The sequence below is a fragment of the Mustela nivalis genome (assembly GCF_964662115.1).
Source record: "Mustela nivalis genome assembly, chromosome: 4".
In the NCBI taxonomy this organism is placed as follows: domain Eukaryota; kingdom Metazoa; phylum Chordata; class Mammalia; order Carnivora; family Mustelidae; genus Mustela; species Mustela nivalis.
Genome location: NC_139023.1, coordinates 131,313,893 through 131,376,562, shown reverse-complemented (window position 1 = coordinate 131,376,562; position 62,670 = coordinate 131,313,893). Strand labels below are relative to the sequence as shown.

Genomic DNA, 62,670 nt, shown 5'->3' with positions numbered 1-62,670 from the left:
ACCTCCTGCTATGGACTCCCTTTTCCCACAAGGCAAACATAAAATAGGAGGGATGTTTTTCATTGCTATTTCCAAAGCACCTACAAGAGTTCCTGGCCCACAGCAGGTATTCAACACTATCTGAATGAAGTAATCCATGTATAAATTTCATCATTTAATCATTTTAGTTGCTCTTTGTGTATCTCCCAGTCACTGTTTTTGTTGTTGTTGTTGTTGCTGTTGTTTTAGTGTTTTATTACCCATAGTAACTGACAGCATAGTCAGCAGGAATAATTTAAATAAGCACCAAAACTCGATTTAACATCTCTTCTGAAATAAATATTTTTAAATAATTGTTAAAAGTAATGAGGTTGACCGCTTAGAATTTCATGTCTATTTATTTCCTCTAGCCTTGCTTTGCGAAGATGCTATGGAACAAGTAATCAGGTCAGATACCAGAAGAGAATAGGAGAGTTAAAATAATCAGCTCTCGAGCAATGGAGAGTTGACTAAACATAAATTGTTTAACTCCCTAACCAAGTCTCCATAGAAAAAATGATCATTCATAAAAAATTTTCAAAACTATTATCCCTCCTTTCCCCCTTAATGACTTCCAGCCACCAATCTGTTCAGACTTCTCAACTTTCAATTAAGAACTTCTGGTTAGGGTAGAGAAATTTCCTCCTTTGAGTTCAGTAGTCTAAAAGTTCCAAATAAGTTTATCGAGTTTGACTAAGCTCATCTCTCAGCAAGCATAAAATCTGTGAAGTTTTACAGGTATTCTACATTTACTAATGTAAGTTACTCTACCAGGATAAAATATCTCTGTCTTTGTTTATATTTGTACTTATGGGGAGATTCCCCACACACACACTAAAATTAAACCTTGAAATTGACTGTCCCAGTGAAAGTGAAAATAACTATTGCTTTAAAAAACAAGAGATCATTCTTCGACTTCCTAGTTTTTGGTCTAGTGTAAGACAAGAGTCTTGAAGCTAAGCACTCTGAGGGGCAAAGGTTTTAAATCAAAAACGTTTTCTCTTCCAAAAGCAACCCTTGGGGGCATCTGGGTGGCTCAGTGAGTTAAGCCTCTGCCTTCAGCTCAGGTTGTGATCTCGGGACCCTGGAATTGAGCCCCGCATTGGGAATCCCTGCTCAGAGGGGTGCCTGCTTCCCCCTCTCTCTCTGCCTGCCTCTCCTCCTACTTGTGATCTTTGTCTGTCAAATAAATAAATAAAATCTTAAAAAAAAAAAAAAAAGCAAACCTTGATGTTCTAAGCAGTTTTACTATAAGCCACAGTGAAAAGAAAAATAAAGATCTGGGGGACATTCTTGATAGGCAGAAAGAAGTACAGGCCCTTAGAATAAAAAGGAGAGAAAAGAAAGAGAAAAGCAAGAGTGGACCCAAGTTTTTTCACTTTTTTTTTTTACCTGTTGTCATATAAAAATTTGGGGTGGGCACTCATATAGCACCGACAGATCAGAGAAGCTAAAAGTAGAGGCAAATGTACGCGGTTTCATATTTGAAAATCTAGAAAGAGACAGAAAAGCGGAGTGCTTTTATAGCAATGTAGAGTGAGCACAACAGCACAGATACGGCAGCTGAGAGTGTCTGGGCTGAGAAGGCCTCAGTAACCCAAGCTGCCTGCTTCAGTTCTTAGTGATCTATAGAAGTAGTAGAATTTCATAAGCTGCTGCAGAGTCCTTGGTCATGAATTTAAAGTTTCCCAGTAGTTGCCAAACTTGACAGGTACAAGAACAATAGAGCAGAGAGTGTGGGCTCAGAACAAAACCGAAAGTATGGCTGAGTCTCCATGTGACCACACAGTCAATGAAATGTCAGCAGGGGTGGACTGGGGTTGGACTCTCAGCTCCTCACCTCGCTGAGAACAGGCCATACATTATACAGGTGGACATGACATGGAGACGAGGCAGGAGAACTACTCCTCCGCTGGAGTTCAGTGAGAGTCAGCGTAAGGCACCATGTGGACCAGCACCATTTTCAACTTCCCCATGTGTAGACAACATCTAGGGAAGGAGCAGGAGGGTGTGTGAAAGAAAAACTCCACGGTGTCTGGATTTTCAATAGATTAGATACCTACCAGATTTACCTATTTGCAAACCTAAAATGTTTCCTGTTTTGTTTTATTTTTTGTTTGTTTTTGTTTTGTTTTGTTTTTGTTTTGTGGATAGGAGTCAATATAGTGGAGGGTTAAATCAGTTATAGGAACTGAAGACAGCAATGTTATTTTGTACATATGAGCTGTTTGTTAAAATATTCAATGATTTTCGGGGACTCAGCTTTTCAAAAAACTTTCTGAAATAAAAAGTTTTAATTGTAAAGCTTACTAAGATAGTATATGAGACCTCAGTACTGAAATAACACAGAGTCTATCAATCATTCTGTATCTTGACCAAAAAATTTAACCTTTTTCTCCCCGCTGTGGATACTCAAAGTATTTTTAAATTATTTAATATTTGGAAATACAGATACTATTTATATTTCACATTTTAGATTGTAAAAGATGTATATAAAAACAATCTTTCTTTGATAGCATTAATGTGGTATAAGACTAGAAAAGATTTAAAATCTACTTTTATTTGTTAAATTAATTGTGTGTTACTTGAGAGTGGGGGCAAATGAACAATCTGACCAATTAGCAATAATAGGAAATCAGTGTTTTCCTGCCAAATTTGTACCCATTGCTTAGTTATAATCATGACTTGGGTGTACAGCTATCATTTGTTATGATTCGCTGAGCATACTAAATGTTTTCTGTATTTTCACAGACTAAATATTAAGAAGTCTATGAAGCAGAAATGAAGACAAATAGATAATATATATTCCTCATATCAAAAATTAAATGAGTCTCAGGAAAAATATTTTTATTATAATTTTGAACCAAAAATACAGAGTTGGTTAGATACAACTTTTATTTTAAACAAAAGTTACAATTTATTTGTTTACAAGACAAGATGAAATGAACGTTAATACAATTACTTCTTACAGTGAAATTATAGATTGCATTGACACCAACTTTATACAACTAAATGAATTCATCATATTATATATAACACATTAAAGTTATTTTCCACATATTATGAACTGACATTCAACTCCAGAACTCTGTTACATAAATTCAACTTCATGTTACTAAAATTTATTTAATTTACATACAGAGTTATTGTGAATATGTTTTAGACGGTCTCAACATTTATTCTTTCCTTGGTAAACATTCAGAATTATGACAAATGAAGACACTGTATCAGGGAAATCAAATCAGCTTTGATCCCATTATTAAGAAAGCCATACAGAATAGGATTAAGGCAACAGGACATCATGCCTAACAAATGACAAATGCAATACACCAACTTGAAATGCCTGTTTGAAATAAGGTTATCATTAAAATCAGTTACCACATGGAAAAGGTGTAGGGGCATCCAGCTAACGGCAAACACTAGTATCAGTATGGTCAGTCTATAGAAAACACTTCGAGATCTCTTTTTGATTCTCATGATAGAACGGTTTACTCTCATTTCATGAACATCTGAGTTTTCTTCAGGTTTCATCTCAAAGCAGGTGGGGACCCTTGGTATGAATTTACTGGATGAAGAGGGCTGACTTTTTACAGAACCAAAGTTTTCTGGAAGCATTCTTGAGTGGTTCTCTTGAGGAGGTCTTGCTGGAGCAGGTAACACACAGGCTGTCTTCTTGCTGTATCTTCTTCTGTGTTTTCTGATTAATGAATAGCTCCATTTATGGCTGCTGGCAATTTTCACCTGAGGCCCACTCTTTTTGAATGGATGAAGAGCTAGGTTGATCATCTCATTTTCTTCTAGTTTGTTTTCTTTGTTGGACAACCCACAGCTTATACTCCTGCAGACACTGGTGTGACTTACAGTGAGACAGACCAAGGGAAGAATATACTGCACTAGCAATAAAGAGATAGTAAAAGCAATTCTGTATGAATCAGATGGCCACGACTCAACACATAAATATCTGCTGCTCAGCAATGCTGAACCAAACGTTTCCTGAAGTTCCACCAGACTGTGAAACACTGGAAGGGGAGAACAAATTGCAAAACCTAGTGTCCAGACGGTAGCAATCAGGAAGTAGCCATGATTTGCTGTTAAATTATTAGATATAGGGTGTTTTATCATGTGATACCTGACAATGGCAATTGATATCAGAATTAAAGTTGAGACCAGAACGGACACGCATTGTAGAAAAGGCATAATATGACACATGACTTTGCCAAACATCCACTGATCCAGCAGGACAGAGGTCAGTGTGAAAGGGGAGCAAAACAGCACAACCAAAATATCAGAGAAGGCCAAGTTTCCTATGAGGAAGTTGACCGTCGTCTTCTGATTACGCTTTCTCATGAGAGCCATTAAAATAAGAAGATTGCCCATAAAACCAAGAAGACTTACAAACGTATAAAGTCCAATCAGAAAATACTGCAAGTCATCCACACTGCTTTTATAGTCATCCCAGACGGGGAAATCAGAATTCCGAGTGGCAGCAGTATTGTTCTCGGTGGCAGGGGTCTTGTTATAAAACTCCTGGAGTTCTAAATCCATATTATAGCTCTGCTTGGAATAAAAAGACATTAGTTATCAACTTTTAAAAAATTACTTGACTACTATACATTAATCCACTGAGAGGGAAATGAAATTTTAAAATCTGTTCCCATACTTTATTAATCTCCTAAACAAAGTTTCCTGAGGTCTTTAATTGGTTCCAAGTGCAGGGCAAATATCAGCCAATAACAATTACAGTAAATCTAAGTCTATCGTCATTTCTATGGTGTGTTACCTTATATTTAAATAGCAGATCATGTTTTTTAGATTTACGTAGATATAATGAAAGGGAAGGAAAAGGCAAATGTATATAAAAACTTCAAGATATCCAATTTACAATAGCTCATTACTATGGTGTGGTCGTATACTCTTACCTTAAACATTCATTTGTTTCCAACTTCAAGCAAGGTCAAACTTAAAAGTCACCTGTCCTGAAGTATTCCTTGATCTACTCAATTGGCTGTGGGTCTCCTCTTTGGAACGCCCACATTGATCTGTTTACAGCTCTCTGGTGCTATATGTGACAATTTGCTTTGCAATGCAATTAAAAAACATAGCAGCCTACATTATCTATTAATAAGCAATGGAAAAGCAGAAAACTGCCTTTTACTCATTGTGGTATCTACCACAATACATGACCCAGTAACTCCACCATTGTAGGTGCTAAATAAATATTTATGAAAAAATAAAAAATTCAAACAAATGTCTAGTACCCTAAATATTATCTAATTTATGTTTATTCCAATGAAGCTTCTCAAGTGTAGCTTCTCAAATGTAGAAACACTATCCCAGGAGTTAGTCTATAGTACAGGCACTTACTAAGTGTTTATCAAGCTGTACTATTGACTATGTGTGCACAATACTCAATGGCAAAGTCATTCCCTGATCAATTCTTAGTCCTTTGAGATGTGCCAGATTATCACAGTTAGGATAGCCACTGACCAGCTAGTGTTTTTAAAAAGAAAATTTACCTGTTTATTTTTTAATTTAAAAATTGAAAATAACTTTCAGCTTTAGAAAGATTGAATAAATTCATATCATCTAAGGAAAATTTAGATCTTGAAGTTAAATGTAGAAATAATACTAATATCATACCCCATAATGAGTTTTTTCTTATGTTTTTCCCTCTCCTCATGCTCATTCACTCATCTAGCATTCTTTTATTCATTTTATTTTGGTGTGATTGCAGTCAACCTTGTGCTGCTTTCCCTGTAGCCCCAGGCCAATCCATCCCACCTCCACACAACCACACACACACACCTAATAACATGCTCTACCCTAAATGAGCATTTTGTGAATCTTTGCTCCAGTGACTTCTTACAACTGGAGATACTGCAAATGGGGCCAGGGGGAAGGAAGGGAATGCTAAGCTGTTTCTTTAACTTGCCATCTTGTAGTATGGAGGCCAAAGGCAGGATACCCAACATGGGCCACACAATGGCAGGTAGATTATTTTGAGCTGAAAATAATCAAGACCCAAAAGACTCAGGTAGAAACTCTGACCTCCCCACCAACTGCCTAAAAAAATTTAGATAGAGGACCTGCACCCAGAAAAGAGCTATTTATAGAGATTCCTTTTTGCCTAAGAAACATATGTGCACAACAGGGCAACCTTCATTTTCCAAACATCTCCTCTCACCTTCCTGCCAATGGCTTTTCTCCCTTTCCCCTCTCCTTAGTTCAGGATGACATATATACCTCATTTTGCCTGTCTTTGGAATTTCCATGCCTGTGCAGGTTCCTTGTAGGCAGGAAACTAAATTTGATTTTCTTCTGTTAATCTGTCTCATGGAAATTTAGTTCTTAGTCCAACTAGAAGAACTTTGGACAAAGAAAAATTTCTTCCTCCCTGACAATAGCCAGGGGATAATTCAAACAGTAGAAATTATTTGTCTAATAAGATTTGTCTTTTTTTTTTAAATTGAAAATCAATGGTAGAGAAAATGAAAGAAAAAAAAAACCACACACACACAAAGGATTTCTTTTCTTAAATTTACTCCTTCACTTCTCTGAAAAGAACCATAAGCAAACCTATAGTGGAAATGTAGATCTGTTTAATAATTATCTACTTTTCAGCAAGTGTTATAATGAACACTGTACAATTTTATAAAAACATAGATACTTTATACATAATAAGAGTAATGCAATATGTGCGCTTTTAAAATCTCAGAGTGCTAGAAAAATTATGAAATGTAACCAGAAAGTTTTAGAAATAAAATATTATTTTCGAAGTAATTCAATATTGACTGTGTGAAACCTTTGTTGTGTTTGCTTAGACATTTTCTTTTGTATCTAGTTTTAGCTCCCATCAGAATTCCCAGGCTGCAACATCAAACTTAATTCTCAGAGTAAAAAGTGAAAAGTTCTTTGTCAAAATGTGGTGACTTTTAGAAAGCAATGTCTTTGTAGACTTGTGCACTTTTCTGATATCATAATTTTCATATAAAAATTGATCTATAGCTGACACCAAGATGAATGAAATCTTCCGAATAGACTTTAGGTATGTTAAGTAGATAGTTCTTAAAGAGAATAGGAGGAACTGCGGGGAACTCAAAGGATACTGAAAGACAGCTACTAGATTTAAATAAGGTTCCTTTGTTAGGATAATTCCCTGTCTTCTGATAAGGCACATCTTTTCACAAAGGATGACATTCACACACAAAAGAATAAAATATATGTTTTTTCCCCCCTTCTAGCAATGATAAAATATCAGCTATTGCCTATTTTGCTATGATCCTGGAACAATGGCGAGATTCCATATTCTCAGATATTCCCATGATTTTATTTTTAAAGCTAGAATCTGGCAAAATTTGAGTTGGAAAGATAAATACAGCTTTGCTCAGCTGACAAACACGCAGGCTCGCACCACGCTTTCCTAATTCTAACAGCAGAGTTTCTTTTCCCTTGAGAAATCTGAAATGTAAAATTGCATTCCGGCTCAAAATTCTGCTGAGAGCCTCAGGCTATTCCAAGGTCTCTGGCAAAGTCTTTCGACTTTGATTCAACACGATGGTTAAGTTCCTTTAAAAGATAAACTGAAGGTCTGTGAACTTGGGGATAAAAAATTCCTTGTTTCTGGAATTCAAGGTGTGTACATGTATGGTATTGCTCGCATTTGTCCTATGAGGCCACCTTGCAAACAGGAACGCAAATCCAGGCGCGCAGCTGCCTCCAGGTCTGCGGCCAGCTGCGGGACTGCGCGGCAGGTGGACTGACCGAGGGGCGCCCGGTGGACTGCGCCCCAGGACCGCGCCAGAGCTCGGCTACGGCTGTGCACCAGCTGAACACCCTGTGGGCTGCGGTCCCCCTGCCTCGGATTCCGCCGGGCTGCACTCGCGGCTCGCCCCCAAGGGAAGCGCTAGGTCCCTGCAGAACCCCCTCCCGCTAGCTCCCGATCCAGCCCCAGAGCGGATTCCAGACACTCCTCCTGGATTCGGCCAGCGCCTGCCCCACCCCGGGTGAGTAGTTGCCCCGAACCAAAGAATTCCGCTTGGTCCCTTCCCCCTTTCCCTTGACGCCTAACAATTGCCTGTTCCTCCACCCCAAACCCCCACTTTTCCATTCGCTTTGCCTTTGGCTTCCCCACTAGCCCTCTGGGGAGCCCAGACTACACCCGGGACCCGGGACGGGTGCGACTCCCCGGCCCCGCACCGACTCCTGCCCGAGCCAGGAACGGCCTCGGCCCCTCCCTGCAGGCCCACCCCCGCGCCGAAGGGAGCGGTGGGGAGAGGCTGAACCCGGTACCTCGGGGCGCCCGGGCCGGTGCTGGTGCCTCCGCTCCCGGGAACGCGGTCGCTTCTGCGCCCGGGCGGCGGCGACTGCAGGGGGAGCACCTGGAGGTGGCGGTGGGGATGTGGTGGGGGTAGGGAGGAAGGAGCGGGGAGCAGCGGGGGTTTTAGAGGCGCCTCGGGAACACGTGACTGTTCCCGGGACCCCGGAGACCCTGCTCTAGGGCGCCTGCTCCGCGACAGCCTCTCCCCAAGCCCGGGTTCGGGGCATCCCAGCCCCTATCTTGCTGTCTGGGGCCCCAGGGAGAAGCTGCAGGCCCTCGAGATGACACCCCGTCACTCTGGCCTCTGGTTCTCGGCCGAGGCCAAGTTAACTTGCCGAGCAGGAAGATTTTTGCCGGTTCTGTCCCCAGCCTGGTGAAGTGAACTCGGAGGAGTCTTGAGCTGATGTGGAAATCAGCGCTGGGGTACCTCTAAGAGCTTCCGCTCCATGAGAAAAAGCTTCAAGGCCCAGGTTTTCTCTTTGTTCGAAAAAAATAAAAACCAAAACCAAAACAGAATGCTGCTCTTTTTGCACCTTTTTGGAATGAAGAGGGGAGAAGTCTAGGCAGGGAGGCTGATCTGAAGGGGCAGGAGACACAACGGGGTCAGAATAGGAAAAAGGGTTTATTCCCATTCCTAAGGAGAGGTAGTTGTGGGCGTGGGCAAGCGGCGTGGAACTGGGGAGTAAGGCTGAAACGGAATCCACGTTTCTCAGGACTGTTGGGTAACATAAAGAAGATGGACAGAGCTGGATTGGGGTGGGGGAGAGGTAAAAAGAGTGGTCATAGGTTTTTGTTGTTGTTGTTTGTTGTTGTTTTTAAAACAGCAACCAAAACACACTACAAAATTTGGTCCTCTGTTTCTCCTCAACAAGATTTCCATCCCCATTGTTTCCAAATCTTTATTGCAGGTTTGCCTTATTTTTGTTAGTCATTCGTTGGCAGGTATTTTAGGCTTCTTTGTATTCTCAGTGTATCTGTGTGTGTGTGTGTGTGTGTGTGTGTGTGTGTGTGTGTGTGTGTGTGTAGGAAGCAGGGAATGCGGAGAGACACTGGAGAGATTGGAAAGAGGTCCATATGTTCTTGAACATGGCCTTGCAGATGAAAGATTGTATTTCTTGTATATAACAAAACTGAAAAATGACCATGTGACAATCATAGGATCAAGGGTTTGGTGATGAGTGTAATCCCATGGGACTGGTACTCTAAACTGGGGAGGACTGTATCCCTTGGTAGCAATGCAACTTGTAAATCTAGTTTCTGGGGGCAGCAAACCCTACCTGTTTCCCCAGAAGTGGACAAAAATTCTTGTGCCTCTTCTCTCCTGTATTTTAATATTCAGTACTTGAGGAATCTATATAGACGTCATTGTATTGGCAAGAGAGTCATCCAAGAGCTCTTAAATACCTCAAGTAAATCCAGTACCTATTTCATTATTTTCTGTCTTGTTTCTGGAATACTAGTACATTATCCCCCAAAAGCTGGACAACATAGGCAGTCTGAACAGGCCCACTGGATCCTGTAGTTGGTGAGCTAAGGGATTATATGTGAAGAAGGGATGACTGGTAAGAAAACAAAGTTTGGCTCTTAGACTTTCTTAACTCCAACATCAATACGGTCAATCAAATACACATTGTCACAAAAATTTCTATTCTTCCATCCCTTGCACGGTCATAATACATACTTACTTCAAATATGCTTTGTTGTTAAAACAACTTCCAAATAAATCCCTTTGTGACTATCTTCCAAAATACTAACCTATGCTACAAGCTTTTGTGTATGTTAAAAATACAAGATGGATTTTTTTTCTTTTCCACAAATTTGTTATTTCTTTTAATGATCTCAACCCTTAAATTTAAGTAGCTGTTGTTATTATTAATGAGTATTAAAAATAAAAGGCCAACATGTCATTGAGATAAAGATTGCAGTTAACCCACCTTTTTCTTCCACTGCACATACAAACATGCAAGCCTCAAAAAGCTTTCTTTAAATACACATTCAATATATGTAGAGTAAACAAATTATTTTAAAAAATCCTTCTTTTGAAGATTTGGTCAACTTGAAAATTCCAACAATATGCTACATCAGAAGATATGAAGATCTGTGTGCTTTTATCTTCAAATTTCCCAGGAGGGATTCAAGACTAATCATCATCACTCTTTGTAGAAGATAATAAGTAATTTTCGTATTTTATGGAGTAAATTCAAGCAGGTAGAGTACTACCTCTGGGAACACAAATAGTAATGTCCACTTCTGCTCTATGTATTTTTTCCTACTCACTACTTATAAAATGCACATTTGGGAAATTAAGCTGGATTTTATGTGTGCTACAAAATTAAACTGGCTATTTTCCAGTTTTCATTGTTCTTCATCAGTTATGAAAGAAAGCATTTCTATAAAGGTGAAAGTTAAAACCTCTTGGGGCTCTTACAACAAATTATTGAATAATAAAACACTCTCCAAACGATGCCTGGGGTAACATTTCTCTGAGGAACCTGTCTATGGTTTTTGTCAAAATTATTGCTGCATTTTAATAACAGCTACCATTTGCAAAAAACAGTTACTAAAGTGCACTGACATAATCTCAGACAACATGTGATCTTTGTATATTAGTTATCAGAATAGTGGTGATTAAAAAAAGTTGAAAAATAGTATTATTTTATTTGATGCATTTTTTTTCTGTGAAAACTTTAGTTATTAAGAGTAAACATTTCTTATCCACTGTTTCTATCATGGTAAGTTTAATCCTTAATTCTTAAAAGACATGCAAAGGGCCATTTCCACATGTTATAAAAATATTTTTATGATGTGCATCACTGCTTTGATTTCTTTGGAATTGTAACAGTTTGTCATATGATCAATATTTAGGACTCAAAACAAGGAACTAACATAATTGTGAAATACGTGCAGTTTTTTAAGGAACAAAGGCAATTGAAAAAAAAGTTAACCTAATGTTTTGGGTGCATAGAGACATTTTCCCAGAAAATTCAATGATAATTTTGAGGTCCTAAGAGGGCAGGATAAACATAATGATAAGCATTTTGATAAGCATTTTGCTACTTAAGCAATACTATATCTTTCCTTTTGATTCCCTAACAATTAAATCATTAAATATAAAGCAGTGACTGATCTTCAGACAGAATGTACAGTTCTTTTTTAAAAAATAAATTTTCCATGTTAAAAAATACATACACACTTATATATATGCATGTGTGTGTATATGTATGTATATACACACAATCACATACCACAGATGTATTTGTGTAATGGACACCTGTCAGAACACCTGGATTTCATCCAGGTTTTACTCCAATTTAATGGACAAATTAATTTAGACAAAACACTTTGACCTTTGTAATTTTCACTTCCTTTGTAAAATAAAATGTTCTAACTTGTAGATATATAAAGTCCTTTAAGCTCCGACTACATATGACTTTATGCCATTAACAAGCATGCATTATAGATATATGTGTAGAAACAGAAACTTTTTGGATCTTTAGAAAAATTTCATGATCATAGAAATGGTTGCTGTCCATATTCAAAAAAACAAAAGGAATACTGTTGATAGCTTTCCATTATTACTGGCACATTCTCTTCCCTGCAGCTATATTAATAACATAATGATATTTGACTCTTCTTTTTAAAAATTGTGGATGTCTTACATATCAACAAATGATTCTTTATCTTATTATATTATTTTAAAAATTCAGCACAAAACATATAAAAGAAGAGAACATAGATTCCTTCAGAGGCATAATATTTCTATCAAATAAATCCATATATAGACCATATATTCTTCCCTGTTGTAAATCCAAACAAAAAATGATGATGTTGAAAAGTATCCCCCAATATGCTTTTTAAAAAATAAATTTTCATTTCTTAGCTAAGTTTTCATGGTTAGTATTTTAAATCTACTTATAAGTCTAAATATAGCCTCACTATATTTAAGTGGAAATGAAAGAGAACTAGTTTATTTGTTTTGGGTATGTTGGTTTGTTTTGAATAGTCTTTAAAAAGAATGTTTAGAGAACAGTTCAAATTATAAGCCCAGAATAAAAAGTTGATGTTGTTAAATGATATGCTCTTCCACAAGGTATCTGTTACCATATTCTTACTCTTATCCTGTTAATGGGTAATTCCGCTTTTAAAAGTATATTATTCAGCAGGTAGAAAAACTCATAAGACACTTTTCTGCTGGACAATATGTGCATTTTTTAAAGATTTTTATTTATTTATTTGAGAGAGAATGAAAGCGAGAGAGATCACAGAGGGAGAGGGAGAGGGAGAAGCAGATTTCCCCCTGAGCAGAGAGCCAGATGCAGGGCTTGATCCCAGAACCCATGACCTGAGGTGAAGGCAATCACTTAACCAACTGAGCCACCCAGGTACTCCCGCATTTTTAAAGGCAGTAGAATTCATTTTTCAAGTTTATACTTAATAAGAAAAGCAGAATTAACACATAAAGGAAATTTTTAAAATGAGAAGAATCGTCAAGAGAAGTATATAATAAGCATATATATGTATAAAATATATGTAGAATTTACATTTACATTATATATATACACTATATAATATATAATGTGTGTGTATAAAAGAGCAGTAATTCATCATAAATAAAACGCCCAAGGTAGTTTTAGATGTTTCAGATGAACAAATGGGCTTGATTTGTGATGTTCATAATTTATGTTATCCTACATTATTCTTTGTTCTTCCATCCTTCAACAGAACTTTTTTACTATCTTGTGATTTACCAGACAGAATTTTAGGCTGTAAGTTTAGAGAGGTGAAAAGAGTAGTCACTGCCTTCCAGAGATCACAGCGTGGGTCTGTGCAAATAAACAATTCATTACATCTGATGTACTAAATTCTATGTTAGAAATAAACTTAGAGTACTGCAGGCATATGAATAAGGCACATTCAGCCTACGGGGTATTTGGGGATATGGAGAGAAATAAAATAGGACTTTGTAGTCGAGAAGCTTTTGAATTGAAGTTTGAGGAACTGGTGAGAGTTAAATCCCCAGATGGCAGGGATGGACAAGTAAAAGGTGGAGAAATAGCGTGAAGGTGAGAGGAAGTTAACAGTCAGAGAAGTGCAAATAGTGTGATGTGACTGAGTGTGTGGGAAGTGGTGGAGGGTGATACTGAAAATATTGGTTAAAAGGACATTGCACTTGAAAGGTCTGGAGAGCAATTAGACTGTTTAAACTGAGGAGGGATGTAACTGGACCATTGTGAAAACCACTGAGGCAGAAAGACCCTTTCGCAAAGAAATAAGTAGAGCTTGATGGTGTGAAGGAACACATTGGAGAGATGTTTAAGAGAAAAATCAATATGGGAATGTGTGAGCAGTTGAATTCGAGAGTGTGAGAGAGAAATGTGGCACAGTTCTTAGATTCTGGTTTGAAGGATGGAGATGATGATAAGACTGAGATTCCTGTCCACTGGAAAGCACATTTGCCAAGGAAACCTGAAAGGTATCTGTCCTTTAGATGGAGATGTGTAGAATTGTGAGCCTACAGACAGGTAATTGGTGACAGAGGGTATGATTATGCATTAAGGTTAAAAAAAAAGAGAGAGAGAAGATTAAGAATGAGGTCTGTCATAAATTTGGGGATTTCAGGTCAATCAGGGAAAAGATAGGCAGTAACACACAAGCTTTTAGGGGGTGGTCTTGGACAGGGTTGCATGACAGGGGAAGTTTCTCCAGACAAGAGATCTTCCAAAGACAACAGCCTGGGGCTACCATCCAGAAGGGAGATAGAACAGGGGGTTCTGGGGGAGAAGGGGAAAATAGAGAGTGAGTTCACTTGCCTAAGTGATATCACTCAGTAGCAAAGTGGGGAGACTTGGTTCAGAGAGCACCAAAGCTCGGCAACAATTTGCTGTCTTTTATGGCAACAGGATTTGTCTTATCTCTGGTTAACAGATGATGGGTGCAGTTTCTCAGGGTATGAAAAGTAGACGTGTTCTAACTGGTTAAAGCGTATTTGTTTAGCTTACATTTAAAGCAATTAGATGTGTGGGAATTTAAGTTTGGTGCTGTCTGGCTTTGGGCTATTAATCCAAGCCTGCTATGCGAAGAAGAAAACAATATGGGGGCCATTTTAGGCAAATACACCGGTGCTATTTCAGGCCTGTTTATATAGCAGGATCCTAAGGAGGGAAACACCTAAGAAATAGAGGGAGACAGCAGAACCTAGGAGAGAAAACTAAGGAACATCTAATAAGGAACAAGGAAAGCCTGAAGTGTGGAGTTTATGAAGTCAAAGGAAAAGAAAATTCCAAGAGCAGAGGATGGTCAAGAGAGTCAAACACAACATAAAGAATAAATATAATAATGTCTGAATCGTTTCCACTGACTTTGATCATTGGTGTCATAGTAGGGGGGTTTTCAGGTGGGCCATATTTGAGGAGCAAAGACGGGGATAGTAAATGTTTGTTTTTGGAGAAGTTACCAGGAAAGAGAAGGCAGCTACAGAAACTATGACATGGGTGAGGAAGATACAATGCAAGAAAGAGGAATTTTATTTTTATTTTCATTTTAGTGTTTCACCAAGAAAACGGAATTGTTAAATAAACTGGTGTTATATTATTTTGTAACAAACCTCCCAAATTTAGTGGAATAAAACAACAACTCACTCATGAATTTTATGTTCATGGATTGAGTGGGAGAGCACAGTGGTGGTGGCTTGTCTCTGTCACATGGTGTTTGGGGTGTCAGCTGAGAAAACTCTGGGCTAGGCTGACTCAAAGCCTGGGGGTTGAAACAGCTGGGACGGAGCAGTCACTGCTGAAACGAGGGATGGAGAAGTGAGGGAGTAAGTGCTCTATGGCTTTTACTTAACTCAGAAGGAAGGAGGAGTCTGTTGAAACTGAGGGTATGAGATAGGAGGCTGGGAGAGAAGGGGGACAATTCGAAGAATCTTCTAAAAGGAGAGAAATCGGAAGTCACTCAAGCCCAAGAATTTCTGGGTAATATTTAAGGCTCCCCTAAGGTTGTTTTGTTTTGTTTTGTTTTGTTTTAAGACTTTGTTTATTTATTTGTCAGAGGGAGAGAACGCAAGTAGGGGGAGTAGCAGAAGGAGAGGGAGAAGCAGACTCCCCACCAAACAGGGAACCTGACGCAGAAGTCCTTCCCAGGACCCTGGGATCCTGGCCTGAGCCAAAGGTAGACAATGGGTTGAACCACTCAGGTGTCTCTCAGCTACAGTTTTGAATAATCTGTGCAGTTCAGTGATTTCTATCTTTATGCTATGCTACTAGAGGGTAGTAGTCAAGCAATTTCCTGGGTGCTGAAGAGTCCGATTATACCCCAGCCATCTTTGGATATTTATCCTCTTTCTAGATTTCTGTTTATCTGGGGAAAGAAAAGCAATGTCTAGACTTTAAACAAAGGAATGAAGAAGGGAAACTTACCTAAGCAAAGTGACACCTAGGAACATTTCATACCACCTTTGTCCAGTTTGTAATGTTTATGTGGACATAGGAGTCTTTTTTTATTTTTTCCTTTGGGAAAAATTGCACTATCTCAGGGATGTGACATAGATTTACATTACAGAGCCAAGTCTGGTCTACTGATATTGGCTGCTTGTATGGTTGTGTTGTGTTGTGTTGTGTTGTGTTGTGTTGTGTTGTGTTGTGAAAGGGTCTAATACTAAGGATGAGATTTTGGGGTGGGGGTGGTGTGAGGTGGAAGTGGAGCCAGATGAGCTGTCAGAGGTATTTGTCATAGATGATGGCAGGTCTGGAGGGGGCATTCACACCGGCCCTTCTCACCAGCTGTTCCACTCCACACCTTTGAGTATGGAGATGTGAAGGGAATAGTAATAATTATCACCAAAAGCAATAGTAGTATCATTCACAAAACTCTGTTCATTATACCATGTAATAAATACACAATGTGACACTTTTGTAAAATAGCATTACACTTTTGTTGACTGTCTAAAGGGTGTCAGACAAGGTGGGATCTGCAGGAGAATGTTTGGATATTTACTAAATAATTTGAAGACCCTAGTCCTCTAGAGTCTTATTCTGACAGTTTTAAAACAAATGCTCTGAATTTGTAGTCTATGTAATGAAATGAGAACTTTCTTGCAGTGCATTCTCATTTCAAATCAAGAACAAATCCATAAATACTACTTAGTTTCTCTACACAAAGAAGGTAATTGAATTGCTTGCCTACCTACGTGTATACTAACATTTTAACTAAATTGTTACTTCTTTCTGCAAGTTAATTCTTAAAAGACAATTGAATTAAGTGATTGTATTGAGCATTTGATTATATTAAGCAATTTAGTCAAAACTCTTTACCTCCTGTATTTCATTGGTTCTAAGATGAGGAATTTAAAAAAATATTTTAGTACTCTAACTTTGAGATTCATTTACAATTGGTTATGTGTCATTGCTTTACTGGAAGCATTTTCTTTCTTCTTCAGTGGTCCATAAAATAATGTTGCATCTATATTCTGTGACATCACTGATTCAAATAAATGCAATAGGTAATTACAGAAAGAAGGAAAAACTGGAACCTAATTAATGCATAGAATATGAACTGATTCATGGTTCATATTAAGTTTTACCCCAATGGAATTTTTTCCTTCAGTGGCATCCACTTTATAGTTTTCATATGTAGTGTAAATGTCTATCAAGATTTTTCTGAGTCATAATTTATGATAACTTTCCTGTATTGAGCCTAATAGCATTTTAGAATCTTTAACCATTGCAGCAGAAATTTATCAGGAGACCAAAAAAAGAAGGTACAATGGATAAATTCTATCAGCAGATATAGTGATATACTTTTATCTATGCAGTCATTGAATCATTCTATTTAAAGGGCCAGACCATGTTTTAGATGATAAAACTAAGGTCTATAGAGATTTAATGAGCAGAGCCTTCTGTTTAAATGATAGAAAAAAAAAAAAACTTGCCCAAGAGCACATGAGAACAGGTCATTAGTTTAATTCTCCTAGTCATGGCTTATAGGCCAGATGGCAATGAAATTTCAGAAAGAAATATATGAAATGGAAAAAGTTCTCTCTCCCTAACAAAGATGAGGTTTTATCTAGCTTGAATACCAGATAAGAAAGTATGCAACTGGCTGTTCATTAAACAGTAGAAAAAGAACTTATCTTTATTTCACACATATATTCTCTTTAGTATATCTTTTGAGGAATTCAGATTACTCTTTAACACATGTCTTCTGAGGAACTCAGATTACTTTATGTCAAACCTTCCATAAGATTACATTATAAGAGGATCTTATGGTGTATTTGGTTATTATATATGCTGAATTTTTTTTATTTTACAATTTAAAAAATTTTATTTATGTTTTACACCGTGGGACAGTTCTTAATAAATGGTATTTCTTGAGAATTATACAATGTGTTGCTGTTGTTGAACATTTTGAAACTTTTTTTTTTGTACCACAAAATTTGACATAGAAAAGTCTTTGAGACCAATGATCTTTCAAAGATTGGTATTTGATATTTAATATTTCAAGGGTGCAGCTTTATAAATTTGCCTTATGGGTGACAATTTGTAACAATTCAGTTAATAAAATGGTAAACTACATGAGCCACAGTAGTTTAAACATTATTATAGACATGCCTTTATTAACATTCTTGGAAAATACAGAAAAGAAAGTGTCTAATGAGTCCAGATTACATATTCAACTCCAAAATATTTGCTGACATAGTAAAAATGCTACATAAAAATGTATTCCTCAAAGAAGATTAGATAACTTAATTTGTAATTCTTGCAGTAGACTGAGAACAGTCAATTTGATAATCAGAACCTTGGAGCAAACTTGCTTCTCAGAATGTGACTTGAGGGAATGGAGTAGACAGAAGGCAACAAGAAATCTAAAGAGTATTGCTCTTTAAAAAAACTGAGGTTCCTAAGTTAGGCTTTATATTTTTGTCCTTGGTTAAAAAAAAAAAAGAAGAAGAAAGAAAAGAACTTAAAAAGAAAATATATATGCCATTTTACTGTTTAGCCAGTAGTAGGATTTTGTAAAATGTATGCTCACATCTATTATTGTAGTTTATTACATGAGCATGATATTTTAATTCTTTCCCTTTTCAAGTATATAAAAATATTTCTAATGACAAATAATTTAGAAAGATTTCCTGAGGAAAAAAAACCAGAAATGTTTACATCACTATATAAATAAACCAGCTATGACTTATACTGAACTTTAAATAGTGTTTATTTTGCCTAATAGCCAGAGAAAGAAAACATTTTTTAACAGTGTAAAGTTCAGGTCATTCCATTTTTCTTGAAATTTTGTTTTGTCTTAGTTTGAAGACAGAATGCAATCATAGTTGTTGTGCGTATCCTAGGCAGTGTTGTTTATCTTTATTAGGAACACTTTTTATTTTCTGGCAGCTTGATTTGGAAGAAGTTGTATTCATCCTCACCAGTAAACAATTATTGTGTGCATGTGTTTGCGAAATACACAACTTTGGTTTTTCAAAGTGGAACACAACTATGCAAAACATCTAAGATCAGTGTATCAGTAATTATCCAGAATCCCCCGGCACCATGATGGGTTTGCTACTGTCAAGGTCCTCCTGTGTACATGCCATTCTTTCCTTCATAACGTTCAGTACAGCAGTAGACTAAGCTCCGAGGCAATGGCATTGACTCTTTTTGACCAGTAGGGAAATGTTCCGTTCATCGTGCTCCCCTAAAGAATGCAGCTAGGCACTGGGAACAAACCTGACGGCATTTTCTCAGAGGAAAGAAAGGACTGCAGGGTCAGGCTGTCTCCTCCGAGATTTGCTACTTTATTATTATTATTATTATTATTATTATTATTATTATTATTTTAAAAGAAAGGTCGTCTCTTTGTTCGCTTTTAAAACGGGGAAAAATCTTCTCGGCACTGGTGTGCGAAATATACAAACGTCACCAAAGAAAGGGAGAAACCTATTAGTAGCATTGTTGCGGTGACTTCCACGCTTCCTTTTCTCCCAAATACCAATGCCTTTCATTCTTGAGTTCGGCGGCCGCTCCCGCTTTTCGGCCGGTTACAACTTCGGCCACAAGATGGCACTGACCCGCAAACAAAGGGACACACCGCGGCTCCGACTTCGGAAGAGCCTCCGATCGCCGTCTCGCCTTCCCGGGAGTCGAGGAGTGCGCGGACGAGGGCTTACTTTGCTCTGCTCCGTGCGTCTGTGTCGAACAACGTGCGGATAGGTTTAATTGCTCTTCTTTCCAGAATTCCTAGGCAACGCGCCCCAGAGGTGGACGTCCAAGCCGGGGTGGCTGCGGGGGGGAGCATCGGGCGCTACTCGCGGGGCGCCGTCACGTGATCCGGGGATGAGGTGGAGTTCGGCTTTAAGGGGGCGTCTCTTCCTATCTTCATCAATCTTTAGGATTTGAGCAGGAGAAATACCAGCGGATCTTTTCTCCCCTCTCTGTGCCCTTCCGTTACCGTTCTTCCCGCTTTCATAAACGGGCGGAAAAGACGAATCCAACGGAGGGTAAGTTTCAAGTTTACACGTTTTAAGGGACTTTTGGAGAAATCTCTCATTGATGGCGTGAAGGATGAGAGAGGGGAAAAAAAAAAAAAAAAAAAAAAAAAAGTACGAGTGCCCGAAATTGACTCTGGGAAACTGAGGTGGGGCGCGGCCGGCCTTTCCCTTGGGCTCTCGGTGCAGGCAGGTCGCAAGGTGTAGCAGAGGATCGGACCGCGCCGGGACTAATGCCCGCGGATGCGGGCCGACGTTAGGAACCGGGAGTTGGCGGCATCCGCACACCTTGCTCCCCCAAGGCTTCTGCACCGGGGTACAAGTTCTCCCCACTTGGGGTTCTCCTAAGACCGTCTTCCCCTGACCTCTCTTATCTTTGGCGTTTTTCTGGAGCCGGCTGCCCAGTCGAGGATCGGGTCGCTGGGATGGTCTGGGGAATGGGGGCGGGGGGTTGGCCGGCGGTCCCCCTTGGTCCCCCTCGCGCCGCACGTGTTCCGCAGGGAGCTGGCGAAGGCGCAGGCTTGCCTGGGGGGCCTCGGACCTGAGCGCAGGCACGGTCCCCCCGCCCCCCCCCCCCCGGACACTTGTGGGTTCCGCGCATCTGGCCAGGAAAGGAGCCCCTCTCCCTCGGTGCTGACCCGTCCAGTCTGTGCGCCCTGGTAGTACACCCTGAGCCGTATTCTTTCAATCACTGAACTCTTCAGCTGCTTTTAGAACAGCGATGACGGAACCTGGCAAGATGAGGAGATCGGGTATGGACGGGAGGTACAGGTGGTTTAAGAGTGCTCCGCTGGTCTCCAGGTAGACTGCAGCGGCGAATGTTTTAAGAACTGATGTTAGTCACAGAGAACGGTATTTGGACTCTGCCCCTTTTTAAAAATTTTTTATTGGTTTGGATGCCTTTGTTTGCCAGTCTCATCATCATAGGTGGAGATGTTCCTTGATACATGGGTGGCAAACGGGTGTTCGTGAAGGCGTGGGGGGTGGGGAGGGCGGGAAGGTTAAGGATGAGGAAAATTTGGGGCAATTTACCTAGTTACACAATATGAAAAAGGTGGGCATGGAATTTTGATTGAACCACGCCGTTTCTTTCTCTGCCAACTGCTGGAGCACAGAAAAACCTAGGGGAAGGCAGAGAGGGAGTGTGTTTTGACATTTATTTTCACTTTTTCTCCCCCCCCCCCCCCAACCCCAGAGTGCTCAGATTTGTCATGCCCACCTGGATCCTGTGCAAAAGCCTAACTCACTAGGTGACACGCAGGCGGGGGGCGTTCAGAGCCTGCCTGTCTCTACCTGCACAGAAACATAGAAGCAGTATCTGGCAGTCCCAAGACTCTAGAATGCTTCTCTGGTGAAGAAGAGAGCAGAAAGCTATCCAGCCCAGCTGCCCACCTATGTCTAAAGCGTGAGTGCTTTTCGGGGGGTGACTACCGCATTCTGAGTCTTCCCTTATCATTTTAAGGCAGCTGTCGTTGAACCAGGGGAGGAAGAAACAGGATTACGTAATCACACAGACAAATTAGCAGTAACTTTAGGAGGCTGTGTGTAACAAGCCTGGCATTTCTTTTCCAAAACAAGTAAGGTGAACAGACAGTTCTGAGGTATGAAAAAATGTATCTGCTGTAGACTATGACCAGCAAGTTGTATTTTCAGGTAGTGACAGCACTGAGAAAGGCAAGCAGTGAAAGGCCAGCATTCTCGTTGGAAAAGAGAAGGAAATTTCCCTTTGAAAGGGGACCACGTTTCCAACTATTGATGCATGTAGTATCTCTATTGTCTCTAATTGCTCATAACAGCTATATTGAGATTTAGCAGGCTTTAATTTTTGCAGTGTCTGTAGTTGTGTATCTTATTTTAAATATCGGGATGGTAACTATCAAATTCTTTTCCTTTTCAAAGATAATGTATATAAATTCCTTTCAGTATTATTTTCTGACAACTATTCTTTCTTGAAGTTATACTAAGGTAGGCTGAAAGTACACATTTTATCCAATGAAGAACTGTTTTACCAAACTAGAATGACTATCATATATGCACTTAGAAAAGGAAGCTTTGCAAATACTTTAAAAAAAATTAGTTTACATTTTCTGTATAGCTAACTTAACGTCTACTTAGTAGAAAGACTACTGTTCCTTACCAGAGCATGTCCATCAAATATAATTTCATTAAAAAAAATATAATTTCAAAGGTGTCAGAGTTGAATTTCAGTATTCACCTAAGACCATAAGAAACTGCCTTTGTAGCCCACACAATGTATTATGTGTTGGATTTTGTCAAAATAAGTCAGTGGATTTAAAATTTCTATTTTTCTTCCTTTCCACGGTAAACACTTTAGTCCGTGCCTCCGTTATCTCTAATCTGGATTTTTGTATTAGCCTCTTAATGAATCTCTCTCCTTCTTCTCTTTCCTATCTTAAGTCTGTTGAAAACAGCAAATAGAGTAACATTTAAAACAAGCCATATAACTTCACGCCTTTACCAAAGACTCTCCAGTGATTCCTCATCTTTCCCAAGAAAAAGTCAAACTGTCCCGTGGAATAAGTCCTTAATGTAATCTGTTCCTCTTCAGTTTACCCTTTCTAATTAACTTTCTACTAGTCTCTCCCTTATTTATGGCACTTCTCATTGCTTTTTAGCGTACCAGGAACACTCCAGCCTTAAGGATTTTATGTTTGTTCTTTTCACATGGGATGCAGTCCCTGACATATCCCATACATGGCTTCCTCACTTACCACTTTCAAGTCTTAGTTCATATGCCATCTTTTCAGACAAGCAGAGGCCTTCCTTACCACCCAGTAACAAAGTGTAACTTCCAACAACCCCAGTTCCCCTTCGTTGCTTTTCTGTGTAATACTTACCATCTGCCATACTTTCCCTTGTACCAATTTATTTTTTCTTGGCTTTCTTTGCCCACAAGACTAGAAACTCAAAAGACAAGGTCACTGTTGTCTCCACTAAAACCATGCCTGACACAAACTAAGTGTTCAATAAATATTTACTGGATAAATGAATTTTCTTTCAGAAACAATTCCTTTTTTATAAACATGGAAATGGAGGGGCGCCTGGGTGGCTCAGTGGGTTAAGCCGCTGCCTTCAGCTCAGGTCATGATCTCAGGGTCCTGGGATCAAGTCCCGCATCGGGCTCTCTGCTCAGCAGGGAGCCTGCTTCCCTCTCTCTCTCTCTCTCTGCCTACCTCTCCGTCTACTTGTGATTTCTCTCTGTCAAATAAATAAATAAAATCTTTAAAAAAAACAAACAAACATGGAAATGGAACATTTCCCCTTATATACCTGACCTAATATAGTGAGTATTGTAATTAGTATCCATCAGCCATGTAAAAGGACTATGACAGAATTCAGTTATTGATGTTAGGATTAATTCACACAAGAACATACTATTCCAGCCATGAGCCTACAATGTCAGTCAACAGATTTTTGTTCTAAATCTAGTATTTGGAAGGTGCTATGAGGTATATACACTACGTGCCTTAAAAAGATTATAGCGTAAGTGGGAGGAGCCAGTTAAGGATGCAGGAGCACTAAATGGTGCTTTGAAAGATGGGTAGCATTTGAATTGGTGATGAGACAGAGTACCCAGCAAGAGCAATGGCAGAGACAGAGATGAATGCAGAAGCTAAAACAGGCTAGGGGGCACTTGGTGTACTATGAAGACACTGACCCACTTGGAACAGAGCATTCACCATGGGGCTCTTGCGGCAGGAAGTGAAAGGCAAAGAGAAGCAAAATGTAGAGGTCTTCAAGTGTTAGGCTGAGGAATGTACTCATAATGTCTTTTTCCAGGATACTTATTTCTCTGGTGTGTGTAGTGACAGGGAGCCATGAGAAGTTGTGGGATAAAGAGGATGCACTTTCCAATCAAGCTAGTTTTACTTTAAATAATGAAGAGAAAATCACAATTAACTAATAAGTCATGTTGAATAACTTGGCAGCAACAGGAATATGAGGTATGATGGGAAAATTTTCTTGAATTCTTCAGTGAGGAATTTGTAAAGAAATGTTAGATTATTACTTACTTCTTCAGGGTTCATTCTCAGACACTAAGAAGAAGATTATTCTCTCTGCCTTTAGCATTTTTTAAAAGATTTTATTAATTTATTTGACACAGAAAGAGAGATCACAAACAGGGGGAGTAGAAGAGGGAAAAGCAGACTCTCTGCGAGCTGGGAGCCTATATGGGATTCAATCCCTGAACCCTGGGGTCATGACCTGAGCTGAAGGCAGATGCTTAACGACTGAGCCAACCACGTACCCCATGCCTTTGGCATTCTTGAGAGATAAAGGGTGATGGCTGCATGAGTTCAGGAGCCATTATGTATTGGTTGTTGCACAGAGGAAGGGGGAGCCATACTTCTAAAAACATTTACACTGTATGGTAACTAACATAACATAATTACAAAAAAAAAAAAAAGAAAGAAAGAAAAAGAAAAGAAAAGAAAAGAAAGGAAAAACAAACAAAAAGTTGAAATCATTCCTAGTCTTAATTCTTCCATTATCACTAAATGTTAGAAACCTTTATTTTTTTAAATGTATTTTTTTTAAGATTTTATTTATTTATTTGACAGACCGAGATCACAAGTAGGCAGAGAGGCAGGCAGAGAGAGAGAGAGGAGGAAGCAGGCTCCCTGCTGAGCAGAGAGCCCTATGGGGGGCTCCATCCCAGGACGCTGGGATCATGACCCAAGCCGAAGGCAGAAGCTTTAACCCATTGAGCCACCCAGGTGCCCAGAAAACTTTATTTTTATTCTTCAGTTTTCTAAAGTCAAGTTGTGATTTTATAATAAAAAACACCTCATATTCTAGAAAGCGAAAACACTCAAGGAAAATTTCATTAGATGTGCCTCTTAAAAGGCAAATGTTCACTAAATTTCTTATCTCCTTTGAACTGGAAGTAAATCTGCATGATTTTCTTTATTCTCACATAAAAAAAGAAATAAATGCAATTCCCTTTCTTAACACAGGCACAATGGCCTGTTAATTAACATAAAAAACCCTGAATCGCATATATTTATTTAGCAAACTAGAGGAAATCAGATTTTTTTAAAAGGAGCTTTTCATCTCTAAAACCACTGTCTGTAATTTCTCTTGTTGGTTAGAAAAGAGTCTTTGTGTCACAAAATGCTGTGAAAGATCAAAATTACCCCAAACATGTAGGTCCCTGCCTTGTATCAGTATACAGTCTAGTGGGGAGGGAGGATATTTACATGTATAAAACCTTAGAAATCCTTTGAAAACTGCTGATGTATTAAAATCCTAGAACCTCGGGCGCCTGGGTGGCTCAGTGGGTTGAGCCGCTGCCTTCGGCTCAGGTCATGATCTCAAGGTCCTGGGATCGAGTCCCGCATCGGGCTCTCTGCTCAGCGGGGAGTCTGCTTCCTCCTTTCTCTCTCTGCCTGCCTCTCTGCCTGCTTGTAATCTCTCTCTGTCAAATAAATAAATAAAATCTTTAAAAAAAAAAATCCTAGAACCTTAAAGTTAGAAGGAATTTCAGTTACAGTCATTTAAATCTCCCATACAATGTAAGAGCTCCCCAAAAGTCGTTCATACAGTAGCTGCAAACTCTTGTGTATGGAGCATCCCAGAGTTTTGCAGGCAGTTGATTTTCTTTCATTAAACTTTTGTTCCTCATAATGATGTGAAATTTGTTTTATTTTTATTTTTATTTTTTTAAAGGTTTTATTTATTTATTTGACAGAGAGAGAGAGAGACAGAGATCACAAGCGGGCAGAGAGGCAGGCAGAGGCAGAGAGAGAAGCAGGCTCCCCGCTGAGCAAGGAGCCCAATAAGGGGCTCGATCCCAGGACCCTGATCATGACCTGAGCTGAAGGCAGCAGCTTAACCCACTGAGCCACCCAGGCGCCCCTGTTTTGTTTTATTTTTAATACACACTGTGTTATACTTTCCCTGGTCCTATTTCTTACTTGTATAGTTAGGTATGATATTTTAAGCCCAGTTCCCCAGGGTACATGCTACCCATTCAAATATGAGAAGACGTCTATACTGTTCCTGGTCTTTTCTGGATTAAACATCTTCTGTCCCTTCCACAGTCCTTCATATGACAAAGGGTTTTTTTGTTTTGTTTTCCAATTTATTTTACTTCTTTTCAGTGTTCCAGCATTCATTGTTTATGCACCACACCCAGTGCTCCATGCAATACGTGCCCTTCTTAATACCCACCACCGGGCTCACCCAACCTCCCACTCCCCTCCTCTCCAAAACCCAAAGTTTGTTTCTCAGAATCCACAGTCTCTCATGGTTTGTCTCCCCCTCCAATTTCCCCCAACTCATGTCTCTGCTCCATCTCCCAATGTCTTCTGTGTTATTCCTTATGCTCCACAAGTAAATGAAATTATATGATAATGGACTCTCTCTCCTTGACTTATTTCAAGCATAATCCCCTCCAGTCTCGTCCATGTTGATACAGAAGTTGGGTATTCATCCTTTCTGATGGACTACTCCATTGTATATATGGACCATATCTTTTTTTTTTTTAAGATTTTTTAAAAATTTATTTATTTGACAGACAGAGATCACACATAGGCAGAGAGAGAGAGGAAGGGAAGGTGTCTCCCTGTGAGGCAGAGAGCCTGATGCAGGGCTCGATCCCAGGACCCTGGGATCATGACCTGAGCCGAAGGCAGAGGCTTTAACCCACTGAGCCACCCAGGTGCCCCCAGACCAAATCTTTATCTCTTCATCCGTTGAAGGGCATCTTGGTTCTCTCCGCAGTTAGGCGACTGTGGCCATTGCTACTATGAACATTGGGGTACAGATGGCCCTTCTTTTCACTACATCTGTATCTTTGGGGTAAATACCCAGTGGTGCAATTGCAGGGTCATAGGGAAGCTCTATTTTTAATTTCTTAAGGGATCTCCACACTGTTTTCCAAAGGGTGGAAACTTGCATTCCCACCAATGGTGTAAGAGGGTTCCCCTTTCTCCACATCCTCTCCAACACATGTTATTTACTGTCTTGTTAATTTTGGCCATTCTAACTGGTGTAAAGTGGTATCTCAATGTGGTTTTGATTTGAATCTCCCTGTTGGCTAATTATGATGAACATTTTTTCATGTGTCTGTTAGCCATTTGTATTTCTTCTTTGGAGAAGTGTCTGTTCATGTCTTCTGCCCATTTTTTGACGTGATTATCTGTTTTGTGTGTGTTGAGTTTGAGGAGTTCTTTATAGATCTTGGATATTAGCCCTTTGGAATAACAAAGGTTTCTGATATTTCACTGTATTGATGATCCCCTTTTGCATATACTTGTGCTAAATAATGTCTGCCTTAAAGAGCAGGTCACAATATGGTTGAGTTTTTAGTACAACTTAATGAATTAGTTCATTTATAGTAGGAAGAATAAGGGAAATTTGTATTATTGTTTTTTCTTTATTTCATAGCTTATGTGTTAATCTGTGCATTATTTTTTTCCATAATCATATTTTTATAATGTTTAGGAATCTGTAACATTGGTTTCTATAAAACTTTTGGGGGTAAGATTTACATACACCTTACTAATTTACAGACTACTACATTTTGCTGAATCAAAATGTAGTAATTGCAAGTCCAATTAAAAATATTAGAATTGTTTTTCTAAAAATGTTTGCACGGTCTCTGCTGTTTTAAAAAGATGTTTATACAGATTACATTTGTTTATTTATTTCAATGTCTTCACTTAAAACAGTACTATGAGTCAGAATTTATACTGACTTCTCTGAATAAAATTAGTAATGCCATTGGTCATTTTCTCTTTACAGATTGTTCAGTTCAAGGGAATGAAGAATTCAGAATTATTTTGAGAAATGGATTCCAATATGGAGAATTAAGAAAAAGCTGAACATTTGATCTGCTTTGAAGAAACATATTTTCCATTTGTCTAGCGTAATCTATAACAACCAAACCAATCAAAATGAATTCAACCTTATTTTCCCAGGTTGAAAATCATTCAATCTTCTGTAATTTTTCAGAGAATTCCCAGTTTTTGGCTTTTGAAAGCGATGATTGTCATCTGCCCTTGGCCATGATATTTACATTAGCTCTCGCTTACGGAGCTGTAATTATTCTTGGGGTCTCCGGAAATCTGGCCTTAATTATAATCATCTTGAAACAAAAGGAGATGAGAAATGTTACCAATATCCTGATTGTGAACCTTTCCTTCTCAGACTTGCTTGTTGCCATCATGTGTCTCCCTTTCACATTTGTCTACACCTTAATGGACCACTGGGTTTTTGGTGAGGCAATGTGCAAGTTGAATCCTTTTGTGCAATGTGTTTCAATCACCGTGTCCATTTTCTCTCTGGTTCTCATTGCTGTGGAGCGCCATCAGCTGATAATCAACCCGCGAGGGTGGAGACCCAGTAACAGACATGCTTATGTAGGTATTGCTGTCATTTGGGTCCTTGCTGTGGTTTCTTCTCTACCTTTCCTCATCTATCAAGTATTGACAGATGAGCCGTTCCAGAATGTAACACTTGACGCATTCAAGGACAAATACGTGTGCTTTGATAAGTTTCCATCGGACTCCCATAGGTTATCTTATACAACTCTCCTCTTGATGCTGCAGTATTTTGGCCCACTCTGTTTTATATTTATTTGCTACTTTAAGGTAAGAAAACGTTTCCCCCTACCTTCCATTTTAACCTTCTTTCCACAGAATTCCACATTAAATTCGTGGTTCTATTTGAACTTTTTTCTTTCCCCCCTCTCTGTAGATATATATACGCTTAAAAAGGAGAAACAACATGATGGACAAGATGAGAGACAATAAATACAGGTCCAGTGAAACCAAAAGAATCAACATCATGCTGTTGTCCATCGTAGTAGCATTTGCAGTCTGCTGGCTACCCCTTACCATCTTTAACACTGTGTTTGATTGGAATCATCAGATCATTGCTACCTGCAACCACAATCTGTTATTCCTGCTGTGCCACCTTACAGCAATGATTTCCACTTGTGTCAACCCCATATTTTATGGATTTCTGAACAAAAATTTCCAGAGAGACTTGCAGTTCTTCTTTAACTTTTGTGATTTCCGGTCTCGGGATGATGATTATGAGACAATAGCCATGTCTACCATGCACACAGATGTTTCTAAGACGTCTTTGAAACAAGCAAGCCCAGTCGCATTTAAGAAAATCAACACTGATGATAATGAAAAAATCTGAAACTCCTGTAGAATATGGTCCCAAATGACATCTGTCTAAAAACAAGCACAACCTGTAACATCTTTTCATTACCTGTTCCCCCAGGGAGTGAGGTTATAATCATTTAAGAAAGACCAAGATTTGCTTGTCTTGCTTTTTAATGCTTTTATTGTAGCTGTCATAATTACACTGGGACAAAATGTATGGGCTTTGGAATCTTCTGGCAATAGTTTTGACCAGACATCCTTGAAGTGCTTTTTGTAAACTTCTGCATATAATACAAAGACTTTTATATTCAATTTGTTGGAATGAAGTTTCTTTAAATTATTACTATTGACTGACTTTAGAAGCACTGCATCTGAAACTCATTAGGTCAGGCCATCCTGTGTTGATTAGATTAGACGGTCATTGGACTGGGCAATCTTGATGTAATGATAGACATATTTCAGTCTGTTACAGAGGTGATAGCATGCAAGAGCAGCATTTGAGATGTGGAGTTAAGCCTACCCGTCTTGCAGACCTACAGTCTGAAGTCACTGAGTTGTTTGCTTTTTTTTTTTTTTTTTTTTTTGCTGTAAGACCGGATTTAATTTGCTCCTGATTATCACTTGAGATAAAAATGCATTAAAAAAATACTTATCAGCTGTGAATATCATGGGGAATTGGGCCACCCACAAGAATTAAGTGGGAAAGCAATTCTCTAACTTCAAAACTATTTTGGTACCTGACAACCAAAGGATTTCAGAGTAATTAATTTAACAAGAAAATTAGTATTGCAGCATATATTTGAATTGTATTCATCAGAATTGTTTGTCATGAGGTTTTCATTCTTCACAGACTGTTCAGTGTTTGTTAAGCATAAATCTATATGTGACTCAAAAGACATTTCCAGCTTACAATACATAAAAACACAAAGTGTATTTTCCATACATCAGTGCCTACAAAGTAACACATTTTTAACTTTTTCAATGTCCATTCTTCAAAAAAGGACACCAAAGTATGCTGTTAAAAGAATGTTCACTCTGGCTAGCAGGGCTAAATACCTGAAAACTGAGAACACTTCATATAACCCATATTAACCTGTATAAACTGTGTGCCTTGTGGAGTCATAAATAATGTACTTTATAAACTACTAAGTGGCTGTGTCGTGTTAATATATTTAATTTTATGTATTGTATATCATGATTGAGCCTCAGAATCATTTGGAGCAAAGATATTTTAAGGAACAAGATACAACTTCAGTGTATTATAAAAGTATTAAATGTGTTTGATTTTAGAAAGACATTTTCTTTATTAAAATTGTTTTTGCTTTTTCTGACTAGTTCCTTATGTTTCTATTCAGTTTGTTTATTTGTTTGTTTGTTTCTTTTTTTTTTTTTTTGAACTCGTGGTTTCCCTCCCATGATGTTCCCACAATATCCCATTTCTGCTTATTAATGAAACATTTTCTACCCTGTGTTCTCCCTCCTCTGCTTCTTGAAGCTTCTTGAAGCTTCTTGGAGGCAGGGGCTATTTTATACAACATGTCCCCTGTGCATTTACCACAGTGCCAGGTACTTACAAGTTTTTCAAAAAGCAGTTCTGAAACAAATAAGTCAATAATAACTAAATTTCCTCCCTTCTCATTTATAATCATAAAGACTTTGCATCTTAAAATTTTCAGGGCCTCCTCCTCCAAAGTTCATATTTACCAAGAAGATGTTTGCCCTTTTCATTATGTTATTTTCCCTTCTAAACTAAGCAAAAATGACATTTTTGATTACAGAAACTTGCATGTTTGGTCCTGTAACTCAAACACAGACTGAACTTTTTACAGGGTGAATGTGCAGATGGATTCAAATTCTACCTTTATGAGGTATGACTTTTTTGTTAACAAAGAAAAAAATTCTAAAACCAACTTTGAACATACATTGGAAAATACCATCACCTTTCCTTACCCAAACCTGGAATTTTAAACATTTTTCTGCTTCAGGGGACTAATGGGAAATTTTGTCTTTCTTCAGTTAGGTGCTATGGAAATAAATTGCTGCTTGAGAACAGCTGTAATACGTAGGGACTTCTTTGTCAGCACATTTGCTGAAATGACCATTTCTAAGATCCTCATTCAGCTATGTAGGTTGCTGATTCCTTATCTTTACATAACTAATGAACCGAATATAAAATTCTTTTTTATCAATATATGGCAATGAACTAAGAGTAAAGCCAACAGTCACCAATGGATCTAGAGTGACTGAAGAAGAAATAAATGTACACACTAAATACCAACTATGGAACCAGTGGGTTTTCTGAAACCCAAGAACAAAAATCTATCAACTGTTTTGGTACAAGAATATAATGACAATGTAGTTTCTATAAATTCAGAGTAAAATGCTAATAGCTAGAAATTTTAAACACTTAGCATGTACCAAGTACTATGTCAAATATTTAAGTACTTCTGAGGGTGTGTGACTAATGTGATCACTTCACATAAGAGGAAACCGAAGCTCAGGTTATAAAATTTGAGCCCCACACTGAGTAACGGGGGAGGAAGGATCAAGCCAATCTGTCCACTAAACTACACTAAACTAAGCAGTGAGCTGGACCTATGATAGAGTTTTAGAAATACTTTTCTCTCTTTCCAAGTTGAATTGTTAAGGCATGATAGTACCATTCACCTTCTTTCTGATTTTGGCTGTAGAAAGGAATGAAATGAAAAAAAGAAAAAAAGTTGAGAGAAAATGGCCATTAGAATTCTGTGTATCTCTGATTCCCTTCTGAATTAGAGAATTCTACTTGAAAATGGAATCTGATCATTCATATTAGTTTTATTTTTTCACTGTTAGCTGGATATTCTCACCCCTTTTCTATTCCACAAAATTTTGCCTTTTCCAGAATGTTACAAAGAAGCATACCTTGTTTTATCAAACTTCGCAGACACTATGGTTTTTTTTTTTTTTAACAAATCAAAGTTTTATGGCAACCTTGTGTTGAGCAAGTCTGTTGGTGCCATTTTCCAACAGCATTTGCTCACTTCATGTGTCTGTTGCATTTTGGAAATTCTTAACAAAACTTCTAACTGTGTCATTCTTTTTATATCTATGCAGTGCTCCAACTTCTTCCAGGGAAAGCTGCTGTATTAATACTCATATGAATTCACTGGATATGCACAAAATATCCCCCAGAGACAAAGTAAATGAAATACAGACCTGTATTGATGTCAGGCTTTGCATTTACATCTTATACTCCTATGGGAAATAGAAGAGGAAGGTTGCCTTAATTGCCTCTAGGGAATGTTGCATTAAAATATGCGTCTGACTCAAGGTCTGTTACCAGATGTTTTTATTTCTACATTAACTCATGATATTGCAAATGAGTCAACTGATGCCCATGGGAATCGAAACCTAGATCTGATTGCAAAATCCATGGATTGTTCTTTTATACATCTACAAGCATTGGAATGAAACCATAATGTTTAATTATTTTGTTTATTTTTCATGCAATTCATATTACCAGTTGAAAAGTGAGGAAAAGTAACAAAAAATTGTAATTTTCTCAAATGACCAAAAAAAAAAAAAGTATGGCTAATTTTTCTTTTTTTTTTTTTAATTAAATTTTGCTAGGAGTTTTGGCCCCTAGTTTTTAATTTTCTTTTCTATCTTGAACCTTAGTATTTTATGGCTTTTAAAAAAATTAGTGAAATGAGTAAACATCCATCTCAGGCATTTTTTCTCATTCCATTAGTTTTATTTTATTGCTTATTTCCCTTTGAAACACGACTTTTCATTTATTTCTTCTAGGTAATCTTAATAGACTTAAATGCAATGCTTGTAATGATCTCCTTGAGCCTCAGCACTCTTATTTGCAAGATGAGAAAATTAGGCTAAATATCTGTATCTTATGTAGATATATCTACACCTTATATATATGATATATCTATATCTAGAGTAAACAGTCTCTATCTTACATCTAAGATAGATAAAAGCTCCAAAATTATGTGATTCCATTTAAGTAAATCTAGGAATGAGTTAATAGAAAGGGGATACCTGGTTAGGGACTGTTTGCAGGCAAAATGTTCTAAGGGACTGTTTGCAGGCAAAATGTTCTACGTGTAACAAATCTTCTCAGAGGAAGTATCTTGAAAAAGCACGAGTCATGGTATGAGAAAGTTAAGAGAGAAGCCTGTGTCATACATAAGGACAGATTGAGGAAAGATGCAGACGCTAAAACATCTAAAACATGTGACGCTAAAACATTTAAAACGTGACCAAGGGAAAAAAGTTGGGCTAGAAAAGAAGGTAAGACTGAGGGAGCCTGGGGGAGTCAGGGGTACAGAGGAGTCAATGAGGTGAAAGCCCCTGAGTTTCCAAAGGGACACTATTTTTAAAGGTCATATAAAAGATATTTTGAAACTGGGAACAGAACAAGATATTTAGAAATATATTTGGGGGTGCCTGGGTGGCTCAGTGGTTAAGCGGCTGCCTTCGGCTCAGGTCATGATCCCAAGGTCCTGGAATTGAGCAACATAAACATTAGCTGAGATTTTATTAACATTTATCATTGGTTAATGTTAGCTCCTGTCTCAGCAAAAATATTTGTTCTTACTAAATGTTCAAAAATGACTTTTGTTTTGAATGTATGAATTATGTATAACATAGGCAACATACAGCCGGTGGTGAAGGTAACCCTAAATGTATATATACATTTTCTGGAAGGTACTTAACTCAGTCAGACTGAAGGAACCTTCTGAAAGACATCTAAACCAAGCCTTGAAAGTGAGCAAGAGCCTTAGCTGTGTTAAGGCCCACTACTCGATGACAGGAAAAATTATAGAGAATCTTAATATGGCCAAGTCATATAGCACACAAGAAAAATTTTAGAATTTTTTGCTTTTTTTGTTGCCTGGAATATAATCAACATCTTTAAGAATTATTCTTTTTTCAATTTAAATACAGTTATCCAAAGTATAGTATACAATTAGGGTTTTTTTAAATTAACATGTAAAGTATTATTTGTTTCAGGGCTACAGGTCTGTGATTCATCAGTCTTACACAATTCACAGCTCTCACCATAGCACATAATCTCCCCAATGTCCATCACCCACCACCCCATCCTTCCCATCCACCTCCCCTCCAGAAACTCTTAGTTTGTTTCCTGGGATTAAGAGTCTCCTGTGGTGTATCTCCCTCTCTGGTTTCATCTTGTTTCATTTTTTTCTCCCTTCCCCTTTGATGCTCTGTCTTGTTTATCAAATTCCACATATCAGCAAAATCATATGATAATAGTCTTTCTCCGATTGGCTTATTTCACTTAGCATAATACCTACTAGTTCCATTTACATCATTGCAAAAGGCAATATTTCATTTTTGATGGCTGCATAATATTTCATTAATATTGCATTAATATTCATCTTCTTTATCCACTCATCTGTTGATGGGCATCTAGGCTCTTTCCATAGTTTGGCTATTGTGGACATTGTTGCTATAAACACTGGGGTACACATGCCCCTTTGGATCATTGCATTTGTACCTTTGGAGTAAATACCCAGTACTGCAATTACTTGGTCATAGGGTAGCTCCATTTTTAACTTTTTGAGGAACCTCCATACTGTTTTCCAGAGTGGCTGCACCAGCTTGCATTCCCACCAACAGGGTAAGAGGGTTCCTTTCTCTGCATCCTTGCCAACCTCTGCCATTTCCTTACTTGTTAATTTTTGCCATTCTGACTGGTGAGAGATGGTATCTTATTGAGGTTTTGATTTGTATTTCCCTGATGCTGAGTGATGTTGAGCACTTTTTTATATGTCTGTTGGCTATTTGGATGTCTTCTTTGAAGAATTGTCTGTTCTTTGAAGAAATGTTCTGCCCATTTCTTGATTGGATTATTTGTTCTTTGGGTGTTGAGTTTGATATGTTCTTTATAGATTTTGGATACTAGCTTTTTATCTGATATGTCATATGCAAATATATTTTCTCATTTTGTTGGTTGTCTTTTGGTTTTGTTGACTGCTTTCTTTGCTGTGCAAAGGCTTTTTACATTGATGAAGTCCCAATAGTTCATCTTTGTGCTTGATTCCCTTGCCTTTGGCAATGTATCTAGGAAGAAGTTGCTGTGGCTGAGGTTGAAGAGGTTGCTACCTGTGCTCTTCTCTAGGATTTTGAGGGATCCCTGTCTCACATTGAGGTGTTTCATTCATTTTGGGTTTATTTTTGTGTGTGGTGAAAAGAAATGGTCCAGTTTCATTCTTTGCAGTGTGGTTGTCCAATTTTCCCAAACTGTTTGTTGAAGGGACTCTTTTTTCCATTGGACATTCTTTGCTGCCTTGTCAAAGATCAGTTGACCATAGAGTTGAGGGTTCATTTCTGGGCTCTCTATTCTGTTCCATTGGTCTATGAATCGGTTTTTGTACCAGTACCATACTGTTTTAATGACTACAGCTTGAATAGAGCTTGAAGTCCAGAGCTGTGATTCCACCAGCTTTGCTTTTCTTTTTCAACATTCCTCTGATTATTTTGGGTCTTTTCTGATTCCATACAAATTTTAGGATTGTTTGTTTCCATTTCTGTGAAAACAGCTGATGGTATTTTGATAGGGACTGCATTAAATGTGTAGATCATTCTAGGTGCCATAGACATTTTCACAATATTTGTTTTTCCAATGCATGAACATGGAATGTTTGTCCATTTCTTTGTGTCTTCCTCAATACCTTTCATGAGTATTCTATAGTTTTCTGAGTACAGATTCTTTGCATCTTTGGTTAGTTTATTCCTAGGTTTTGCTTGCAATTATAAATGGGATCAACTCCTTAATTTCTCATTCTTCTGTCTTATTGTTGGTATATAGAAATGCAACTGATTTCTGTGCATTGATTTTATATCCTGGTACTTTACTGAATTCCTGTATGAGTTCTACAAGTTTTGGGATAGATTCTTTTGGGTTTTCCACATGAAGTATCATATCACCTACAAAGAATGAGACTTTGACTTCTTCTTTGTCAATACAGATGCCTTTCATTTCTTTTTGTTGTCTGATTGCTGAGGGTAGGATTTCCAGTATTATGTTGAATAGTAGTGGTGATGGTGGACATCCCAGCTGTGTTCCTGACCTTCAGGGAAAATTTTCTCAGTTTTTCTCCATTGAGAATTATATTCACTGGGTTCCTCATAGATGGTTTTTATGATACTAAGGAATGTACCTTCTATCCCTACACTTTGAAGAGTTTTAATCAAAGGATGTTGTACTGTGTCAAATGCTTTTTCTGCATCTATTGAGAGTAGCATATGGTTCTTGTCCTTCCTTTCATTAATGTAGTGTATGACATTGAGTAAAGGATGTTGAACCAAACTTATAGCCCAGGAATAAATTCCACTGGGTTGTGGTGAACAATATTTTTAATGTACTGCTGGATCCTATTAGCTAGTTTTTTGGTGAGAACTTTTGCATCCACGTTCATCAGTGATATTGGTCTGCAATTATCCTTTTTGATGGGGTCTTTATCTGATTTTGCTGACCTCATAAAATGAGTTTGGAAGTTTTCCTTCCATTTCTATTTTTTGGAACAGTTTCAGAAGAATAAGTATTAATTCTTTTTTAAATGTTTGGTAGAATTCCCCTGGGGAGCCATCTGGACCTGGGCTCTTGTTTGTTGGGAGATATTTGATTACTGCTCCAATTTCCTTGCTGGTTTTGGGTTTGTTCAGGTTTTCTATTTTTTTCTGGTTCAATTTTGATAGTTTATATGTCTCTAGGAATGCATCCACTTCTTTCAGATTGTCTAATTTCTTGGCATATAGTTTCTCATAATATTTTCTTATGGTTGTTTGTATTTCTTTGGTGTTGGTTGTGAACTCTCTTCTTTCATTCATGATTTTATTTATTTGGGCCCTTTTCTTTTTCCTTTTTGGTAAGTCTGGCTAGGGATTTATCAATCTCATTAATGCTTTCAAAGAACCAGCTCCTGGTTTTGTTGATCTGTTCTACTGTTCATTTGGCTTCTATTTCATTGATTTCCTCTCCAATCTTTATTACTTATCTTCTCCTGCTGGGTTTAGGCTTTATTTGCTCTTCTTTCTCCAGCTCCTTTAGGTGTAGGGCTATGTTGTGTCCTTGAGACATTTCTTGTTTCTTGAGAAAAGCTTGCATTGCTATAAACTTTCTTCTTAGGACAGCCTTTGCTGTATCTCAAAGATTTTGAACAGTTATGTTTTCATTTTCACTTGTTTCCATGAATTTTTTCAATTCTGCTTTAATTTCCTGGTTGACCCATTCATTCGTTAGTAGGATGCTCTTTAGCCTTCACGTATTTGAGTTTTTTCCAACTTTCTTCTTGTGATTGAGTTCTAGTTTCAAAACACTGTGGTCCAAAAATACGCAGGAAATGATCCTGATCTTTTGGTACCATTGAGACCTGATTTGTGAACAAGGATGTGATCTATTCTGGAAAATGTTCCATGTGCACTAGAGAATAATGTGTATTCCGTTGCTTTGGGATGGAATGTTCTGAATGTATCTGTGAAGTCCATCTGGTCCAGTGTGTCATTTAAAGTCCTTATTTCTTTGTTGATCTTTTGCTTAGATGATCTATTTCATTGAGGGGGGTATTAAAATCTCCTACTATTATTGTATTATTGTGGTTATGTTTCTCTTATTTTGTTATTAATTGGTTTATATAATTGGCTGCTGTCATGTTAGGAACATAAATATTTACAATTGTTAGATCTTCTTGTTGGATAGACCCTTTAAGTATGATATAGTGTCCTTCCTCATCTATTATGATGTCTACTCCCTTACTTTAAATTTGGAGGTGTCTTTGGGTCTAAAATATGTCTCTTGCAGACAGCATATTGACGGGTATTTTTTTTTTTTTTAATTTTAAATCTATTCTGATATGCTGTGTCTTTTGATTTGGGCATTTAGCCCATTTACATTCAGGGTAACTATTGAAACATATGAATTTAGTGCCATTGCATTGCCTGTGAGATGACTGTTACTGTATATTGTCTCTGTTCCTTTCTAGTCTATGTTACTTTAAGGCTCTCTCTTTGCTTAGATGATCCCTTTCAATATTTCTTATAGGGCTGGTTTGGTAATTGCAAATTCTTTTAGTTTCTGTTTGTCCTGGAAGCTTTTTATCTCTCCTGTTTACAGTGACAGCCTAACTGGATATAGTATTCTTGGTTGTATATTTTTCTTATTTAGTACCCTGAATATACCATGCCAGAACTTTCTGGCCTGCCAGGTGTCTGTTGATAGGTCTGTTGCCAGTTTAAAGTTTCTGCAGTTGTATGTTACAGACCTCTTGTCCCAAGCTGCTTTCAGGATTTTCTCTTTGTCACTGAGACTTGTAAGATTTACTATTAGATGTGAGGGTGTTGACCTATTTTTATTGATTTTGATGGGTTTTTTGTGCCTCCTGAATTTTGATGCCTCTTCCCTGCCCCAAATTAGGGAAATTCTCTGCTATAATTTGCTTCAATATACCTTTTGAACCTCTCTTTCTTCTTCTGGGATCTCAGTTATTCTAATGTTGCTTCACTTTATGGTATAACTTATCTCTTGAATTCTCCCCTCATGATTCAGTAGTTTTTTATCTCTCTTTTTCTCAGGTTCTTTACTCTCCATCATTTGGTCTTCTATATCACTAACTTTCTCTTCTGCCTCATTTATCCTAGCAGTTAGAGCCTCCATTTTTTTATTGTACTACTCTAAATAGGCTTTTTATTTTGACTTTATTAGATTTTGTTTCTCCAGAAAAGGATTCTCTAGTACCTTCTGTGTTTTTTTTTTTAATAGTCATCATTCTGAACTCTAGTTCTGATATTTTACTAATGTCCATGTTGATTAGCTCCCTGGTAGTTGGTATTGCCTTTTGTTTTTTTTGTTTTTGTTCCTGTTTTGTTTTGTTTTAGGTCTTTCTGTTTTGTCATTTTGTCCAGAGAAGAATAGGTAAAGAGAACAAAATGCTACAATGGTTACAACAACCTGAGAAAAATATACACTAAACAAATCAGAAGAGACCCAAAACCAGAGGGGGAAGGGAGAAGAATATGATCAGGCTGGTGAATAGAACAGAGTCACACACTGGATTTTGGGTGTATTGTGGTCTGTTAGAAGAAACTGCTTTCCCAAAACTTTAAAGAAAGAAAGAAAAAAATACACATGCACACACACACACACACACACACACATGCACACACACACAAATAAGGGTAAATACAATGAAGGTATTGAGTATAACTGTAAAGATAAAAATGAAAAAAAGATTTTAAAAAAGAAATTGATAAGAAGTTGGTTGAAAAAGGAAAGAAGAAAAATTTTTAAAAAAATAGAAAAAGAAAAAAAATTAACTTTGAAAGACTAAAGAATAATGGGGGAAAAGCGATAAATCCTATGTTTTGTATTCTCCTAGTGCTGGAGCTTTGCAGTTCTCATTGATTGGTAAACTAAATCTTGGCTGGATGTTCTTGCTGATCTTCTGGGGGAGGGGCTTATTGCAGCGATTCTCAAATGTCTTTCCCAGAGGTGGAATTGCACTGCCCTTACCAGGAGCCAGGCTAAGTAATCTGCCTGAATTTACTCTCGATAGCTTTTGTTCCCTAAAAGCTTTCCATACACCTTTGGAGGACTAATATGAAACTGGTGGCCTCCCACTTTCTGGCCCTAGAGAAGCTGAGAACTCGGGACCCCACTCCTCAGTGAGCATTCTGAGAAAAGCAGTCCATCACTACTGTCTCCCTGGTCTCCAGTTGCACTTTACGTTTACCTGGCCTGTGACCAAGCATTTCTATCTCTGGCACATGATCCGGTTTGGAGTCTCCAAACCCAGCAGATTTCTGCAACACGCTCCCACACTACTCCTCCTGGTGGAGGAAGGGGGGTATCCCCAGATCTACAAATTGTGGGGTCTCTGCTTGAAGAGCAGTGGTCTGACTGTGACAGGGATCATCATTTATGGCAACCGTGAGCTGAGAACCCACTGTTGGGCTGTCTTTGCAGCCAGCTTCTCTGCTCTGACACCTGGGAGCTCTGCTGTACTCAGGAAACTCCAGTCTTTCTGTGACCCTGAGGGTCCTGAGACCAAACTGTCACAGCAAGGGTTCCACTCCCCTCTTAGCCATTGGGGCAACATCCCTCACCAGAGCAGCCTTCTGAAAGTTCTGGTATTGTGCTCCATTGCTGTATCACTTGCTGGTAGCCAGCTGATGGAGGCTTTCTCCCCCCACCCTCCCATGGTCTATCTTCCCATATATTGCCTCAGAATCACTTCTCCATATGTCCTACCTATCAGAAAGTGGTCATTTTTCTGTTCATAGAGTTGCTGCTATTCTTTCTTCAATCTCTTGTTGAGTTCATAGGTGTTCAAAATGGTTGATAACTAGCTGAATCCCTGGGACCAGATGAAATTTAGGTCTCCTACTCCTCCACCATCTTGGAGCCTGCCTATGTCATTAATTTTTTATATAATGTTCAAGGATTCATTAGTTACATATAATGCCCAGTGCTCATCACATCACATGCCCTCCTTAATGTTCATCACCCAGTCATCCCATTCCTCCCACCCATCTTCTTTTTGCAACCCTGTTTCCTAGAGTCAAGAGTCTCATAGGGTTTTTTTTCCCCCTCTCTGATTTCTTCCCAATCAGTTTTTCCTCACTTTCCCTATTGTGCCCTTAACCTGTTGGCTCCTAGTCCAATTGTTATAAGATATTTCTTCCTTGAATACAGCTGTTGGCATATGAGCAGCACCTAGAATAGTGCAGGAGACTCAGAAGTTAGTTAAACATATTTAAGTTGCTTAGGAAAATGTGGTTTTATTGTGGACATTTATGGAATATGTTAGAAATTTGAAAGCAATAGGTACATGTGACACTCAAGTGCACTTTTATTTGCTTTAAGCAGAAATTTGTGTTAGTCAAAAAATCAGCTTAGGAAGAAGAACCATTTTCTTGGAAATCAGAGGCTCTCTTGGTGACCTCTTTTGGTATGCAGCTAGTTATTATTTCTAACTATACTGACTTCCTACTAACTTTTATTTGACAAGGTTATTTCATTGCAATTTGCTATTCAAGTCATTTTGGCTACTAAATAATAACCAAGTAAACTAAGTGAAGATCAATTGGGCATAACTACAAGTGGGTTACACTAGGGAAACCTAGTAGTATGGCTGACTTGATACAAAGGCTAAAGAAATATATTGCCTTCTTTTCCCATTGTTATCTCTGTTAGATGACAAATGACTACACACATGAGAAGATGGTATCCCAGAAGGAGTACAAAAGGCCATTTTTGGTGTCACTTAAAGCCTGCCACTAAATCTCTTAAAATTTTGCATTCATACCTTGTATGAAGTAAGTAAATTCACTACCCTTATTGACTAGCCCTTCCCTAACCTGATGTCTTTAGTTGAAAATGCTTCTATTTAAACAATGTCTTGCAGATCACAAACTAGTTCTATATGATTTGCTTCTCTAAGACATTTTCAACAACTCGTTTTAAAAAATATTTTATTTATTCATTTGAGAGAGAGGCAGAGCACTAGCAGGGGAGAAGCAGAGGCAGAGAGAAAAGCAGACTCTATGTTGCCATTAACGGTTTTCTCCCACCTTGGTATTGTCTGCATAACTGTTACCCTGAAGTCTATTTCCAACATCTTTCTCACTGGTACAGATCCAGATATATTTTCTTATATTTCAGGCTGATTTCGTGGGTGTTCAGAATCATCTGGTAGCTATCTAGCTTAATTCAGGGGACCAGTTGAAATAGGGTTCCCTACTCCTCTGCCATTTTCCCCCCTACCCAGAGAAATGAATTTTTAAAATGTGGCACACAAACACACACACACAAGAAGATTATTCAGCCTTGAAAAAGAAGGAAATCCTGTCATTTGCAACTACATGGATAGAGCATTATATGCTAAGTGAAGTAAGCCAGAGAAAGACAAGTTCTTCATGTTATCACTCACATGGGGAATCTAAAAAAGAAAAAAGTCATAAAAATGGTATAAAAGTGGTTGCCAGGAGATGTGGGAGGTGGGAAAAATTCTGGAAGAGGTTAGTAAAAGGGTACATACTTTCAGTTATAAGATGAGTTAACTCTGAGAATCTAATGTATAACATGGTGACTATAATTGATAATACTGTCATATAATCAAAATTTGGTAGGAAAGTAGAACTTACACTTTTTGTCCTTCCCTCCAAAAAAAAAAAAAAAATGGTAGGGGTGCCTGGCTCAGTAGGTTAAAATAGCTGACTTCAGATCTGGTCATGATCTCAGAGTGCTGGGATTAAGCCCTGAGTTGGACTCTACATTCAGCAGGGAGTCTGCCTCTCCCGTTCTCTCTGCCCTTCCCCCTGCTCATGCTCTTTTTCTCTCTCCCAAATGAATGAATAAAATCTTTTTTTTAAAAAGGGTAAATATGTGTGATGGATGTGTTAATTTAATGGGGGAGTCTATTCGTAATGTATGCATCTATCAAATCATCACATTGTACAATTTAAATATTAGATATGTTTATTTCTCAATTATATCTCAATAGAACTGGAGGGGGAACCTCCAAAGTAATGGTATCCAGACTTAATTAAAAAATACTATTGGAAAAAAGAAAAAAAACTCAGTAAAAAATGGGCAAAATATTTGAACTTCACAAAAAAGGATATTGTTTGTTGCTAAACATATAAGAGGGGTTCAATGTCATTAGTAATCAGAAAAGTTGAAATAAAGCCACAATAAAATATCATTACACACCTATAAAATTGGCCAAATGCAAATACTGTGAGTTGCATACACTGCTGGTAGGGTGTAAATGGGTACAACCACTTAGGAAAACAATTTGGAATTATCTAGTAAAGTTGAAAAAAAAAGCATACTTTATCATTCTACAATTTCAGCCCTAGGAAAGAACTCAACAAATCTCTTGCCCATGTGGACCAGAATACTGTATCTGTAAAAGAATGTCTATAGCATCATTGCTCTTAATTATTTATTCTGAAGTAGAAAGAAGCCAAATGTCCAAAAAGAGTAGAATGGATAATTGTGGTATATTCACATACTGGAATATCTTATAGGAACAAAATTAAATAAACTCTGGTTCAATTCTAAATTTTCCACAGACAATATTAGATAAATGAAACTAGACAAAAATAATACATTTGTATGATACCGTTCATATGAAGTTCTAAAAACCCCCAAATAAGCTACTACACTTTTAGGGATGCACAATATTTGGGGAAATAATAGATAAAGCTTTACTGTGAAATCAGGGCCATGGTCACCTCAAGCAGACAGGAAAGGAGTGGCATCTGGAGGAGACACTGTGAGGTAGAGAACCCCAAAAGCAGCACGTTTTCATAATGGACATTCTCTTTATAATTACTCATTTTGTTCTCCGAGTAAGCTTTTTGCAATTTTCTGTATGTGTGCTATATTTCACAATTTTGAAAAAGCTCTAAAAAGCTTGTGTAAGCAGAAAACCTTGCATAAATGCCATCAAATCTGAGCAGCATGAGGATATGGGGTTAGAAATTGAAACAGGTAAATCATCAGAGTTTCGTTTACTGCTGAAATGGAATAAACATGTCTGATTGTTGGAACCCACCAAATGTGAGTTTTTTTTTTTTTTTTTTTTTAATTATCATGTGGTAGGGAATGGCTGGTGAGTCTGGAGGTGCTTTTTTTCAGTTACAATAAAACATTTCAGACAATAATCTCTAGAAATCAGAGAATGACAATACAGCTTGGCTGCTGGTGAAACTAACAATGAAGTTCCTACAAGCAAAGCATGGTGAGTAAAACTTTAATTAATCAGCATGTTTATTTTAGTACGAATGTCACTCCCTCCACTTCCTGGGTCCAGAGTCTATTATTCATATTTCCATGGGTGACATATCTTCCTGCCAAGGCCCTGCTCCTTTCTTTATTGTCTTGGGTATTCAGCAAAGCATTGCTATTTAGCTCTGGCTGATTCTCATAAGAATCTGATAAAAATATAAACCAATGGATTCTTATTAAAATATAAAAAATAAAACCATGGGTAAGCATAGCAACAGATTTGGTCATAAAACCAGGAGCACACTATGTCAGGACTAAAACGTATTTACACACTAAATGAGAACATTATGAACAAGCACAGAGAAAATAGAGCTATCACAACAATGTAAATGGAAACCAGTCCTTATCTAATTTGACACTCACAAAATCCTTTACCCTTCACTATCCAGGGAAATAGAACTAAATTACAAACAGAGGTGTTCCATTTATCACTTAACATCTGTCAAGTACGTTACATGTATTAGCTCCTTTAATTCTCATAAAATAAGCAATATTATGCTCTCCATTCTACAGGGGAAAACACTGAGGCTTAGGGAAATGGAATATTTTGCACACAGCAAGCCAGGGCTCATAAAAGAGGAAGAAGTCAATCCCAGGAGCCTGATCCCAGAGACCACACTGAAACCATTATGTGATATAAGATTACATATTCTCTTCCATCAGTGAAGAATCCCAAGAGACCCCATAGAACTTCTTGATGCTTCTGGAAAAGCCTTGAATGCTCTTGTTTAATGATACTCACTGGAAGAGTGCCCAGACAGCATTCTTAACAGCCTAAAGAAATTATGGCAGATTTTAGAAGTATATAATTTATTCCTAGAAACTTTATTCATGGAGAGTCTGGCATAACTGGTAAAGGATCAAGAACCATTTCTAGAAGTCTGTATCAATGAAAAGACTTCCAGGGATAAAGCCATCCATAAGTGCAATGTCTCATCTGTGATGTCTGCCTTGACCCTTCTAGACTATGTTCCCGCATTTCTGTGTCACTGCACTGTTCACATTATACTGCCATATCTCTATTTCTCTCCTCTGTACTAGATTTTGAGAACCAATAAAAGAGAGAACTTCACATTCTTATATCCTCAGTACTTTGCACAGGATCTAGAATATGGCAAATGCAATAAATATTTCTAGAATCCAGGGTTAAGCAATAATGTAATAGTGCTTATATTTACTAAGCAATGCTATAGGTTAGGTGCTATAGGAGGTGATTTTTGTGGGTTATATAACTATTCATCACAAGGATTTAATGAGATAAAATATTTGTGTTAGTATTATCTTTAAGCATATAATTATAGGTTTAGATTTAACTACAAATAACTTGCTCAGCACCATATTGGTAGTAACAGTGAAGCTAGAATCCAAATTCAGAATCCAAATTCTGGAGCCTTCCCTTTCAACACTGCTCTGTCCTCAAGCTCCAGAATTAGTAACCTTTATTGGAAAATCATATTTAACGAGTAGAAAGTCATTTTTTAAAAATCACTTTATGGTAATCTTCACTGTTTAAGTTAGTATGTATAAATATTCCACTTAAAATATCTTTATTTCCTAGATGGGGAACTCTTTAAGAGTTAGGCCCTTTGAGGGGTACCTGGGTGGTTCAGTGGGTTAAAGCCTCTGCCTTTGGCTCAAGTCATGATCCCAGGATCCTGGGATGGAGCCCCACATTGGGCTCTCTGCTCAGCAGAGAGCTTCATTCCTCCTCTCTTTCTGCCTGCCTCTCTGCCTACTTGTGATAGCTATCAAATAAATAAATAAAATTTTTTAAAAAGTTAGGCCTTTCAGATTCATTATAAACCTTTCCTATATCTGCATATATGGAGGAATTAATAATGTTTTTTTTTTTTTTCTGGAGTGCAAAGTCTGAAGAGCTGAGTAGTGAAGCAAATTTCTGCTAATTATGTATTAGATATTAAAATATAATGGCAGTGCGGTTGCAGAAAACACAAATTATTCTTCTGAAACAACGTCCCTTCATTTTTAATGGTTCTGGTTGTCCTCATATATAATCCTTATCTATTTAAGGAAACATAGAAGGATACAAAAGAACCCTCCATTTTGAGAAAAGAAGTAAAGGATTCTTTTTAACCATTTGGGAGGCTACAGCTATGAAACAGTCATTGTAGCTCTGGTTCCACTGAAGACTGTCCATTTTTGTTAAAGTTAATTTTTCTTAATACAATATGCTTTTGTAACTTGTTTTTAATAAGAAATCTAAGGAGCATTACCAAAGCTATGGGAACAATTTTGCACTTCAAGCAAGAGCTTGGTGAAAACATCAAACTATGTACTTGAAATAGATATAAAATAAGAAAGCATTCTGGAATTCTTTTAAAACTTGGTCACAATAATGTAAAATTTTGAGAAATATAAATTGGTTCTCTCTAAAGTGATAAAATTCAAAATAAGCCTAAAGGCAATGCTCACCAAAAATTGCTTATGCATAACAATTCATGGATTCTGAGGCTAAATCATTCCTGTGGAGGGGGGGAAACAATGAAATTACTGTCAAACATTTAGGACAAGGTTTAGCAACAACTGCTGTTGTATTTTCTTCCATATTCCTTTTTACCCCCTGTTCAGTACATTGCATAAGAAAAATATAAGAAAATTAAGGACAGTACTTAATTAGGAAGGAGTGAATTAAGAAGGCAATTAGGAAGGCAGTAAATTAAACTGTTTACTCAGGGAGGTGGTGAATTACCCACAGTTGGGAATATCAAAGCAGAGAGTCAACAACCACTGGTCAGGATAGAGTAGGATATTGAGGGCTAGGTCATTGGTTCTCTTTTTCCAAATCCAAAGGTCTAGAATCCTAATCTTCATTCGTTCTCATGGCTCATACTTACCTGTTGTGAGGTCATCCTACTTTCTCCTGACTGCACAGTTTAAGGGCAGGATTTACTTAGTGCTTTGACTTCTGCTTGCTGGAAATCATACTTCTAGGTCCAGGAGCATCTCTTTGCCAGAAGGCAGTTTGAAATGAGGGAGGGAATATAACTATCTCTGTGCTTGTTGTTAGAATTCTGTCCAGATTTCACCCACCCTTCAGTCCTGATCCACCTATATAGTTATAAATATAGCTAGCAAGAGGTGGGATGAGATTCAAACCAAGGACTGGCACCCAATCTCTTGTTCTTATTGTACTACACAGCATCCATTATCTTAGACTTTTGGCAACTGAGCAGGGGAATTTCAATTTGTTGCTGCTCATGTCCTGGCACAGCTCAAAGCCTGGCAGAGGCTTCCTAGTCTGGAATGTGCAATGGTCAAGACCGTGGCCAAGCCAGGATATCACGGTGGAAAAGATTCATTGACCCATCATCCAAGTTATCACTGATGTCTCAAGCATATTAACTGTATCTTTTCAAAGAATTAAAATTATGTTCCTGCTGATCACATTCTACACTAAGGATTGCTCGCTACAAAATTGAATATGCATGCCCTAGGTAATTGGAGAAATCACAGAACTCTTGAATTAAACATAGAAAGTGGTTATTAGGGGCACATGAATGGCACACTCAGTTAAGCCTCCAACTCTTGGTTTCCATTCAGATCATGATCTCAGGGTTGTGGGATCAAGCTCAGTGATCAGTTTCTCCACTAGTGATCATCAGCTCTGTGCAGAGTTCAGAGTCTGCTTGAGTTTTTTCTGCAACCACCCCGTCCCTACCCCTATCCATTCTCTCTCTAAAATAAATAAATAAATCTGAAAAAGAAGAAAAACAACACATCTTAGAAGTCCTTGAATTTATAACTTATAGAAATGGGGAAATGGAAGCTAAGCAAGATTTAAGTAAGCCTAATCTAGCTGATGCTATTGTCAGGTTTAGAGCTCCAGTCTGCCCTTCCTGAAACATAGTCCTTCCACATCATATCACACAGTGGAGGGAGTTGAGGGTCAGTAACCTTCTCTGTGTGTTGGAGGGAACTCAGGCACTGCCTTTTCCACCAGACTCAAAGACCAACAATAATGATAAATTGAGCTGATAATATACTTGTCAGAAGATCAGGGTGTACAGAGAAAATTACTCCAAAACAATCCTAAAGCAGATGAGATCACAGAGCAGCTAGAAGAAAAGAAAATTGTAAATTTAGAGTGCAGAGAATTTGAAACACCAGCTCTGTCTTCAGGCAGAAACATTCACCGGGATTAATTTTACCATTAAAAAAAATGTTTTAAGAGACTTTTCAACTATGTCTTTACTTTGGAGTAACTTTCCCTATAAAGATAAGATAAAATCTGGCTTTTGGACAAATGGGGATATTCTTTCGTTAAAGCTGAGAATATCTTAAGCAGTGCATTAAATATGGCAAGATCACACAATGACCCCCTTATTTAAGAACAGGCTTTATCGTGTTAAAATGTCAAACCCAAGTGAAAATTTCAGCCACAAGTATAGTTGAAAAGGCACATGAATTATGAAGAAATGAAGGATTTTTTTCCTAAGGTTTGAAACAAACTCATGACATGGAATATACACACATTGTACCGATGTCAAATTTCTAATTTTAATATAGTATAATAATTACACAAGATGTAACCATTGGAGAAAACTTGGTGAAAGGCAACTTCCAATGAATCTATGATTATTTCCAAATAAAATGTTTTAAAAACATTAACTCTTGAGGAAGTTAACTGTATTAACTTCTATAAAAAATTGCACTCATTGCTCATCATTGCATGACTCATTAATATCATAATCCATTGACTTTTGCTTCTGCTGTTACAAGCTTATTTTTTATTCAGCTTGTCAGGCACTATAAAAGATTCAAGATAGTCTTACTTCCAATATCAGCATTACAAACAATTCGCTAAATACCAAATTTATTTTTCCATTAATTTAGGCCATTATTTGTGATGTATTTTAGCTACATAAACCTTCACATTGGCTCTTCTTTTACTTCGCCTGATATTATTTATTGAAAAAACTACCTTAACCACAAATTACAGAAGAAAATTCTCTGTATTGGTTTACTTAAAAACTATCAGTGTTGATATAATGCTTTTCAATGCCATATATTATTTTGTTTCCATTGAGAGGGCAAAAATCTTTTTTTTAATATTATTAAGTCTAAGTCTAATGGATCATGATTCTGATGTCCAATCCATGATGTTCATTTGTTTAAGGACACCGATATGTGGTTGGAGTTGGAAGGTTGGGAGTTGGAAAAGACCATAAGAGTCATCTGACCCACACACCACATTTTATAGCTGATAAACTGACGGTACAGTAAGATAAAATGCTTTGCTTTCTGTGGCCACCAAACCTGGGCATCTTTATTACTATAAGCCATTTGTAGCCAGATTTTGTTTGCTTGAATTAAAAATCACCTCCACCACTTGGCCACTATGTGACTTTGGGCAAGTGGTTTGCTCTCTGTGTGCCTTAGTTTCTCCATATGTAACATGAGGATACTAACAGTGTAGTTGTTGAGGTCTTCCTAAAGTGGCCTAATACTTTTAATCCTAGATATGCTAGACCTTGGTTGAGGTGATTTTACACTTGTAATTCTAGATATTCTTTTCTATTTAGAAAACCATTATTTATCATACGGCACATTATGAATTCAAAACGGAATATGTGTGTTGCAAGATTCATTACTACAGCTGACATAGCCATTTCTGTAATCTAATATCCACTCCTCTCCATCCAGACTCAAAGGCAAGGAGGACTCTGACCAACACTGTTTCTCTCTGTTGGGGTCAGGTAGAACCACAGGTCTTCTTACAAATAATCTTCCCCTTGTTTGGACACAGTTTATAGCTTTTCCTGAGCATTTTGATCTTCTCCAAGAACTTCCAATCTCAAGGTTCTTGCCCAACCCAGAAGGGACAGGCAATACCAGCAGTAACTTGGACTTGGACTTGGCTCTCACTCTGACCTGCAGCCAGGCCCCAGATGCTCCCGTCAGGTTTCCTATTAGTATCTAGACCAGTGTTGGGAGGAGATCAGCAGAGTCGTCTTCAAGCCATCTTTCTAGAATCTTCTAGTGATTTTTGATCAAGTCAGAAACTAAATTATTAATTGCTCAAATCCCTTTCTCCTCAAGAAGACTGACATTAACTGTTAATCACACAGTTGCTTGGAAATTATCCTTAGTTCTTCTCTTTATTTCATCTCCACTTCAAATCCATTTCTAAGGGTCATTAATTTTACCTTCATAAATCATCTCAACACTATGTATTTCTCCACTGCCACCACCATCTCGTTCTATGACTTCATCAGAGCGCTAGACTTCTAACTAGTTTTCCTGATTCTCTATTGTTCCTGCACCTTCAGTTCATTCTCCACACAAGAGCTTACAAGGGCTTTTACATGCAAATTGAATTATGCCTCCTTGAATTGAATTCACTTCACACATGTAGCATAAAATTTAAAATTCTTATCGTGGACTATAAAGCTGTAAATAATCTGGCCACTGCTTTTCTCTACAATCACATCTGGTGCAACTCCTTTTCTCGCTTACTATGCTTTAGTCTCATAGACCTTACTTCAGTTTCTAGAACATTCTAAAGGTTTTCCTTTTCTCATCTTAGGGTTCTTGCTCATGCTTTTCCTTTCATCTGGAGTGTTCTTCCCTAAGCTCTTCCTATAGCAGCTTCCCTCTCAACCTGAAGTTCTCAGTTCAATCTCCTACTTGGGAAGTCCTTTCCTAATCATTGTCAGTGGGTTTCCTTTCTGTCCCCTTTAAACTAAATGGTCGGGCGCCTGGGTGGCTCAGTGGGTTAAGCCGCTGCCTTCGGCTCAGGTCATGATCTCAGGGTCCTGGGATCGAGTCCCGCATCGGGCTCTCTGCTCAGCAGGGAGCCTGCTTCCCTCTCTCTCTCTCTGCCTGCCTCTCTGCCTACTTGTAATCTCTGTCTGTCAAATAAATAAATAAAATCTTTAAAAAAAAAAAAAATAAACTAAATGGTCGATTTATTTCTTTCACAGAATTTCACATTTTATAATTATTTATTTTATTGCCAATTAATTATCTGTGGTTTGTCTGCTTATCTATATGTTCCATAGCAAGGGCTATGTATGCTTTACTAATGATTTTATACTGAGTACCAAGCATGTGATTGATATCAATAAAAATTTATTAAATAAATAAATGTGGGTTTAAAATGTATACAGGACATATCCCAAACCCAAAGCATTGACTGTCTTAAAAAGAGATAAATTATGTATATAAATGATTACAGTATAAATAAATACATATATAAATAAATATATACCAAACACCATATGAATGACAATCTAAATGTCATGGGGATATAGAGAGTGTGGAAAGACCTAAGGGCCACATTAAAGAGAACTTGATATTTGAATCATAAGCTTGATAAGCAGGGACAGGAAAGAAGGCACTAAAAGCAAAACAACTTGGAGGGGGATGGGAAAGTTCTATTAGGTATATGCAAGAAATACAGCAGGAAGGACAGTAGAATTTATGGGGAGAAAAGACAAATTGTGGTCAAATCATAGAGAGATCTAAATAGTGGGTTGAAGGGTTTGTTCTTTGTTCAGTCGTAGAGGGAAAATTATTTCAAATTTTAAACTGGATAGTGACATTTAACAGGAAGTGTTAACTCAGCAGGAGAGGTTGGGAGAGGATAACATAGAGCAAGAGTGGTATAAAATTGTCTGGATGAGGTTGGTGATACTGGGAATGAAAAGGACTGGAAGGTAGAGGTTCCCTTCTGGCCTTCTTGAAATGGTAGAGTCCATGGAAGTATCTCTAGGGATTCAGAGCCTTCATTATTTTATGGGTAAATATCTTAGTGCTGACATATTTTTCAAGAGAGAGAGTACTAAAAAGGAGAGAAAGAGGCCCTTAATTTTATCAGAAATCTAACTGGAGGGGCGCTTGGGTGGCTTAGTCATTAAGCGTCTGCCTTTGGCTCAGGTCATGAGCCCAGGGTCCTGGAATTGAGCCCTGCATTGGGCTCTCTGCTCAGCAGGAAGCCTGCTCCGCCCTGTCCCACTCCCCCTGCTTTTGTATCTTCTCTCACAGTGTCTCTCTCTGTCAAATAAATAAATAAAATCTTAACAATAAATAGATAAATCTCAATGGAGTCTTCAATCTCAAAATTTCAAGGAGGCTGACTTACTTGAAAGTAAGTTTTCTTTCCTGGGGCTACTGGTTTTCTTTCCTGGAGCTACTCAGAAATGTTTATCCATAGCTTTAGTCTTTCTTGTTTTGTCTGAAGCATTTGATAGAGTGAAACACTCAACTAAAATTTGTTAGAGTTAAAAAAACACTCTTCTAGTGTATCTCAATTATATTCAGTATTTTGCATTCAGAAGAGAGTATTTCTCTCCTCTCACTGATCTTAGCTTTTCAATCTAAGCTTAAGCTTCATGTTCAGTGGATTAAAGATATCTGCTCATCCTTTTAACTAATATCTATCTGATTTTATTGAGATTTATAAATGTTGTTTCATACCTCTAACAGAAATTACCTCTTAAGGAGCATATACAAATACTCTAGCAATACACCAAGGTTATTTTTCTAATAACAAGATCAATGAATCCAAATAGACTTATAAATAAAGAAGTGAAACACTATAAATGTCTATCCTGACGTTCTTAATTCTTTTTTTTAAAGATTGTATTTATTTATTTGAGATAGAGATTGAGAGAGAGAGAGAGAGCATATGAGTGGGGAGCTTAGGGAGAGGGAGAAGCAGACACTGACTGCACTGAGTGAGGAGCCCAACACAGGACTCCATCCCAAGACTCCAGAATCATGACCTGAACCTAAGGCAGATGCTTCACTAACTGAGCCACCCCGGTGCTGCTGAAGCTTAACTAAGATCGATTTTCAGAAACTGTTAATTTTCCACTAAGGAGATTGAATTATTAGTAAGGGTATCTCACTGTGCTTTTCCTAATTGTGGATATTGGGCATGAAACTTGTGACTGAAGAGATATTTCAGAAACTTTGGTGTTGATCTGATCTTGTAGTAGTGCTCTGGAATGCTGGTCAGATGATTTATCCTTTAAGACTCAAGCACTCATTCCATTCAGCAGCTAGCAGTTGGTTGTTGACAGTTTTTGCCCCCTCTAATGAGGATTCTTTCAGCCATGCCCCACCCCTAGTGCAAGGAGTCCATAGGCCAAAGGACACGCCCACATGGAGTTCATGTTCCTCTTTCTATCCCACTCTCTGAGTACTAAGGATCCTGGAAATCCTGCCCAAACAGATTCAAGTTTGCTTCCTTAGTAGAAAGTAGTATAATTGCATAATTATTCCATCAGTTTCTGTACTTTTGATAGAAGAGGTATGAAAGTCTCTAGTAGTAAAAGTATTTGCATTGTGATTAAGTATTCATTAGATAAAAGCAGTAAGTTTTTAGGAGAAACTCATGAGAAATTTCTTCTAAGGTCCTCTTAAAAAGGATATTGCATATTAGAAGAAACAACAATTGCAACAGCATCCTTACAATAAGTTTAGCAATGAGCTTCATAAGATAGGTTCTCACAGTGCTCTTCACTGTAGAAGATTGCTGTAAGCAAAAGCACAGGTAAATAAGGGTGGTTTCCCAAATATTTTTAATCTTGTGGTGCAGGTACATCTCTTTATTAGTCTGGTGCAAGGAAAAAGATTACCTCGAGTGATAAATAAAATGTACATGCTTCAGGAATATTTCACAAATACTACTTTTAGGAATGGTCTTTTAAAGAACTGCCTATTTTAAATGTCCTTAAAATTAATCCAAATGTCCCACATAAGTACAACTTTATAAAAAGCAGGGACAAACTAAGTCTACAAAAATCTTGGAAGAAGTGAAAGAAAGGCTTTGTTTCTATTTGAGTCTTAACCACAAAGAGTTAGATTTGCAAATAGAGATTTCATTACCTCTTAAATGTCTCTAAATTCTTAAATACTTAAAAACAGAAGCCCAGCTCCCACTAGTCCTGTCTCATATCTTAGGACTACTGCAAAAACCTCTACATGTACTCTTTGGCCCTTCAAAAACCATACCTAATAGTATCAAAACCCTACCCAAAGTCTTCCAGGAGAATGACCCTGCTCTGGGGTCATTCATGCTCTCCAGAACCTCATCCTCTGATACCTCACTCCATCACTGGCCCTCTGCACCCATTTCGCAGACACAGTACCCTGGGTGCTCATTCCCATGGTTTTCTCAGTTTCTAATGCAGACTAATTAAATGAATGACTCTCTACCTTGAAACTGGAAATTTCCATATCTTTATCTTGATTCACTTCTGAACCAAGAAACTGGAGATTTTAAGACAAGATTTCTCCCCCGCCAGTCTAGAATAATATAACTTTCTAATAATTAAGAAGTTTTGAGAGATGCCCCAACTTAGATTTATAGTGAAATGTTTCAGGATTTAGAAGAACAAAGAAAAATTACAAACCACCTAGACTATATACAGTTAGTACCCAGGCACATGGAGAAGCAGGCCCATTCATGAAAAAATAATTTTTTTTAAGATCTTATTTATTTATCACTCTTAGAAAAGCACAGAGAAACTTGGTAGAAGAACATGGTTATCTGCAACTGTTATTTTCTGTTTCTGTGGTCTTCTGACAGGAATGGTGTCATCTGAACTATCCTGCCTTTTTTGACCTTGGATAAAGAACAAGCTCTCCAGTCTGTAGCTGAGATGAGATCCTTTGTGTTTCCTGTTTGTCATTGCCACAATACTGCTGTGTCCTCCACCCTGGAGGACAGCTTGACAACTCTGTTTTTTTTGTTTTGTTTTGTTTTGTTTTTTAAAGCCACATCACAAGTATACCTTTTCCAAACAGTTTCTTTTCCTGATTGCTTTTTTTTTTAATTTAATTTATTTATTTTGACAGAGAGAGATCACAAGTAGGCAGAGAGGCAGGCAGAGAGAGAAGGGGAAGCAGGCTCCCCGCTGCGCAGAAAGCTGGATGTGGGGCCTGATCCCAGAACCCTGAGACCATGACCTGAGCTGAAGGCAGAGGCCCAACCCACTGAGCCATCCAGGTGCCCCTGCCTGATTGCTTTTAATCCTGTTGGTGAATAAACCCTACTTAGAACCTATAGTAGATAATTTTCATGGTTTCCCCTCAGCCCATTGCCACACTTTCCTGAAAGCTTCCATGGTTTTAATGCGACCCTAGTCTTCTCAAGCCTACCCATCCATGGATGGACTCGGATGGATGCGTGACCTTAGCTCTTCCTAATATTTCTTCCTCAGGAGTTTGGAATCTGATTCAGAGCATGTTGGTCAACCTGAGGGCATAACAACCTGGCAGCCAATGTTGTCACTGTATGAAAGTCATCCTTAGCCAACACTTCTGGAATCCATTTAGACCAATATTCTGTGAGGCTAAAGATGAATACTAAGTTTGTATTTTACCAAAAGAAAAATACACCAGAACATAGGTGAAGCTAGGGGTATGTCTCTAGTTTGCCTAGGGGTAAACTATACATACTAGGGGTATGTACCAGTTTGCCTCTAAATTAGAAGGAAAAAAGAAAAAGATATCTGAACATGTGAACATGAAGAAGAATAAACTATTTCTGCCAAAAATATCCTAAGGATCTATTTCCAAACTGATAAATTTGGGTGGTTTCCTGGAAGCAAAATGTACTACATGGTCATTTTTTTATTTGTTTTTATGCTGTTTTCTCCAAAAGATGTATCTAATTGTTGTGCATTGTATAGGAAGCTATTTTAGATAGATTGAAATATGCTTTAGTGTCCTCATGTCCTTACCCTTCCATTTCCTCCACATTGTACCTTGCCATGCTTACCTTTCATTTTTTTTTTTAAGTAAAACTTCATCCAGGAATGACTCTATAAAATGCATAGTAGAAATGTATGCAGAAAAGAAACTGGTGTGAGAGGCTGCTTTGGTGCATTTTAAAATACATAATTTTCAACACAGTGCTTATTTTGAGAAAACTGTAAGACATAAACAAAGCTTTAAAAAAGAACCGTTGACTATTCAGAGGAAAGCATATAAATATCTAGAAAGTTAGGAGAAAGAATGAGGTCATTTTTATAGTCCAGAAGCTGAATTGAGCATCACGTAGCAAGGAATGGTACTGCTCCTAAATTACCTTCCTTACAGCTCTTGCTTCTTTCATTGAACACAAGATGCAGGGATAGAGGTTCTTTTTCAGAGAAGGGGCTGGGGTTCTCTTGTTTTTGATTTGGCACTTTTGACTTGGAATCCTTTATTTTTTAAACTTCTCATTTCCTCAGATTGCCCTTCCCTCTTTGATGCGGCCGGATCCTGCCCACATCCTCTTCTCTACATGGGCAACTCACTCTCCAAGCTATTTTGCTTTGCTTCCAAATGCATCACAGGAAAGCCCAAGAACAAATATTACCCTCAGTTTTTTTGCAGTTGAGACTTATTAATTGCATTTGTTTCCATTTGCAGCTTTTACAAGCTCTCCTTTTTGTCCTTCACAGAGTTGGTTTACTAAGACTTGGATTGCATCTTCATTATTAGGAAAAACTGAAACTTTGAGCTGGCTGGTTACTGGAAACAAAGCCAAACAGCTAAATTTCTCCCAAACTAAATATATTTTTAAAATATTGAATATGCTTTTATTTTCCTTAGTGCTGGAAAAGATCTCCATATCCTTAGAATTAAAATGTATGTATCGACCTTGTATCAACCCCCTTCTGAAATGAGCACAATTTCTATGTACATCATGTACCAATAAGATATAAAAGGAAATTTGAGACCACTCTTCCCCATTCTGGGTAGACTTATGTACGAAGAATAACAAAAACTACTGTTCATTTCAGATAAGACACATAATGCGTGTTGAACACTTTCTATATTCCAGGCCCCCTTTTCAATGCTCAACCTGTAAGATTTCATTTAATTCTTACAAGAATCCAGTGCTGTATGCTACCGCCTCATTAGCCTCAATTCCCATGAGATCACTGAAACACAGAACTTATGTGAGTTGTTCAAGATTACACAGCTCAAGGGAGGCAGAACTGGGGCAAAAAATGGTCTGTCCAGAAAATATGCCTTTAAACTTCATCCCACATTGTCTTTTGGCAATGTAAGAAATGCATACAATAATTGAAAGGATCTCTTCTAGGGGCGCCTGGGTGACTCAGTGGGTTAAAGCCTCTACCTTTGGCCCATGTTATGATCCCAGGGTCCTGGGATCGAGTCCCACATCGGGCTCTCTGCTCAGCAAGGAGCCTGCTTCCCTTCCTCTCTCTGCCTGCCTCTCTGTCTACTTGTGATCTCTGTCTGTCAAATAAATAAATAAGTAATCTTTAAAAAAGGAAAGAAAGAAAGAGTCTCTTCTAATCAAGTGCTATGTTTAAACATGGTAGTAGAAAATTCATTCTCAGCCACTATCTTTGCATTTTTGACTTCTAAAACTGACTCTTACTGTGATCACATTTAATTGGTTCTTACTCATATTATAAAATGATTGTAAGGTGTTTCCTATTCAATGGAACACGGAGTAGGGAAATGTTACATTTTGGTAACAAATGATTAAATACAGTGTGCAAGATGATCTGTGTAAGACGCAACAAGATCAATTATGATTGATCCTTGAACAACACAAGGGTTCATTTATATGGATTTTTTATAGTACAGTAATATAAATGTATTTTGTCTTCTTTATGATTTTCTTAATAAAATATATTTTTCTTAGCTTACTTTATTATAAGAATACAGTATATAACACATATATAGAATACATGTAAATCTACTGTTTATGTTATCAACATGGTATCCCGTAGAAGTCTATTACTAGTTAAGTTATTGGAAAATCAAAAGTTATACACAGATTTGCAACTTTGTTGGGGGGGGGGATGGCCAGTACCCCTAATCCCTACGTTGTTCAAGGTTCAATTGAATTGACAGAGAACCTCTTTATCCATCCTAGACTCCTTTTCTTTAAATCTCCATTTCTAAATGCCTCTTTAATATCTCCACACGGATCTCTCATAAGAATTGCAAACTTATTTTCTATAACTGCTACCACCACTCTCCACCTTGCTTACAAGCCCAGCTTTTCTTTTTCTTTTAGTTTTCCTTGTTTCAGTTTGTGAAACAGCCACTTACAAGAACAAGTGAGAATTACCTTAATTTTCTTGCTCCTTTTCCCCAACATTACTTCTGAAATACTTTCTCTTTTTCTACCTCGGTAAGAAAGCCTTACGTGAAACCCTGTCATTCCCTAATTAGTCTTCTCAAGTAGTGCCTTAAATATCATTTCCATTCTACTTTCCAAACAGCTGGCAGATGAATTTCCTAACATGCAAATCCTATCATGCTGCTTATTTGCTTCATTGCTTAGCAATTCCTCATACTTTTAGGATTAAGTGGGTTTTTCCTATCCTTCCTGGCTCACCTCCCCAAGTATCCACACACACTTTTCAATTCAGTTACATCAAAGCATTCTCAGTCTCTCACTAGGCCAGATGTTCTATGACTTTGTTCAATGCTCAAGACTGCATATTTGGGGGCACCTGGGTGGTTAAAGCCTCTGGTTAAAGCACCGTGGATTAAAGCCACTGCCTTCAGCTCAGGTCATGATCCAGGGTCCTGGGATGGAGCCCTACGCCGGGATCTCTGCTCAGCAGGGAGCCTGCTTCCACCTCTCTCTATCTGCCTGCCTCTCTGCCTATTTGTGGTCTCTGCCTGTCAAGTAAATAAATAAAATCTTTAAAAAAAAAAAAAAAAGACTTTGCAATGTTGGGTAGTGCCCAACCCCTACTTAATCCCCTGGTCAACTTCTATTCTTCCCCCAGGAAAGATAAATCACTATCTCCTTTTAGAAATGTTTTCTCGTTGAGACCCCACATCCACCAACTAAATTAGGTATTCTTTCCATGTGGTGCTACATTACTGATGCATTTCTATTTACTAGGTTTATAAATGATGGAATTTAATCATACTTATTTCTAATTTTTTTTTTTTTTGGTGTTTCTTTTCAATGTGAAGCTTTTGAGGACAGAGACTATGCGCTCATCATCTTCTGTATTTGAGCACCTTGAATTGTGCCTGATATATGGTTAGTCTTCAATACGTATTGGTTGAATTGAATTGAGATTCTGATACATGTCCTAAAATGGTGATTAACAAAAAACAGAAATAGTGTTGGCTGCCCTGAACAAAAGTGAAATGACAGAACATTGGATATAAGAGAAAATAACTTTCAGGCATGTTTTGGCACTTGCAGAGTAATCCAATTTTTTTTTTTTAATATCTATGCCATTTTGTAATACAAGCAATGCTCAAAGATTTCTGGTTATGGTACCTCAAGACTTTGAATCATCAGGATTCAATTATTTGTAATATACTTTGTCTTTTACCACAATAAAATAGCCAGGTCACATCAACCTAGAAGTAAAAAATAGAATCATAGTTATTATAAACCATTTTCCTCTATTCTCTAAACTGCCCTGCAAAAACTCTAGACTCCTTACAAATTCCTCTTGAATGGTTTTTGGAGATCTTAGGCAGGTGCCCAAGTAAATGAGTACCATTGACTCTGTGTGATACCTGCCATGCTTCTCCTCTCCCAATCCCACTTGCCTGGGCTGTGTCTTCTGTCTCTGCTAACACTTTTTGTGATAGGTGTTTTGTGTTAAGTAAGATGATATCTGTGCCAAGTAAAATAATGGCAGGTCTTCTCCTTTCCAAAGAGACTGCTTTTAAAGCCAGCCTGGATTACCCAGCAGACAGGTTAAGTTACAGGCTAAGAGCACTAACAAAATATAGGCATTGGAAAAACTTTAACAAAAAATTTATTGGCTATTTGAAAAATTTCATTGATTTAGTTTTCTAGCAAAAGCATAACTTATTTAAATGATCTTATATTTATTTAACAGCTTGGGATTATTATTATTTTTGAATGTCTATGTGGGAGAAGCAGCACAATCTTTTCGGTCTCAAAGGCTCTAGAAATCTTATGGCAGACTTCACTGACATGAATGTCCACTGCTGGCCAGGTGGCAGCTGCAGACACCCAGTGTGAAGAATGCTTATGTCTGTGCCACCAACCCCATCTCATATTTGAAACTCAAACATGTGCTTGACATTTCCCAGATTTTTTTTTTTTTCATTTTTGGCCTATTTTACAACTCTCTTGCTCTAGCACTCAATGGTGAGCTCGTGGAGATTGAACTAAGGAACACTCTTACAATTGTATTCAGAAACACTCTTCTTTTCAGACTTTGGACTATGCTCTTAATGATCTTTTCCTCTTGGAATAAGTTGCTTATGGTGGAGAATCTTGGTGCTTTCTGTAAGTAGACTCTGGGTAGAATCCTACCCCTGTCCACTACCAACACCCCAGGCAGATTTAAAGCAAGGATCACTGGAACTAGGTTCTGTAGAGGAAGACTGGTTCACTAAGATTTTTTAAATAATTTTTCAGTCACAATTGAAAATAATATGTTTTATTTTCTCTAACTCTAGTCAACAAGACTATCCCTTATCCACACCATCTAATTAATTATGTCATTTTGATCTCAGAATTGCAAACTAAACATCCGAGGACTTAGGACAGAATCAAGGAACACAGACCCTTCCAAAAAAAAATAATAAACATAACTTGTGTTAAAAATGATTAAAGAAGACAGTTTAGGTGATACAAACAAACTATTAAAATTTCATGAAGCCAGTAGCCTCCATTCCCAAGGGTCTCAAGAACTACGAAATGGGGCAGAAAGCAGGGAGATTTTATAGGATCAAGAAAAAGGAACAGGGAAAAGTGGAAAGAAAATGAATAAGGAACAAGGAAATAAGCATAGAGCCCCAAGGTTGGCTTGGCGTTTGGGGACTTGGCGTTTGGGGACTGGCTGACCAGGCACACTGCATTTCCAGTTGAGCAGAGCATTCACAGGGATGTGAAAGTTATCTAAGTTTCCATTTTGCTCTTATGACATCCTGGGCAAGAGTGGCTCCTTCTTTGGCGTAGAATCTTACTTCAACACTTGCTACTTGTTACCCCTTCCTGAATCATCCCTAAATAGTTAAGGGTTGAGTAGGAGCTCAGGAAGTCCATTGGGGAGCACATAGTCCTCACCTAGTCATTCCACATGCAATATTCAGGTGGCCTCACATCAGTTGTCCGGACAAGGGGTGGGCACGGGGGAGAGGGTTTCCTCCTAACTTGATTGCAGAACATCCCTGGGTTTCACTGAGTCTGTAGGAAAATTTCGCAAAATGAGCTATAATGATTTTTCCGATTTAAAAGCAGAAGAAGTGGCGATGACGGTAACAATGAGTGCCAAATTTGCTTTGATTCTTTTTTGCAGGCCATCTGCTCTTCTCTTTGTGCTCTGTATTGTAGCGTCTATTGAGAGCATTGAGCGAATAACTGGAAATAAGCAAAACAGACTCCACTTCACTCAATCCTAAATTGCTGTAACGCATAGTTTTGTTGTTGGAGTCATCTTTAAATATAAAACTGAAATAAATACAGGAAATTCAAGTGATTTGGGGATATATGCTATATTAGTTGGACAGAAACAAACAAAAATAGAGTAAATTAAAAAAAAAAGATAGTTTATTTCTCGATCATACAGTAGCCAGAGGATATTTGTCCACAGCCAGCTGGGAGGCTCTGCATGGACACATTTTGTTGGGTTCTTGGTTTAATGTCTGCCAGGCTAAAGAGAAGCCATACTCAGAGCGGATGGAGAAGACTGAATATCACCCGGTAATCCTAACTTCATGCTGTATGGAAAGGCAGAAGGGATTTTGAGTTGTCTTTTTTGGGGAAGAGGAAGAATGATATTAATAGAAAGAAGAGAGTGTGTAGGATTTGGAGGAGGAGAGAAATACAGAGGGGCAGACGGAGGCCCTCCGTCTCCCTGTATGCTTTCTTTTCATGTGACGTTAGCACTAGAATTCCTCAGTCTTGACCACATGCATTCTTTTACATAGTGACACACTATCCCAGGCTCTCTTGCCAGTCTCAGGACATTTGACTAAGATTAGGCCAATGAGGTATGAAAGAATCTGAGATTTGCCACTTTCCGCTCATCTCTTTACGGATGCTTGCTTTGCACTCTTTCCTTTCTGTTGCCTAGATAATGGTGACAGCTGGATAGAGGTTGGAAATAGCAGGTCGAAGACAAGAGCCATCCCCAGCCCTGGAATGCTCACCTTTGGAGTGTTCATTTATTTAAGCACCTTGTGACAGTTTCTTAAACCAGAAATTTAAAAAAAGTGTAGTCTATGTCTTTTTCCTTTGAAGAACTTGTGACATCTGCCCCCATTGAATTCTGGCAAAAGTAACACTGTGTGACTTCCAAGGCTTGGCTGAAAGAGGCCATGTGATTTCCACTCAGCTTTTCTCAGACTCTCGATCTCAAGAAACCTGTGGAACCTAACTGCCTTGCACTGTCAAGCCCAAGACCCATGGAAAGGTCACACATGTGGGCCTGGTTGACAGGCACAGCAAAGTTCAGCCTTCAAGTCCTTCCAGCTACAGTACAGAAATGTCAGTTAAGAACCCTGCAGACAATTCTTGCCCCTGGCCATTTGGATAACCCCCAGACCTTCCCATCCTCCTGGATGGGGCCCCAGACATGTTAGAACAAAGTAAGCCACCTCTACTCTGTCCTATTCCAATCCCTAACTCATAGTATCTCTGAGTGTCAAAGTGCTCTAAGTATTTTGGGTTGTCCTTATTAAAGTCACTTAGCCTATACCCTAAATAATAAATGCCAGATTAGAAATTATTTAAACAGTGTGTCAAACCTTAAAAGATTATTTTAAGCACCCAACAAAATCTTGAATGCCAATTAGCTATCAGATAGATAGAATCATTTACCTGTACTTAAGTAATCAACAGATTAAGGCAATTCTGACAACAGCTGTTCAGATCCTTGGAGGAAAAATGGAGACCACTCTGAAATTTGACCCTCTCATGTTATATGCTGGGCATTTGTCTTAT

General features: G+C 38.0%; 2 protein-coding genes across 7 annotated transcripts; one reads left to right on the top strand and one right to left on the bottom strand.

Moving 5' to 3' along the window:
• Positions 1-2,832: 2,832 nt before the first annotated feature.
• Positions 2,833-8,964, bottom strand: NPY5R (neuropeptide Y receptor Y5). 2 transcript variants are annotated; one of them, XM_082727709.1, is made up of 2 exons: positions 8,671-8,964; positions 2,833-4,572 (listed from the first exon to the last, which is right to left on the bottom strand). In XM_082727709.1, the coding sequence occupies exon 2, from the start codon at positions 4,561-4,563 to the stop codon at positions 3,223-3,225; it is 1,341 nt and encodes a 446-aa protein (XP_082583835.1). In that variant the 5' UTR covers positions 4,564-4,572; positions 8,671-8,964; the 3' UTR covers positions 2,833-3,222. The 2 variants fall into 2 exon arrangements, with proteins under 2 accessions (XP_082583835.1, XP_082583836.1); XM_082727710.1 differs by lacking the exon at positions 8,671-8,964 and adding an exon at positions 8,308-8,488.
• NPY1R (neuropeptide Y receptor Y1) lies at positions 7,745-30,291 on the top strand. Of its 5 annotated transcripts, none has more exons than XM_082727713.1 (5): positions 19,185-19,526; positions 19,716-19,823; positions 21,007-21,216; positions 27,582-28,429; positions 28,536-30,291. In XM_082727713.1, the coding sequence occupies exons 4-5, from the start codon at positions 27,734-27,736 to the stop codon at positions 28,986-28,988; spliced, it is 1,149 nt and encodes a 382-aa protein (XP_082583839.1). In that variant the 5' UTR covers positions 19,185-19,526; positions 19,716-19,823; positions 21,007-21,216; positions 27,582-27,733; the 3' UTR covers positions 28,989-30,291. The 5 variants fall into 5 exon arrangements, with proteins under 5 accessions (XP_082583841.1, XP_082583839.1, XP_082583838.1 ...); XM_082727712.1 differs by having other exon boundaries at positions 19,185-19,583; XM_082727715.1 differs by lacking the exons at positions 19,185-19,526; positions 19,716-19,823 and adding an exon at positions 7,745-8,021.
• Positions 30,292-62,670: the final 32,379 nt, after the last annotated feature.

What these genes read in the sequence shown, in the direction of transcription:
- NPY5R (XM_082727709.1), bottom strand. Translation starts at nt 4,563, where the DNA reads ATGGATTTAGAACTCCAGGAGTTTTATAACAAGACCCCTGCCACCGAG.
- NPY1R (XM_082727715.1), top strand. Translation starts at nt 27,734, where the DNA reads ATGAATTCAACCTTATTTTCCCAGGTTGAAAATCATTCAATCTTCTGT. An exon ending in TATTTATTTGCTACTTTAAG is followed by an intron (nt 28,430 to 28,535) that starts GTAAGAAAACGT and finishes CCCTCTCTGTAG; the next exon opens with ATATATATACGCTTAAAAAG.